This window comes from Suricata suricatta, chromosome 15 (assembly GCF_006229205.1).
Source record: "Suricata suricatta isolate VVHF042 chromosome 15, meerkat_22Aug2017_6uvM2_HiC, whole genome shotgun sequence".
NCBI lineage: Eukaryota > Metazoa > Chordata > Mammalia > Carnivora > Herpestidae > Suricata > Suricata suricatta.
The window spans coordinates 69001942-69065964 of record NC_043714.1 but is presented as its reverse complement, the minus strand read 5'-3'; the positions used below and the strand labels follow the sequence as shown (position 1 = coordinate 69065964).

Below are 64023 nucleotides of genomic sequence, written 5' to 3'. Positions count from 1 at the left end.
AGTACTCCATCGTGAATATATACCACATCTTCTTGATCCATTCGTCAGGTGATGGACATTTAGGCTCCTTCCATGTTTTGGCTATTGTTGACATTGCTGCTATGAACATTGGGGTACATGTGCTCCTATGCATCAGCACCTCTGTCTCTCTTGGGTAAATCCCCAGCAATGCTATTGCTGGGTCATAAGGGAGTTCTATCGATAGTTTTTTGAGGAACCTCCACACTGTTCTCCAGAGTGGCTGCACCAGTTTACATTCCCACCAACAGTGTAGGAGGATGCCCATCTCTCCACACCCTCGCCAGCATCTATAGTCTCTTGATTTGTTCATTTTAGCCACTCTGACTGGCTTGAGGTGGTATCTCAGTGTGGTTTTGATTTGTGTTTCCCTGATGCTGAGTGATGTTGAGCATCGTTTTATGTGTCTGTAGGCCATCTGGATGTCAATCAGTATATTTTGAAAGAATGAACTTGTGAATTAGGATTCGAGGGAAACAAGAACACAAAAAGAGAATGAGATGGAGATGGGAAACATTTTGTTAGTGCCTAGCATGTACAGGGCTCAGAAGCATTGTACTTACACAGCCCTCCTGCAGAGGCTACCAAGCTCAAAGCTTTAATTTCAGACATACCTGCTGCTAACCTAGGTCCATCCAACCTGATGCACTTGAATGAGATTTGGGAGGTGGAGCAGAGCTTACTAGAATTTTTTTTAAATTATTTTTGGGAAAGAGAGATAGAAAGAGAGAGAGAAAGAGAGAGAGAGAGAGAAGAGAGAGAGAGAGAGAGAGAGAGAGAGAGAGAGAGAGAGAGATTGGAAGTGGGGGAGGAGCAGAGAATCGAAAGCAGGCTCTGCACAGACAGCAGAGAGCTCGGATGTGGGACTCCAACCTATAAGCTCTGAGATCATGACCTGAGCTGAAGTCAGACACTTAACTGACTAAGCCACTCAGGCGCCCCTCTTGCTCTAACTTTATGATGGTGTCCTTACTCTGCCCTCTGATCTCATCTTTCATTGCTTTTCCCTCTGAATCTTCACTTCAGCCATCCTGAATTTCCTTTCTCTATTCTCCTACGTGCCTAGAACTCCCTGATTCTCTACTCGGAACTTTGCTATTACTTGCTTTCTAGCTAATTCCTGAGCTCAGCTCACATCCACTTCCTCCAGGCAGCTTTCTGTGACTCTCACAGCCTGGATTAGGTGCCCTGCTGTGGCAAGAATTCTAAAGATGCTCTCAAGATTTCCATTCTCTGGATAGTTCAAACAATAATCTAGGTGTTGCAGATATGATGAAAATCCTATATTAGTTGATTGTAAAAAAGGGAGATTTTTCTGGGTTGACATAATCTAATCACATATGTTCTTAAAAGCAGAGAACTTTCTCTGGCTGGTAATGGAAAGAGGAAGGCAAAAGGGGAAGACAGAGAGATTCAAAGACTCTAAGAGTCACTTCCGGTGTGAAGATGTAAAAAGCCTATGAGGAAGGATAAGAGTGGGTTCCAAGGGCAGAGACCAGCCCCCCCCCCCAGGAAAGCCAGAAAGGACACGGGGATCTCGTGCTAGGACCACACAGAACAGAATTTTTGCTGCCAAACCGAAGGAGCTCGGAATCGGATTCTTCCTCTGATAAGAGCCTTGCCTAGTTGACAGCTTCATTTTGTCCTCATAGACCGAGAGTAAAGAACTTCCCAAACCTCCCGGTCCACTGGGTTCTGACCCACAGAACTCCAAGATGATCCCTGGGTGCTGTTTCAGACACTAAATTGGTGCTAATTTGATACACAGCGCTAGAAAACAGATACCTTCGTTATGCGTTCCCTCGGTGCTCTATTATTCTCTTATTACCACAGTGCATTGTAACGTCTTATTAAATTATGTCGCCAGCTGGACTGTGAGTGCCCTTAGGGTAGCAATTCTGCTGTCCTTGTGCATAGATATTTCCTGTTGCCAAGTGCAGTGCCTGAAACATGGAAGATGCTAAAGCAACGTCTGTTAAGTAAGTCGATTTCCACGAAGAGTGTCTGAAATGAAGTCCTTATTTAGTCTGTCCCTGGGCCCCAGTAGAAGGCTGTTTGGGAGCCATTTTGTGGGAAACTGCCTCAGCCTACCAGCCCAAGAAATACGCTGTTATGCTGGCATGGTTGGTACCTGAATAACCGAGGGAAGACAGAGCTCACCTTTCTGTCAGTATCTGAAGCTCTGCTGCTTTTCTTGCTTTGGTCTAAAATGTTTCTCTTTCCTGAGAGACTGCCTGACAATTCTCAGCAGATAACTGGAAAGCTCGAACTTTCCAACCCTGGAATAGTACATTCAAGAACCCACCATGGTGTTGGTAGTGTGCACCAAATTGTGTAGCACATTCATGCCTCAGATTCATTGAGGACTTTTCCCTACACCTGTCAGTATGGTCTGATTTTCATCACCACCATTTCCTGTGTTCATCAGGTCTCTCATTTGAAGGTGGGCTTGGGTAAAATGAGAATTTATGGCTGCTTATACCTGGCATGTCTAGGGTTCAAAAATGTGGTTTCAGGAAAAGTTAGAACCAGGGCCTGAAATGGGATCATTACAGATTCGTCTATCCAAACATATCTTTGTTCAACTTTCCTCCATCTGTTGACTTCATTCTTCAGACAGATCTCTTTACATGACAGGAAAGATGAGCCACTGACAGTTGGTTCTAGGACTATATGATCATCACAACTCATTATTTCCAAGGAAAAGTGGAATGCTTCTTTTCTTTTTTTTTTGAAATGTTTATTTATTTGTTTTGGAGAGAGAGAGAGAGAGAGAGAGAGAGAGAGAGAGAGAGAGAGAGAGAGAGAGAGAGAACAAGCAGGGGAGGGGCAGAGAGAGAGGGAGAGAAAGATCCCAAGTAGATTCTGTGCTGTCAGCAAAGACCTGATGTGGGGCTTGAACTCACAAACCATGAGATCATGACCTGAGCCAAAACTAAGAGTTGGATATTTAACCAACTGAGCCACCCAGGAACCCCTGGAATGCTTATTCTCACTGAAAAAAAAATTTTAGTATTTATTTATTTTTGAGAAAGAAGGAAACAGAATGCAAGCAGGAGAGGGGAAGAGAGAGAGGGAGACACAGAATCTGAAGCTGGCTCCAGGCTGTGAGCTGTCAGCACAGAGCCTGACATGGGGCTCAAACCCACGGACTGTGAGATCATAACCTGAGCTGATGTCAGACACTCAACAGACTGAGCCACCCAGGCACCCCCACTTTTTTGCAATGTTTTCTAAATCAGGCCTACATAAGTCTCTATCCTAGTTTGGCTCATGGAACCTATTTCTGTGCCCGTGTCTCGCCAGCTTGGGTCACCTGGCCACTTGGGTGGGGTGATCATAGAAGAGATTAGCAGATGAAGACGGAAGTGATGCCAGATGGGCCACAAACAATGGTGAGCATCCTCATCCACGGTGTGCTTTCTTGACTACCCTGGTCACTGTTCATTCTATTGTGTTTACCGAGTCATTCTCCCCGTGCTTCTGGGAGTCATTGCCTACTCCTGCTCTCCTTGCTGGTGACTTTAGTCACTCTGCCCATACCCTTCTCTCTGTTCCACATGGTGTCCTCTTGGAAATCCCTGTCTTGTCTTCTTCTTTTTTAAATTTTGTTTACATTTATTTATTTTTGATAGAGAGAGAGAGAGAGAGAGAGAGAGAGAGAGAGAGAGAGGCAGAGCAGGAAGAGGGGAGGGGCAGAGAGAGAAAGAGACACAGAATCCGAAGCAGGCTCCAGGCACACAGCCCAATTCGGGGCTTGAACCCACAAACTCAACCGACTGAGCCACCCAGGCGCCCCTCCTGTCTTGCCTTCTAATGGCGTAGCTCTCCTGGTTGTGTCTCCAAGGCCGACCATCCTCACCTGCTGGGTGAGACCCAGGTAAACACAGATTTCTTTAACAACCAGGATTGCAGATGCGGTCAATTAATTAAGAAGATCCAGGTAAAGGATGTAACATCTAGAAGGGTAAATGGTACTAATTTACTTTGAGAAGACAAAATGATAAACTGCTCTTTATACACTCCTAAAGATGCTCATTGGCAATCCAAAGCTAATTTTCTGATGTCTGCTTTCTCTCCTGGAGAAAAATACATGAGTGGAGAAGGGGGTTGAAAGCAGTAAGTGTGTGCTCACAGAGATGCTGGCCAAGGAGTGGGATGTGGATGGAGGAGATGTAAGGGAGGGGACTGGAATTGCTGGAAGGTCTTCAGAGAGCTGAAGGAATGTCGCTGAGCTGGAGGACGACGCAAGACTGCCCTGTCATATTCAGGGAGGAAATTTCACTCATACTGGAATCCATCTTGGGTCTGATGGGCATATATGGTGACTCATGAAGTAGCAAACTGTTTATTTTCAGAGGGATTCTAGCAGGGGCTGAATATCCACCTGCTGGAGATGCTACAGAGGGCAACCTTACAGTGTGTGAAAAGTGATGACTTTCAAAATTTCTTGGAACTAGAGAAGTTGGAGATTTGCCATGTAGCCTGTTACCTTCCAAAGGGGAGGTGCAGTTGGAATCATGACGGCCTGGGAGCAAGCTTTGGAAACCATAGAACAATTAAGCCATGGTCATGTCCTTATGGGACAGAGCTGAGAGTTACGATTTCCATGGCTACCAAGAACAATGAACATTCTTCACTTTGTGGCATGAGATCAAGAGCTTGCAGAAGTTTCCTAAGAATTCAGAATTTCCAGCATTAAAAATCCATTCTATTTAAGACTTGGACCCATTCCACAGCTGCGCTCCCACAATGGGCCTTGGGAAGGTCTGACTTGACTTCAGCTTCCTTTCTGCACATTGGGAAGATGGATGGATGCTCTCTAAGTTCTCAGAGTTCATCAAATTCCAGGATTTCATACACACACAGAAGGCACTTCTGTAAATCAAGTGTGGCAGGGGCCCTGCCTGAGGTGGCAGGCCTGGGCAGGTAATTCGGTAGAGGGATCCCACATAGATGTGGCCAGAGAGTACTGTAACAATGGGTACCAGGCTGTTAATGCTGGGACGAGAGGTGCAAGTGGCAGAATAAACAAATAAATAATACATTCTATAAGAGGACATCTATGTCCTTTGTAGACCTTTGTCTGTTTGCTAACTAAGTATCTAGTCCATCACAGACATGCAATGACTCTACCTTGAATGGAATACTATTGAATCCAAAATTGCTTCAGCCAGGGTCCCCTGGGTCGCTCAGTCAGTTAAGTGTCTGACTTCTGCTTAGGTCACAATCTCATTGTTTGGAGGTTCAAGCCCCACATCAGGCTCTGTGCTGACAGCTCAGAGCCTGGAGCCTGCTTCAGACTCTGTCTCTCTCTCACTTTCTCTTTCTGCCCCTCCCCTGCTTGCACTCTTCCTCTCTCTCAAAAATAAATAAAACATTTATAAAAAAATCACTTTAGCCAAACCAACTGACTCATGATTTTCAGTGCCTGGGACATATTCTGTGCTTTCTATGATGTCTCTGCATCCCCATGATTCTGATTTGGGTTCTTAGCATGTTCTTGGCAACCAAAAATCTTTAAAGCCAGTCTATGTCAAGGGGGAATCTTAGGAGGATGTGAGAGGCAAGTTCATGGATGTCAAACGCAGGAAACAATGTACCATTGGGCCATGTGAACTTGGGAGCTGGAAAGTTAGACATTGATTTCTGTCTTTCTCCAGAGCCTCACATGGTTCCTCATTTCTGTTTATCTCCATAGATGGTTCCATTGTGCACTTTTCTCTGCTGAGCAAAATACTGGAGGCAGGAATTTAGCATAATGGGTACTAGAATGTAGGATGCATAACCCCTGCTTCACACCTGTGGACCCTGGCATGCTGCCCCCTTCTCCAGGCTCTTATGTCTTGAGCTACATATTGAAGAGCATACCAATGATCGGGTGTGGTAGAGAAAAGCAATACTACGAGTTCAGCATGTGGTCTGTGGCTGGTTCTTGAAGCAGGAGAGTCTCTATTGTAAGGACGACACAAGAAAAACAGGAATCAGAGAGGACAAGAGGCGGGCCCCTAAAACCACCTGCATGGTGCTATTGGGACCAACTGAGGAGACCTTTGAGATCACGTGAGGAAGTCTTGGCGTCCCCGTGCCTTCCTTTCTTCCCCGACGTGAGAACTTTTCTCGACGTCACATAGACGAGAAAAGAGCAGTGCCTGCACCTCAGGAAAACACGCAGGAGTTTTGTTTCTAAACTCCCCTACCTGCAGGTGGGCGAGTCACAGTTTTGTTACTGCTGGGTTGAATCCCGTCCCTGGTGCCGACACAGAAGCCACTCTGCAGGCCCCGGGCGCGCCACGGTGCAGTGGATTGATGGGGACAAAGAGGCCAGGCCTGCCTTGTTTGCATCTTCCCGATGACGCAAGAACGTTGCCAGCAAACAGGGGCAGGCGGGATGCTGGTGGATGCAGGAAGCTAGGTCGAGCCCCCTGCACCTTCTGAGTCTCTAACAGGAACTCCCGAGATCCCTCCCGAGATGGCTGCCTGCCGACCTTCTTGCCTCGAGTCTATCGGAAGGAGCGGAGGTTTGCTGCACCCCTCTGGGGACCCGGTCACTGCCCTACGTGTTTCACTTATGACTGATATTAGCCCAGTGAATTAAGCATTGATATTCCCATTTTAGGTAAAAAATAAACAAGGCCTTAGAGAGGTTAAGTCACCTCCCGGAATCACACTACTAGTCGGTGGGGCAGCAGGGATCAAAACCAGGCCTGTCCTGCGCCTGCTGGTGGGAACGCAAGCTGGTGCAGCCGCTGTGGAAAACAGTGCAGAGCTTCCTCAGAAAGTTAGAAACAGAACTACCCTACGAGCCAGCAATTGTGCTACTAGGTATTTACCCAAGGGATGCAGATGTGCTGTTTCAAAGGGGCATAGGCACCCCATGTTTATAGCAGCCCTATCGACAATAGCCAGGTTATGGAACGAGCCCAAATGTCCATTGACAGATGAATGGATAAAGAAGATGTGGTTTATACCTACACTGGAATATTACCCAGCAAAAAGAATGAAATCTTGCCATTTGCAACAACATAGATGGAACAAGAGGGTATTATCCTAAGCGAAATTAGTCAGAGATAGACAAATATCATGTGACTTCACTCATATGCGGAAGTTAAGTTACAAAACAGATAAACATAGGGGGAGGGAAGGAAAAAGAATATAAAACAGGGAGGGGGAACAAAACATAAGACACTGAAATATAGAGAACAAATTGAGGGTCTCTCGAGGGGCTGCTGGTGGGGGGATGGGCTAAATGGGCAAGGGGCATTGAGGAAGACACTTGTTGGGATGAGCACTGGGTGTTATGCATAGTGGAGGAATCCCTGGAATGTATTCCTGAAATCGTTATTGCAGTATATGCCTACTAACTTGGATATAAATAAAAAAAAAAACCCATACATCTAAAACAAACAAAACCAGATCTGTCCATCTTCAAAGTGCAAGCCCTTCCCTGCAATAAGCTGTCCCTCCAAATGACAAACCGCTTCCATGCACAACTGCATTTACCTTCATAATAGCAGAGGGAGGTGACTGTTATCAAGGAAAATGAGGCTCAGAAAGGTTGATTAAATTATCCAAAGTCCCAGATTCATGGGCCCTGCCTTTCTTCATCTTATGTTGCATTGCGCTGGGACCCGGGTCACAACGGTGGATGACATACGTGTTCTCACCTTCATGGAGCATCCGGCCTATTGAGAAGCTGGGTAAATTCTGCCACCCGACAACCCGTTACACTGAAGGAAGTGACATGAAGGGACACACCTAGTGTTGTGACTTTGGAATGAGAGAGGTGTCTGGGAAGGGCTCCTGGAGGAGGTGACGTGTAGGCTGAACCACAGATAAGAAGGGAGAAAGCAGGTGCTATGGAGAAAGCATAGGTCAAGCCCTGACTCTTAACGTGATGGGATTTGGAGGTCAGGACCTTAGGAGGTAAGGTAATAACTAGGTAATTAGAGTTATATGACGTCATGAGGATGGGGCCCCTAAGATGGGATTACTGTCCTTACACGAAGAAGAACGACCAGGACTCACTTGCTATCTGCTGTGCGTGTGAGGACACAGCAAGAAGGCAGCTGTCTTCACGCCAGGAGAAGGGCCCTCACTAGGAGCCCCAATCTGCTGGCACCTTGATTTTGACCTTCTGGCCTTGGGAGCCATGAAAAATAAATGTCTATAGTGTAAGCCCCCTGGTCTATGGTATTTGTTACAGGAGCTCTAGCCGATGAATACAAGCAGGACTCAAACCTAATCCAGGGAAGCCACAAGGTCTCTTTCCTCTGCCTGCTGCCTTCTGCCAGCAAGTAAGGTAAGAAATATCAGCAATGCAGTGTTCGCATTTACCCAAATGTGCCTGCATGGATCTTTCTGGAGTAGGCTAAGGACAGGTCCAGGGAAAGCTATTTGATTTCACTGGGGAGAAGGCAATAGACGGGTAGCCACGTACTGAAATGTTTTTGGGCGTTAAGTCAGTTTCTAGAGAAAATGGAATGGGGATGAACTGGCACCTTTGAGCATATCTGACATCCACTTCTTCATGGTTCTCAATACAATTTCACCAGGAAAAATTGTTTCTCAGTGTGGAGCTGGCTACTTCGAGGTAAAGGAGACCCCCTCAGCCTTGAGGGCGGGGAGTGAGGAGAGAGAGGCCAGAAGGAACTTTTCTAGAGTGAATGTTTTCTTTTTTGTTTGTTTGTTTGTTTGTTTTTAATCGGCTCCCAGCATGCCAGAGCTGGAGGAGAAATTAGCTTCAGCTAAGTCCAACTCCCCTCCCCATGTCTGACAGATAAGAAAACTGAGCCCCTGGGAAGGGGAGTCACCAGTTCAAGGGAAGTCATCTGTGGTGGCAGCACTGGGAAGAGAACTCTTGTCCATCCATCTCGGAAACAGAGACTTCTCCAGGGATTCTAAGCACAGAGTGGTTGCATAAAGGGAATTAATGGCATATTAAATTTATTGAAAACACAAGAGGAATAAAAGTCAGGGAGCCCTGGGACCCTATGGACTTCCCACCCTTTTCATGGGGATCTAATGTCCATGCGCTTCCCATTTCCCTGAGCCTATGCCTTCCTTCCTCTAAAAAATCTACCACCTTTTCTAAAAATGTTTATTTATTTCTTTCGAGAGAGAGAGGGAGAGAGAGAATCCTAAGCAGGCCCCTCAGTGTCAGTGCCAAGACCAACATGGGGCTCGATCTCACAAACCATGAGATCATGACCTGAGCCAAAATCAACAGTTGGACGCTAAATTGGTTAAGCTACGGAGGTACCTCATGAATTTTATTTTAAAGGACATATGGGCATGTTTAGAAATGAACTAGAAAAAGTCAAACATTATGATAGGAAATGGGCAAGATTCAGTCATGCATCAAGGCATAGACTGTAGGTATGAAAAAAATCTGGATTCTACTTCTGGCTGTCTATCACCTCCATTTTACATCTGACTTTCCTTTTTTTTTTTTTTTTTTTACATTTTATTTGTTTTTGAGAGACAGAGAGAGATAGAGTGTGAACAGGGGAGGGTCAGAGAGGGAGGGAGACACAGAATCTGAAGATAGGCTCCAGACTCTGAGCTAGGCACGAACCGTGCTGAGCCCAAGTTGGATGCTCACCTACTGAGCCACCCAGGCACCCCACATCTGCCTTTACTGAGGCCAGGGCACAATTGAAGTTTTCCAGAATGACTTCCCCAAGTGAGAGAGTTAGATGGAGCGTGGCTTTGTTTGGGTATCTCCAACGGGGTCCCTTAGTTCTGGGATCAAATGTAAAGATTTGGAATTACAAACACCTGCATCTCAGCGCTGGGAAATTATTGACATCCATACAAGTGAGTGCTCACATGCAGTCATGCCATGTGTATATTTATAGGCTGTTTCATTCCTACAAGGGTCCTAGGGAGCCGTGATTCTGAATCAGGTCAGACTGACTAGCAAATCGATCTGAGCTCTGAGTGCTGGGAGGGACCAAGCCTTTTTAGCTGTAGCTATTGCCACGTTTTCTCCCCTTTCTCCGCTTTGCGGCATAATGTTTTGCGAAAAAGACAAAGATAAATATTCACACTTAAAAGTAGAAGAATCAACAGATGTCATGGATATTTTTAAACCAATTACTGAGGCAGTCCTGCAGAAGCAGGCACATGAAATATAGATGTGGCTTCCTGCACCAAATCTGATTTATTTCTGAGAGCGTCCCTTCATCACAGCTTGAGCCGCATTCCAATGTAGCCAGAACAAACTGAGGAGGGAGCGGCGTGCCTGGTTGTTAGCAGCCCTGCAGACAATGTACAAGGCGTTATTACTGCCATCGGCTTTAATAGCAATAGCTTTAATGCAGAGCACAGTTTCTCACCAAGGGCTGGAAGCAGGAGGCATAGTGCTCTGACCCGGTCACGTGACTGACGAAGCAAGGAAATATCTCCTTCTGTTGCTCTTACCTTCTTCCAGTTTGAACGGAAGGCATGTCTTTTCTCCCCCCCCCCTTTTATACTTTATTGTCAACTTGGTTTTCATATAGCACCCAGTGCTCATCCCTACAAGTGCCTTCCTCAATGCCCATCACCCCATTTCCCCTCTCCCCACCCCCATTAACCCTCAGTTTGTTCTCAGTATTTAAGAGTCTCTTATGATTTGCCTCCCTCCCTCTCCTTAACTATTTTTCCCCTCCCCTTTCCCATGGTTCCCTGTTACGTTTCTCCTGTTCCACATGTGAATGAAAACATATGGTATCTGTCCTCTGGGAAAGTGTGACTTAATCCAATGGACACACGGAGGCCATGATGCCCAGATTGCATGCAGCTTCAGGAGGGGAACTCGCTGAAGCCTACGGTGTGTCCTCGGCTCTCCCGGTAGAGTTCCACGTAATAAGACCTCCCTGCCTTGTGGCAGGAGCTAATGCTCTTGTGGGATAGAGATGGCCCATTTTTAAAAAAGTTTATTTATTTATTCTGAGAGGGCAGAGGGGCAGAGAAAGAAGAGAAATGATCCCAGGCAGGCCCCACACTGTCAGTGCAGAGCCCCAATGCAGGGCTTGAACTCACCAACCGTGAGATCATGACCTGAGCCGAAATCAAGAGTTGGAAGCTTATGCTTAACCAAATGAGCCATCCAGGGGCCCCCGAGGTGTCCACATTACTAAGGACAGGTGCTCAGTCTAATGCATTAACCAAGCATCATGGAGCACCTAATTTGTGCAAGGCGCTGGAGACACAATTGCAAACAAGATAGACAAAGTCACTGCCCTCCTGGACTTTTTGGAGCGAGGAAGGAGAAATATCATTCCAGGAGTAATTACAAATGTAGTGAGTATTAATGAAAAGATGTTGGCTATCTTTCCTCCTTTCCTGTGTTTAATCCATGTGCAGTCTCCAGATCAGTACCAGCAGTTGCATTTGGAAACTTGTCAGACATGTGCATTCTCAGGCCCCATCCATCACCTGCTGACTCAGGAACTCTGGGGATGTTGTCTAAGAATCATTGATTTTACAAGCCCTTCTGGTTGTTTTGGTGCATGCCCCAGGCTGAGGACTGCTATTGTAACCCAACCAAGTCAAAACCCATGATCACTGAATGGGGATCAAAGACGTCCATTATTATAGTGCCAAGAAAATGCCCAGTAAGCCTCACAGTACGAGCTTTATGGTACACTGTGTTGGAGGCTGTGGTCTTGGGGCCCAAGTAGGCTATATGTCTTCCTCACATCCAGACTCTGTAGCCTGTCTGGGAGGAGGGGCGGGTCTTCTAATGCAGGGGACTCCTAGCCTACTAACTGCAGTGTTGCAGGACTACCTTGTAAACTAAGAAGAACAGACAATTTCAGGCCTTCACTGTCCACCCAAAGGGAGACCGGAGCAGGTGGACTCACCCCAGGGGCGTGGAGGTAGAAGGGGCGCCCTTCCTACAATCCCGAGTCAGGCACTGAAAGAGCACCGGAGGCAGGCTGCACCAGGTAGGAAATGACAACTTCTAGCTCGCTGATACCTCAAGGAAACATGGGTGGGGCTCTGATTGGAACCACTTAGATTAGCTACTCCTGAGGGTGCAAGGGAGGGTATGAAGCAAGTGTGACAAAGAGGGTCTGTCTTTCTCTTTTTGTCCTGGAGGAGCAGGGTGGATGTCTTGTCTGTCATGGGGCTGAGGATTGTGGCTTCTCCTAAAATGGGAAAATAGAAGATGCTACAAATAGGAGGATAGTTGTGGCAAGGTGTTTTAGGTGGGAGGGTCAGGAACATTTCGGAGCCACAGGGAATTTGAAGATTTTGTTTCCCATCCATTGGTTCATTTGAGGATATTGTTTCCCATCCATTGCAAGCTTTCAATTTCTCCTTTTGTCCTCCTGACTTTCCTCTATTTCTTTACTGTTAGTCTCTGACTTCCTATCTCTTTCTCTTATAACCTCTCTCCTAAATTATTGTCCTTACGCCAGGCGACTGTTACTGACTGAGGCTTGTGTAACTCTGAAGCCCGGGAGAATTTGATCAGAACTGTTACAGAGCATGGGGCTGGGGGTTATGTCTCTGCTTGGGAGGAGGGTGTGATTATGGGGAAAATGGCTGCCCACGCGCACGTCAGCATTGCCCTGAATTCAATCAGCCACTTGCCGAGGAGATTGGCTAAAATGTCCAGGATGTGGCCTTGAATCTCATCAGGGGACTGTCACCCAACAGGATGGCAAAGGAGCATGGGGGAAAATGCATCAACCTTGTGAGGTCAGAGAAGGAGGCTCACCACCTCCAGGACTTTGAAAACAAGGTCAGCATGGATGGGAAGTCCCAGAAAAGCAGCAGCTCCCCCCGGGAATCTTCCACATTGAAGTGTGGACGCTCTCATAAGTGGAAGGAAGGTCTCTGTCACCTTTTGTATGGGGAATGGTATTTCCCACTGATGCTTTAGCTTCCAACCATGCACGAGCGTCTCCTATGCCCACAGCATGAACCTGTCTTAGGAACACCAGAGCTCCTTACTCAGAAATGTCTTGTTCTCCACTGGGCTTATGGCCTTCATTTTTGATCACCTCTCCTGTGCTTCCTATCACAAGCAGGTGCAACACAATGGGATAAACGCTAGACAGGCAAGCAAAACAGACACATGCTGTAAGTTCATTTATGCATCCTGCAGCCCCAACTTGCAGCTCCAGGCAGTTATTCCAGGCGATGCAAAATATAGCACTCCTCTCTTTCCACCTGCCTTCCCAACCAGTTGAAAAATGAGGCGGAATAGGCAGGACTATGGAGAAACAAAACCTCTCTTGATTAATGATAATGTTTAGTTTGGGAGATGTTGCTTAGTTTAAGAGCCAAGATGAGCTTGCTAGTTCCTCCAGCCTAGACCTTGAAAGAGCCCATTGGAGGGAAATTTTGAGGATTCCAAGAACACACCCAGATCTCTGCTTCTCACTGGTCCCAAGGAGATAGAAGGAGAGCTCGAGCGGATAATGATCGTGGTGTTTGTTAGGCTCCCTCCAGCTTCTTTAGACATCAGGCCAATGGACTTGTCCTCCAACTCTGTCACTCACTCCACCACTATGGGGAGGTGCGAAGGCAGAAGGCCAAGCCTATTTAGGCAGAATCTTCTATACAGAAAAATGGTGGAGAGAAAGCTTTCCACAGCAACCTTAATGCCCTCATTCTTTCCTGCATCTGCTCCTCACTTTTCAAAACAGAATGGTGCACAAGGAAGATAAGATTTCAGATTAAAAAACTGTGAGAGGCTGGAGTAGAGAACTAATCCATTTGATCTCAAAATTTGGAGGAAGGCTGCACAGAAGAGGTGATGGGTGAAGTGGGCCTTGGAAGACAAGCTGGTGTTTGCTTGGAAGAAAGAGAAAGCATTCTTGGCAGAAGGATGGTAGGTACAAAAGTGGGGGGGGGCGGTGGAAAGTAAAATGTCCAGTGTGTCTTACATGTGGAACAATTTGCAGCAGGGCCATCGCCTTAGTAGATAAAACACAAGAGAAAGGTGTGTCTGGGAGGTAGGGTGACCAAGGACAAGGGCATCTTCCAGGCACCATCCTGGCAGGGCCAAGGACTTCAGAGAAAATCTTCCTGCTGATGTAGAAGGTTGTGTCTCTGGTGTCCTATAGCTCTCAGTCCAGCTACCATATCTGGGCTCTTGGCTTCCACCACTTGGGACCGGAGAGCCTTGTTCTTTTATGGCCCATCAGAGAAATTCACAGAGAAGTTAGGGGAGAGACATTCCTTGAAACCTTTCATGGGCACTTACATTTTCTAAAGAAATGGGCAGAATGCCAGAGTAGAAGTGGGAACCTTTTGAACCTATAAAACACTGTTAAGTTTCATTTTTAAGAGAACCGAATGAGTGGCTTTTTTTTTCTTCCAGAAATTCTTCATAAAAGCCACTTTGCAAAGTCTGGAGTGGAGGACGCATCACACTGAAGGCACTTATATTTTTACCTTGGAAGAGAAAGTGCTGCTGTCACTTCTCTTTGTTCTAAGGAATGGGATTTTTCTGGCCTTGTGAGCATGATGCTGGAGCAGTCCCCCCAGAAGCTTCCCTCACTTTTTATCAAAGTAGGCTTCATGTCTGGCGTGGAGCCTACTGCGGGGTTTGAACTTACCACCCTGAGATCAACACCTGAGCTGAGGTTCAAAAGGTTCCCACTTCTACTCTGGCATTCTGCCCATTTCCACAAAAGAGTCAAGAAGATATGAAAAGTGGGATGTGAATAGCATTGTTCTTTATTGCATGTGTGTCCATGCTGGCTTGGAATGAAATAATAGGAGTGCCCAGAATATGCCAAGCATAGTACCAGGCACTGTAGGTACTTTTTAAATCCTAAGAAACAGGATGTTATTATCCCATGATACAGGTGAGAAAACTGAGTCCCAGGACTGCGTCACTTATAATGCCAAGATTTGTGCTCTTCCTAAAGCGCCACACTTGTTCTCTAGAATGTTGGATCAGAAGTTAGGTGGAATCTTAATTTTTGTTTCTTCTCTTCCTAAATCCCATTTCTGCATTGTTTCTATCATGCTGAGTCAGTGGCTAGCTCTTTTCTTGTCTTTGGTCTACTTGGGGAAAAATATTCAAGCTATGACTTAAAAACATGAGACATTTGTCCAACATCCAGAGAATTGGTGTCCCATGGTGAGTTCTAATTCATACAGTCTAGGGACTAACTTACCCATTTCCAGAACTTTCCTTAGAAATTGCTTTTGAATCATGATCCATATATGAGTGAAAACATATGATATCTGTCCTTCTCTGACTGACTTATTTCATTCAACATAGTACTTCCAGTTCCTTCCACATTGCTGCAAATGGCATGATTTCATTCTTTCTCACTGTCAAGTAATATTCCATTGATGAGCACTGGGTGTTGTATGTAAACGATGAACCACAGGGATCTACCCCAAAAACCAAGAGCACACTTTACACAGTATATGTTAGCCATTTTGACAATAAATTGTATTTAAAAATTTTTTATTAAAAATATTGCTGTTTACTGTATGAGCCCTATCAGAAGCATCACTACATTATAGCTAAAATGTTTCTTTAATGTTTATGTCTAAATTTTCAAATTAATACATGTTCCTGAAGGGTAATTTTTAAACTGAAAACAGAAAAGACAAAAATAAAAATCTTTCAAAAATCCATGAATTGCCACAGTAATATCTAGCATTTTTCTTTCTTAGTTTTAGAGTTAAACCATTTTTAAATGTTTATTAATTCTTGAAAAAGAAGAGAATGTATGTGCATCAGCAGAGGAAGGGTAGAGAGAGAGAGGGAGAGACTGAAAATCCCAAGCAGGCTCTTCCCTGTCAACGAAGAGCTCGATGACCCAGGGGCTCGAACTCTCCAACCGTGAGATCATGACCTGAGCCAAAATCAAGAGTTGGATGCTTAACTGACTGAGCCCTGCAGGTGCCCCAGAGTTAAACCATTTTTGAACGTTTCTGAGACCTTCAAATTCTCCCCTCTTCATCTATATACTGAGTCCAAAAGCAAGTTGTGCGACTTCTCCAAGCCTTGGCTTCCTGCTCCTGCCATGGTTAGCATGAGGATGAAATGCAGCACTGTATGGGGAGGGAGTGGTACAGCACCTGATACAGAACTGGTCTCTACTAAATAGTAGCCAATAGCACTGTCACCCAAGTTCAGGCATCTGCACCCAGTTCATGGTGAACATTATCAGTCGAATGGAGTTGAAAGCGAGTGGCTCCTACAAAAACTGACAGAGGTTATCAAACCAGATTGGACAAGCCTTGTGGTTCTTAGGAAGGTTGAAGAGAGTCCTTGTGTTTGCTGGGATCCCCAAATGGTGCCACATGATACACTTTTTCTTTGTCTTTCCAGAGACCTACTGACTTTCCTTCTGGGGGCATTGATGTTTAAAAACAATAGTTGAGTACAATGTGAGCCCAAGGGGCAGGGCTCTTGTCTCTTTGATCTATTGCTTGTTTTCCCAGTACCTAGAAAAGTAGCTGGCACCTAGTAATTTCTTAGCATTTATTGTTGAATAAATGAAGGAGTAATTAAGCACTCAAGACTTTTCTAAAGAGATTCACATTATGCCAACCTGTACTTTTCATGCATTCACTCATTCATAAACATTTATTAAATGTGTATCATGTTCTTGGCATTAAAACTTCACTGTCAAGGGGACAGATATGAATCGGGCATGAATCTTACTTTCAAGGAGCTTCTGGACTGAGAAGGGAGATAAATTCCAAGGGAGAAATGCTACGTGACAAGGGAAGTACTTAGACAATGTTAGGAGTTTTCATGAGACAGTCCATGGGTTTTCACTTTTAACTGTTGGAACCAGAGTGAAATGAACATTTGAACAAACCCTCGAAAGGTACCTATATACTTGTTTATTCATCCAGTTTAGGAAAATAACCATGCATTTAGTGGGTAAATGAGTTAGATTAAAAAAACAAGCCCATAAAAGTAAACAGTCAATTGACTTGACCAGCTGTCTAACTTAACTGTCTAGTTGATTCAGTCAAAACAATCTTGTTTGGGCACCAATGCTCCCATATGTATTTCCATGGCAAATGAGAAATTCACCAGGCCCTGTGTCTTGTCTTGACTCTGCACACTGAGAGTTCTGACTTCAACAATTCATTAAAACCTTGCATCTGTGCCAAGATATCATTGCTTCTTTCCCTCCTTCTCTCCTTCATTAAAACGGAGTGATTATGCAATCCTATCCCTCTGCACAGGGCTCATTCTAAAAATGTCTTCTGCAAATGTCGTGGCCATCATGGATTGGCACCAGGAGATGGCAGGAGATGGCGGGAGACGGCGAGAGGTGACAGCAGCCAGCATGAGCTCTTCTGAGTCTAGCTTGGAAAAATGCTTTGTCAGGGATGGGCCATGGGTCACTCCCAGTGCCAAGTGCATGGAGGAGCAGGAGTCAAAGGGAGAAGAGAGCAGGGGCAGTGCAGGGAAGGTGAAGTGGCAGTTGAGTGGATGACAAAAATCATGGACTCTTAGAGCTCCCAAGAAGTTTGGCTACAATGAGGTCCAATATGTTTATGTCACAGATAAAGACTCTGGTTCAAGAACACACAGCTGGTGGTGGTGGTGACACCAAAGTTGGTAGCAGGCTTTCCTTTCCTCGTCCTCCTGTGTCCCATCTCCTGTGTGGAGGGTAGGAGATGAGCAGGCACGTGAGGAAGGCCAGGACCACTCTGTTCACAGGTGGCACCTCTTGGCCAGGCTACTTCCTGACCCATGAAATGGATGCAGGTGGTTCTGAGCCCAGTAGCAAATGCTGTAGAGGTGACGGGAGAGCCTTTGAGAAATTAGATCCTGAAAAAGAAGGGGTGTGGGTAAAGGGGTGGGGAGCCAGAATGAACCAGCTCTTCAATGGTGCAGAGAAAAATGTGAAGGGTCCTCCTCCCGTGAGTGACAGTCGTCACCATCTCGAAGTCACCCATGGCCGACTGCCACGTTTTGCAGATTGAGTGTTGATATACTGCATCCTAAACCAAACATAGCAGTCCTTCAAATTCCAGCCTCCCCTCCAAATTTCTAAACCCATTAGTTCTCCCAACTTCCCCAAGCCCCGTTCAAATTCCAACCTCCAACCTCCCAGACTGTGACTCACAAGTCACACACAACTCAGCACTGATGGATTATCTGCTGCCTGGTAATGGCTGACTCTCATCTCTTTGTTCTGAGTGTGAGGACTGTGCAGGCCAGAGGGCTCTCTCTTCTGTTCCTGCTTTGCCCTTTGTGAGTTCCTAGTAAAGATTCGGATGAGTTGTTCCCTCCACTTCCCACAAGCTGTGAGAAAGCCGAGGGGGCTCTCGGGGCCTCTCCCAGCCTAGTCCTGCCCCACACTGGCTCAATGGGGAGATCAACTCCAGGGACACACTTCCTTTCGTGGGAACCCACTTAGGGAGATAGCGCAAGTGTCTGGAGGGGAACACAAGTCTTTCAGAGATTTTCCATGATAAACCTCTTTCTCATGCTTAGTACTGACTCAGATGGGGAAGGAGGGTGCTGACTCAGATGAAGGAGGGGTTGGTGCTGACTCAGATGGGGGAGGGCGATAGGATAGGATGAGATGCTCTTTTTCCAAGATTCCATCAGCATCTAGCTCTGTTATAGCTTCTCTAATACTTTTCTTCTTTTTAGTCATATTTTTTCAAGTTGTGGCAGGCAAGGAAAAATCCTTTTAGCTTATGTTCCTCAGAATTACAATAGCTGTCATTGATGGGTGCTCACTAGGCACTAGGCACTATTCCAAGGGTTTTCTATATTTAATGTGATGCTCACCATGCTCTGAGGGAAATACTCTTGTTCTTACACACCTGATGTCTGCGAAAATCAAGGCACAGAGAGGTTAAGTGACTTGCCCACGTGTGGTAAAGTGGCAGGGTCAGCACTACCCGAAGCCAGCCAGTCTAACGCGCATGCTCCTACCGAGCTTTCCGTCTCTGTTTTAGTCCTGCCTTGTGGCTCTTTTAGACATAAAAGACAAGAATGTGACATCCTGGGTTCTTCTTGTGACAATTAGGTCTGAATGCAGAGGGTATAGTCACTCTCCACAGATTGTCTAGTGACTGGATACAAGAGGTATATTTTGAGAAGATTAATTTGAAACCCATGATAAAACTATTATTTTATGGAGAGCCGGGCCCCTATCAGGTCAGGTTGAGTCACATGAATTTCTTTTTTTTTTTTTAATGTTTTATTTATTTTTGAGAGAGAGAGAGAGAGAGAGAGAGAGAGAGAGAGAGAGAGAGAGACAGCATGAGCAGGGGAGGGTCAGAGAGAGAGGAAGACACAGAATCTGAAAACAGGCTCCAGGCTCTGAGCTGTCAGCACAGACCCTGATGTGGGGCTTGAACCCACAAACCATGAGATCATGACCTGAGCCGAAGTTGGATGCTTAACTGATTGAACCACCCAGGCACCCCGAGTCACATGAATTCCTGTTTGGCTACTTCATCACTTCTGATGCTGCAGCAGGGGTCAAGGCAGGGCGCTGAAGGAGGATGGCACAGACCAAGGAAGACCAGGCCAGTGGACCCATTATTCCCGCTCCCCAACTTTTTACACCTGGATGATGTATATCAGTCAGTCATGGCCACCTTTCCTGGTGAATCCAGATGCAGCCTCAGACTTTTTCTCAATCCTCTGCTAATAAAGCAATGTCTACCTGCAGTATGGAACTGGAATTGAAGACAACAGCCTAGCTGGCTAGCTGAAAAATAGCAAGACGCATACAGGCATAGGACAACCCAAAGCTAGGTAACCCGAATGGTAAAATTTGGTATGCTGTCTGGGTCTCTGAGGCCCCAACACTCCTTGCCCGACACCTATTTTTTGTGGTGATAATTTAGAAGCACAGCTCAGACTTCTGGACTCCTTGAAATCCAGTTCCAAGAAAGCCCAAGACCTACTGACAAAAGGGCATTCCTGCTCTGATCTACTTTGAACTCAACCTCCATCACTAGATTGGCTATTCCCTGCATCATTTAGTCTTACCCCCACCCCAACGCAGGGGAGACTTTACCTTACCCCAAGTGTGTGCAGATACCTCTGGGCTACAAAAGGGTAATCACAATCCAAGTGAGAGACAGAAAACAGGAACAGGTGGAGATTTCAATAACGTGAAGCTGTCCTATAATCCTAACTCCCTCCTCTATGGGACTTGCTACATCCTGGGCCCTGTTCTGAGTATGTCACATGTAACTCATATGGATGCTTACAATAATTCTATGATGATGGTTGTATTATTACAGAAGGGAGATTAAGGCAAAGAGAAGTTATATAATCTGTCATGGGCATACAGAAAGTAAGTGCCAACTCAGCCTATAACCTGGGCCAACTGGCTCCTCAGTGATGCTGCTCTGGAGTCACTACTCATTGGCCTGCAATCAATCATGACAGAAAACTGTGATGATAGCTCATTTCATCTTAAAGTTGTCTTAGGAAAGGAAAACATATTCTTTTATATTGGACTATGCATCTGGGCTAATGGTTGGGTTTTGAGAGGAATACTTGGTATTAGGGTGGAGGGAAGGAAGGATATATTCTTCAGTACCTGCTACACGCCAGGGACCATGTTAGGTCCCTTTACATATGGTCTCTCATATTTTTTTCCTCCTAGCCTTGCTGTTTTTTCCCTCTCACACGTGATTCCTGGGAAGGAGATTCGCTCTTCCAAGGTCACACAGCTGGATGGTGGTGGAGTTAGGAATTCAAAGCCTACTCAATTTGCCTCTGCACTCTAAATTTCCCATTCCACTCTAGGAAGTTAAAGAATATGCTTCTAGTGGGGCACCTGGGTGGCTCAGTTGGTTGAGCATCCAACTTCAGCTCAGGTCATGATCTCATGGTCTGTGAATTGGAGCCCCACATCAGGCTCTGTGCTGACAGCTAGCTCAGAGCCTGGAGCCTGCTTCAAATTCTGTATCTCTCTCTCTCTCTCTCTCTCTCTCTCTCTCTCAAAAAATAAATAAAAACATTAAAAATTTAAAAAAATAATATGCTTCTTGAAAGGAGAAAAAGGAAGTTGATTTGGTAATACAGAACTCTGGTGCTTTGCTATTTGAAGGACCCTTCTGATACTCAATCCTGAATATTTCATATCAACTTCAAAGTTCACTGTAATTGGGAAGAGATAGTGGGAGGGGGTAGGGGTGAGAACCTGGAAGATCTTGGTTAGGTTTTGCAGAAGCCAATGATTGCTACGATCCAGGACTATATTCTCTGGTCTATGACCTAACTCAAGGTATTGTTAGAAGGCAATTAAATGTTCTAGTTTGAAGTAAGTTACACTTAAGGAAAGAGAAAGAAATAGCAATGTGTAGAAGCCCCAATTCAAGATGATCCTTTATTCTGATCTGCTTTCTACAGCTGAGAATGACCTCAGTGTTTTCTACTTATTTTATTGGAAGGTGAATAATGGCTTCTTAGAGGCTCTGAATTTCCATTATTGTCAGGGATACAGTCTACTGGTTTATTATGAGGGAACAGAAGTGCTGTTTGGGGAGAAAGGCCGTGCCCCTGAGTCTGTCTTGACTTACCTTGGCTTTAACAACTTCTTTCCTTCAGGGCAGTTTCTGGTTTCTGGTTGGAAAGATCTCAGTGTCTCCCCCCTGGCTGCCAGGACGAATAAGAAGCTGCCTGACATCTGGCCTCTCATTCTCAGCGTTGTTAAAAATTGGATTCCCCAATCCTTGACTTTCCTTGACTTTATTTATCCAAGTTCCTCAAAGCTTCCTGTATACAAATAGTGCTATTTGTGAGAATAAAACCTCAGAGGTTATAAGATGTCACTTTACTTTCCTTCTTTTCTTCCATCCATTCTTCCATCCATCCATCCATCCATCCATCCATCCATCCCGAACCCCTAGAGAGTACCCACCCTATGCAAGCTGGAGCAACAAAAAGTTCAAAGTGCAAAGGCCAGAGGCCATAAAGAGCTCTGCCTGTTTGAGGAACAGAAGAAGACAATGTGGTTGGAAGGTGGGGAAAAAGAGGGATACCAGAAAGGGAGGAAGGGTCCGCCATGGAAAAGACCATGGATTTTAACCTAACTACAGTGGGATGCCATGGCAGAGTTGTAAGTAGCAGGACCCTCTGAGTTGATTTTTTAAAAGAAGTCTAGCTTCTCGCAAGACTGGATTACAGTGCAAGCATGTCAACACAGACTGGTTTGGTAGGCATTGCAACAGTGGAGGCAAGATGATGGCTTGACGTGAACTGGTGGGCAGCAATGGATTTTAATTAAGTGATTATATTTGGGACATATTTTGTAGGCAGAGCTAAAAGAACTTGCTGATGGACAAGGGGAAGACAGGCAAAAAAGAAAGATCAGATTTTTGGCTAGAGTAACGGAGTAACTGCTGGTGTCATTGGCCAAGAACAGGCAAGCTGGAGTTTCAGCAAGATTAGAGAATCTAAGGTCCTTCCGACTTTAACTGTCCTTGAGTCTCAATAGAAGCCCAAAGCATGTGTGCTGGCCCCAGCTTAGCCTAGACTGTATTTTAGGTTGTTCTTTGGTGAGCAGCTGTGATGGTCCCAGGAATAAAGGCTGAGTGTGCACGAGGCCCCGCTGAGGGCTGAGAGGTGAAGGCCCAGCATCTGGACCAAGCTTTGTAGCAGACTTGATGAGCCAGCACAGGCAGAAGCAATGATGCTCGTTAGAGTCATGTCCTGTATTGTGTCCTTTGTCGCCTGAGGGGCACAGAGGGATTAGTTGGGAAATGTCAAGAGGCACATTTAATGCCTTGGAAAAATCTGGGCTAGAAAAACAATCACCATTTCAATCACTGCCATTTATGCAGGGGTGTTAGGGTTCAATGTGTATTTCCACATACATTATTCTATTTGCTTCCCACTGTAACCTAGAAGTAGGTTCTGTGGTCCCCATTTTATAGATGAGGAAACTTTTTTAAAACCTCTTATTTTTTTAACTTTTTATTTTTATAGGTAAATGCTACCCCTCAATGTGGGGCTCGAACTCATGACCCCAAGACCAAGAGTTGCATGTCTCACCCGCTGAGCCAGTCAGGTGTCCCTAATGGAGGAACTCTTAATGAGATCATATAATGTGCCTAAAAATTGTCAGAGGCTTATGAAGAAGTAGAAAGATGAAGGGAGTAAGGGTGGAGATAAGAGTTAACTATTTTTTTTAAGTTCAGGGTACACTGTGGAAACAGGGCTAATATTTGCTTTGAAAGTTTTGGGGAAGGCAAATATTAGCAAAGATATTTGGAACTCAATAGGAAAAAAAGACCCAGTTTATCATAAAATGCTTGATGAACTAGTTTAAGGCTCTATGCTTTTGTGTCTGTCTGCTGTACTTCTAAAGGTCTTCTCCTTCATCCATTTTGGGAAGGCTTATTCCTCCTTTAAAACTGAGCTCAGATATTATATCTGACAGCCTCCAGGGGAATTTTATTATTTGAAAATCCTTTTCTTTCAGAAATTTCCCTTCCCAGGAGGAAAGGCAAGTTGATGATATCAGATTTTGACCACGTCAACCCTTGTAATGATAGCAAATTGAAGGTAAGATTGACACCTGACCCAGAAAACTTCCTTTTTCCTGAGAGTTTGAGCTACAGGGACCCAGATACTGTCATCTGTGGGTGATGGATTTTAGAGGTGAATAGTCACATGGAGAGTAGAGCCAGAGTGAGCAATCCAGTAAGTCAAAGACCTGTCTCAGGTGATGTTATTAGGGAGATCAGGAACCACGAGTGAACAAATGAAATCAGACTACATCCATTCATTTATGCAAGAACATTCGTTGAGTGTCCAGATTCTGCAGACTGGCCCACTCGACATCCCTTTCTAGCCTGTCTTCCTGTTCTAAAGGGATAGGAAGCCAAACATCACATTTGTGGACTTCTCTGCTGCCCGGCTTCTGTACTGGACCAGTTGAGATGCCAGCCAGAGGTAGGGAACTTGCAGCCTTTGACATGCATGGTGGTTGGCATGTTTGGTTCTCCAGGGTCTGAAGACTGACTTGCCTTCTGGTCTCTAGCATCATAAACACTGAGCAGTAGACAAATGAACAACGGGGTCTCCAAAAGGAAAATCCTTCATCTCTCCTGGCTTAGTTGTTCCTGTTAGAATACATCTATGCTTACCTCCTCGGACTTCTGTAAAGTACTTCATGCCCTATGATAAGTTCGTCTCTGCTTTAACTGGATAAATGAATTCCACTGTTTTCACCCAAGCACCTTGACCCAGTCATGATTTTTAGTATCAGGTCTGACTATAATCAAGAGGCCTTCATGGAAGAAGGAATCTGAGAGTCTGAGCAGGTTGGGTTGGAAGGCAGTGAATACGGGGTTAGTATTACAGGATGGAGCACAACACTGGGAGTTAACCACACTCAGTGGTAAGACAGGGAGTAATCTCAAACAAGGTGTCTGTCCAAGGGAAAACTCTGCTGGACTCACAGGATGATTCTGTGTAGACTATGTCGTAAGAACTTTGCTACAGTAATGTGAGGGCCACGCAGACATTAGCATGAATGGGGCTTGTTGGAAATGAAGTCTCAGGCCCTGCACCCTCAATTACTAAGTCAGAGTCCGTGTTATAGGAAGATCCTGTGTTTCACAAGAAAGAACAGTGGATAAGATACTCTACACTCTGATGTGGACCCTAAAGAACAAAAGAAACTCTGACAAGATCAAACAGGGATGGAGTCTCAAGCTTATACAGTTTAGGCTGGTCTCTTTTATAAAAAAAAAAAAGCATACAAAATTCGAAACACAAAATTAGCTATGCAAAGATACATATATTTAGAAGGAGCACGTGTAAGCGAAGAACCCTAAAGATGAAATTTCATCAGCATTACAAAAAAACAGCCTCGGCTCAAAGTTTTAAGTTTTCTGGTGCAGAGACTTTTCTAGAACTGCTCAAAAACATACTTTATGGCTTTAGTCATGGGACTGATATAAGCAAAAGTCAAATGCATAGACTGATTCTGGGACCCTTGAGATAGCATCTAAGCATTGATTGGGAATGAATGAAAATCGAGTAACACAGTCAGCCCGGTGAGTGTATCTACCACAGACACCGGCAAAGGTTGTGAAACAGGGCTTCCTGCACCGCACCTGTCAAAGGTTGACACCAAACCACCTTATGCCCATTAGGCTGTAGATTTAGAGGGCAGGCTCTGAGCTTTATACATCCCTGCACCCTGGTACTTACCATAACCTCGTCAGCCTAGGGGCGCCTGGGTGGCTCAGTCGGTGAAGCGGCTGATGTCGGCTCAGGTCATAATTTCCTAGTTGGTGAGTTCAAGCCCCGTGTCAGGCTCTGAGCCTGTTTTGGATTCTGTGTCTCCTTCTCTCTCTCTGCCCCTCGCCCTGCTCAAACTCTGTCTCTCCGTCTCTCTCTCTCTCAAAAGTAAATAAACATTAAAAATAATCTAGTCAGCATACTTGCTACAATCTATGGCTGGTCTCTTCTTCCTTCCATCCTTTGCTACAACCCAGAAAAAAGTTTCCTCGTTGGCCCCAGGGTTGAGCATTGCCTATGAAATGGATGATTTACTGGGATTCTAGCTGCGCGGTGGGTGAGCCCTTCCCTCCAGTTATCACACCCTCTGGGGGGTGGGGCAGGGGAGGAAAAGGCAGGGAGGCGTTTGCTGAAGTCAGCTTTGGCCTTTTTTGGCTGTGTGCTCTGAACAGCCAGCTCAGGGGTGAAATGGAGAAGGAGAGGCAGGGATGCTCTGCAGGAATGCTCCCCACTGCTCCAGGGCCCTGAGGCTCTTCCAGGATGCAGACGATGCCCTGAACATGGTCGGGGTGCCTTCCAGCCCTAAAGGGCTTCCACTTCCACTGAGATTAACACATGGTACCAGAGAGCCTCTAGTCAAATACATAACAACCCACATTACAGCCAAAACCCCGGTAGCATCAGGTCGGGGGGACCAGGGAGGGGTGTATGGGAGCGTCTCACTACTCAGCTGTGAGGTATGGGCCAGGCGATGCTTGAGGTGAGCCAGGAAAATGAATCTGGAATGAGTCCTACTGACCAGTGATCATTGTAGGCAGGGGGTCTGGGCACGTGAGTAGGCAAGGGCACAGCCCTTCTGGAAACAACTTAACTGTTGAATAACATACAAGAAAAAGGTGGAAAACAGCTCTTTGCCCATATATATGTATCAAAAAGTTAGGGATGGCAGTAAAACTTTGGACGCAGCCAGTATCCAACAACAGAGAAATGGTTAATATATGAGAGGACATTTGATGTTTTTGAAAATTAGAGAAACTTGGGGTGGTTGAACATGTTTTGATTTTATAACAAAAGAGAAGATAAGCTTTGATAACCTTGGTATGGACTAACTATCTCTGCTCTGACCCATCTTTTATTTTTAAAAAATTGTTTTTACTTTTAATGTTTGTTTATTTTAGAGAGAGAGAGAGAGACAGAGTGCAAGTCGGGGAGGGCCAGAGAGAGAGGGAGACATAGAATCTGAAGCAGGTTCCAGGCTCTGAGCTGTCAGCACAGAACCTGACATGGGGCTTGAACTCTGACCAGTGAGATCATGACCTGAGTTGAAGGCAAAGCCCAACCAAGTCACCCAGATGTCCCATCTTTTAATATTATTATTATTTAGAGAGACATGTATGCACAAGACAGGGTGAAGGAGAGAGGCAAAGGAGGAGAGGGGGAGAGAGAAAGAGAGAGAGAGAATATCTTAAGCAGGGTCCGTGCCCCGCTTGTGGGGCTCGATCTCAGGACCTTGGGATCATGACCTGAGTTGAAATCAATAGTCGGATGGCAAACCCCATCTTTTATTTTAACTTTATTTTTTTGTGAGGGACAAATCCACTGACACCTGAGAAAGTGCTTTGTGCCCCATAAAACACTGTGAAAAAAAGAATCACACTGCACATTTGCTCAGTTCTGGTAGGAATACCTAAAAATACGCACTTGTCATAACTATAGTCCTATTTTTGCCTGTCTTCTTATTTTAGGACTTTTGTTATGCTTTTTTATTTTTTGCTTTTGTTGTGAGGCAAGGATGTAGTATTTTAAAAAAACGATTGAAGTAGTACATATTTTGTGTGTACAACTAGATGACTTTGGGGATATGTATACACCCTTGAAGCTATTTGACATCTTTTTTTCCCTCCTCAAACTTGATGATGATCTAATGGCCTAAATCCTTTGCTTTAAAAAAATGCCTTTGGGGACACCTGGGTGGCTCAGATGATTAAGCTTCCTTCGGTCTCTCAATTTCAGCTTGGGTCACGATCTCATGGTTGTGAGTTCAAGCCATGCATTGAGCTCTGTGCTGACAGCATGAGGCCTGCTTAGGAGTCTCTCTCCCTCTGTCTGTCCCTCCCCTGCTCACACACACACACACACTCTCTCTCTAAAAATAAATAAACCTTTTTAAAAAATGCCTTTTTATAGTTCTTCTTATTCTGTCTTCTATTCTTCTGCCATTACTTCTTGCTCCCGGTGTTCATCGTTAACAATTTTAAAGAATTGGCACTTAACTCTGAGCAGGAAATGTGAGCGGCAAGTAACTAAGACATTGTCCATGCCTTCTGAAACATTCAGTCCAGTGGAAAGGACACAGCTCTCGAAGAAGGGACCCAATGGTTACTGTTTGCTAGCTCTGTGCCTGGCCTGGGCTACGTACAGTAATTTCACTCTTTGCCAGAATGCTCTCAGGTATTATTGTGGCCCTAATGCAGACGAATAGCTGAATTTATTTGTTCAAGGTTACACATATAGAAAATGGGGTGCTGCGTCCTAGACTCTGGGTCTGGTGTTCTCTCTTGTTCAGCAAGAGAGCGGGATGCAGGATTCAAATGGGAGAGAGGCTAAATGTCTTGGAGAAGACAAAAACCCCAAGTAAGGGCCCTTGCTCCATTTTTATTAGGATCAGAAGGCTTACAAGTGTGATGGGCATGCACAAAAGGACAGTGAAACCATGAACATTAACTCATGGGCATGGGGGGTGGGGGACTTGAAGACATGTGGTGTTAGGGGTTTGGGTCCATACAAAACAGATTTCTGGTGTTGCGTGAAACGTTGTTTACAGCAGACATGAGGTACCACCTCTGTTGACCTAAATTGGCTGAAGGGACAAGAAAGACACGGAGAATACTACCTCAGGGTCAACACCTTTCTTTGCTAATTTGCTCCTCTCTGGGCAACTTCGCACTGCTGCAGTCCATAGTCCTGTTTACCTACTTATCTATTTTGTTCCTACCTTCCCATGAAAGCAGGCTTCTGCTATTGTAGTAAGTGGGGGGTGTTTCTGCCCTGAACACCAAATCTAGTTGACCTCATTTTTGATGCTTTCATCCTGAGGCTTTTCTATTCCTATATCTTTGTCTTATATTTTGGGCCTTTGCCCTGTTTACCTCATTTTGTTTACCCAAGCTTGGGTGCATTCCTCCTGTGGCTGTCTAATTCTTTATGCCTTGTTAACTCATCCATGCAAGCTCAGGGGATTCCGAAGCTTATTCCCCACAGTGCTAGGATTCAAAATCTGGTACTTAGACACCAGAGAGTCGCAATTTAAATGAGCTGGAAAGGTTGAGAAGTCTAGTGTGGTCCTGCCTGCCATGGACTCTTACTGATAGAGTCAAGTCAGGCAGAAGGATGCTGCAAGACCTCAAATCATGAGCAGCAAGTCAAGTTTTTATCAGAAGGCTATTTTTCCCAGGCATCCAAAGGTGGTGCTCTAGCCTCCCTGATAATTAGCAAAGGTCAGTGAATCAGGAGGTGCCTTCCAGGAGGCACATTTCCACTTGAGGACTTTGGCTCTCTAGTGACCCTGTGCTCTATGATTTCAGTGAACAGAACCTGAGTCCTCAAAATGCAAAAGGAAGCCTTTCTCCCATTCTCCTTCCCTCTCTACCTCCTTCCCTGTTGCTTCCCATGACCATTGAGTCCTAGTCACAGAGGAGCCTACTCCAGTTATTTCATTATTCCATTTTGTGACAACTAGACTCATTATTCGAAGGCTTATCTTTCTGGAGAAAGGACATTCAGTCTGCACACTCAGCTTTCCTCTGGATACTGTAGACCAAGGCATTATCTTGTAACACTTTTTGGAATCGGTTTTCTACCTAAGCTTTGTGTGTGATCATCAGTGTTGATGATTAATCCATCTTATTCTTGATTCAGCTTCTAATCTAAAACTATCAACTTGTAGTCTTCTATATCTACCCTTTCCCATTTACACAGAGGAGAACACATATGGATAATATCTCTTTCTCTGTATCTACAGCTCTCTCTATTCTCTATCTGCCTGAAAGAGAACACCTGCAGAATATCGAGGCAAAGTTCCACACTTCATAGAGAGGGATTGAGGGACTAGAGGGAAGGGAAGTCAATAGATGATGATGTGCTAAAGTACATTTTACTGTGGTCCCATGCTTTTGGGGCTCCAGTAAGGTAATTTGCTCACACCCTCATTGCCCTTCTCTGCTTCTCCAACTATCCCCTCCCTTATAGATGGAAGTCATCTCCTAGAAAACCTAATTTCATATATTACCAGCTTTGTGACCTGAAAAGCTAGGTCTCATTTCTTCCAGTTCCAACCCAAACAACCCTAAGGGATGATTCTGATCACTTTTATTTAGGTCACATGTTTGCTCCTGGATCAAAAACGGTGGTCAGGTGAACTGGGTCTCCTGTTTGGCTGGCCAAGGTCATGTGTTCTTCCTCTTACCCACCTGCTTGCCAGGGAGTTAGGATATTTTAATTGGGATTACAAGACTGGAAGGGTGGGGAGAGCAATATTCTAAAGGAAGCTGGTCTCCTGAAAGTGGAACAAAAATCGATTGTTGTCCAGTGTCATGCAACTGATTTGTTTGTCTGATTTTTGTAACAATCATATTGCACTTCATCTCACTGCATCCCCGTCCCCAAAAGAAGAGGAATGTGATTGGAAGGTCTACAGGAGAGCTATTAACTGAAAACTAGACAAACATGACTTTCCTTCTTAAGAAATTTGATATTCTGTCACTTGCATTTTTTTTAGTGCTAAAAAAACCCCAGTCACTTCACCGTAAATTGGAGAGTTGAATGAATTAATGGTCTATAGGGTTCCTTTTAAACTTGTTGACCTAAGGTCTTCTAGGTTTGGGGGAAGCTGTAAATTTTTCTAGGTTTCCCAGTTTTGTGTACATTTTTAGAGGTCATACCAATGTCACTGGCTACTTATCTGCTTAAATGTTTAAGGAATTTAGTGCCAATGCAAGGAGGGCTTGAATGTCCTCCTCACCTATGTGTGTTGGTGAGACACTGCATTGCCAGCAACACTCTTCTTCAGGCCACCATATGAAAAAGAGACCATAGGGGTGCCTGCATGGCTCATTCGGTTAAGCGTCTGACTTTGGCTCAGGTCATGATTTCATGGTTTGTGGGTTCAAGCCCCGCGTTGGGCTCTGTGCTGACAGCTAGCTCAGAGCCTGGAGCCTGCTTCAGATTCTGTATCTCCCTCTCTCTCTCTGACACTCCCCTGATTGCACTGTCTCTCTCTGTCTCTCAAAAATAAATAAATAACTGAAGAAAAAAAAGAAAAGAAAGAGACCATTGAATGGATTCCTGAAGGTTGGAATTTTGCCCACCTGGGATGGATTGGGATGCTGCCAGGAGCCACCTGGATGCAGGGACTTCTATTTTCTGTCTTTCTGATGAAATAGATGGTATCTATCTAGGCACCTCCATTGCTCTTCCTCTCTTACTCTATTCTCTTTTCTTTGGTGGTTGGTCAATTCTCCCCATCACCCCCACCCTGAACTTTACAGGGGACTTTTATTATGGTTTTTCTAGTTATTCTTTCTTTCTCTTTCAGGACTTTGCTCCAGGCTACCTCAGGGATCACTGACCAGGCCACTAATGGAATCCCTTAGCCAGATTTCCTTCTGGGTTCCATCAGAAGCCTCCCCTTATCAGTGACTCTGGAAGTGCTACTTCCTTGAGCAGGGAATTACAGGCCAGTAGTTTAAGCCAGAAGGGGCTGACACTGTGAATGGTGCATTTAGCACACTGACATAGAGATAAAGAAGAAATATGGGGACCTATTCTGTAGATCAAGATCTGTGAAGCACAAAGAAGAAATCCGGAGCCTCTGCTTCTTATGGAGTTTACTTGGGTTTCTTTGCAAGAATGAAGAAATACATGTCTTTTTACAACTTTACTTTCTCTTATTTTTTATTTCTTGCTTGGCTCCTTCATCCCATACAAAGACACTGCAAATCCTTAGATAGGTGGCAGAACCTAAATTACAGGGCAACAAAATTGGCCAAATCCCTTTGCAACAACCTTACAATTAAAGCAACTCTAGAATTAGTTGATGGGATTTGTGCTTCTCCCTTTATAGATGAGAACACGGTGGCCCAGAAAGGAGAAATGGCCTACCCAAGGTCACAGTCAATTAGTGGCAATGCTGTGAATCAGATCCAGGTCTGCTGACTCTTCGGGGGCCTTCGAACCTCACACAGTGGGCATATTTGGAGGGCTGGAGGGCAGTGGTAAGGGAAGAATCCTGGCTTGAGCTCTTTGCATTTGGCAGGCTCTCCTGGTGTTTTCTGTTGACTCAATTCTGCGACAAATTTCCTCCTGCTTTTCCTCAGCATTGGTTTGGGCCAGCTGTGGGTCCCCACTGTGAGGTGACCACGTGGAGCAGGTGGACCAGGCATTTTCATTTCATAGTCCATTAGCTCTTGGCAGAGTAACTTTTTTTGTATCCTTGGCCTCTCAGGTCTTATATCACCTGCTAGGTCAGCGGAGGAGGCTATGGTCTGGGAATCTGATGCATAGATCCAGTTAATAGGACTGGATTTGGCCGCATAAAAGTTTCCATTGATTGCTAAGAGCCTCGCTCAGAGATACTGTGTCCTCTTTTTTATTTTTTTCCCTCCTACAAGTTCTTGTTCACACACTATTCCACAAGGTGAGAAAGATACAGGGAGACAGAGAGACATGGAGAATGAGTTAGAGAAATCTAAGGAGACAAAGAGAAACAGAATCAGTGAAATACAAGGAGCGTGCAAGATGAGAGAAGAGAAGCCAAAGGGACCAAAAAAGCAGGGAGGAAAACAGAACAATTAAGAGGGAAGAGAAAAGGAGAAAGAGATATCAATGGGAAAAATACAGTAGAGAAGATGATGTTAGAGAATGCAACTAAGAGAATCACACCAAACCCTTTCATGGTGTCAATAGGAGATAAATTTCCCCAAGGGACACACTGAGCTAAGTCTCAGAGCCAGTATCAGAACTCAAAATGTCTAGTTCTTTCTCTGGAATGCACTTAGTTCCTTGCAACCAAAAATGCCCAACAAATATTTATTGAGTAAATAAATGAGAGCTGAGATGGTCAAGGGACTGCAGCCATGCCAAATAAGCCATATTTTAAATTGGCAATAGTCTGGAGAAGAGAAGTTTCCAGAGACCATGACTAGTGGCTTCAAATGTTTGAAGGGCTGCCATTTGGAATATGATAAGATTGGATATGTGTACGCTTGAAGGATCAAACCAGGACCAGAGGGTGCAAGGAGCAGGTAGAGGATTTGGAATCAATATAGTCTACTCTTCCAGAGAAGCACATTCTTCATATCTGGAGGTTTGTAAGAAACATCTGAACTACCAGTTGGCAGGAATGTTACAGCTGGAATGGGAGCAGTAATGTGCAGTGAAGGCAAATGGTTTTGTTGGGCAATTTCTACCTAATTCTGAAGACTCCTAATCAGTGATCATCTATGGATGGGCATCTGAACATCTCCTGAGATGGGACATGGAAGGGTGTTTGTCTACATGTATGTATGTGTTGGAGCGTCTGTGGTCAATATGGCAGCATCACAGTCTCCTTCCTTGAACACTTCTGGGTAGATTTTTACCAAAGGGAGGAAGTTGGGCTGCGTTTGGAAGGCAGAAATGAAAAGGAGGGTGTTGTTTTCTGGAGATTGTGGTGGTTATAGTCGCTGGTTTTGCTGACCTCTGCAAGATCTCCCACTTCATAGCTCTGAGCTAAAACGCAGATTCCTGTGCCCTGCTCAACACTTATTAAATCAGAATCTTAAAGTTTGAAAATTACTTGGAAGGGAACAGTCAAGATCAAGAGTAGATATTCTGTTGTCTAGACCTTTTTATTTGAGGTGTGGGAGAAAAGGCAACTCAGAAGTGATGTGGAGAATACTGATGGGCACCAGGTGCCTGAATTCTGGTGCAAAACAATCGTCAATGCTGACAAGAACCCTTCAGGAAGTATGTCAGCCGACGAGGCCTAGGTTTGAATCTTGGATCCTCCCTTTGCTGTGTAAACTTGCACAATTCCTTAACCTCTCTGCTCTTGTGTTCTCTGTAAAGAGAGTAGCATCTATCTCATGGGATTCATTTATTCATCCATCAAACATTTATGGAGTACCTATGATGGGCCACGTCTTTCAGACTAAATTACAGGTACCGTTGCCTTATCATTTGATCGATCATAGGGTGGTTTTAAAGTTGAAATATAACAACATTTGTGTATTTTGAAATTCAGAATGTTAATCAGACTGATGAGCACTACAGATTGATCAGCACGTTTTCACATCCCCTTTCTTTTGGAAATAGGCTCTGAACCGTGAAACTCAAGGATGGGCACATGATTCAGCCTTAGCCAATCCTCTTGGTTGTAGTGATTGGATTAGAGATAGGCAGGTGACCTAAGCAAGACCAGTCAGATATATTCTCTGGGGTTGATATATGGACACTGGGAGAAGGATGTTTCCATTCTCTTGGAGTCACCAAGCTAGAAAGAAAGAAGTCTGAGATGCTAGTGCTATATTTTCACCACATAAAAAAAGCTGGGCTGTAGGATGTGTTGGAGGAAGGAATTTCCCATGAATGTATACGTGGCCTTTGCTCATTCTGCTGGACTGCATCATATGACTGGTAGGTGTGGGAAGACTGAGCAAAATAAATACTACTTTGAGGATAATTTTTTAAAATTTTTATTAATTTTGAGAGAGAGCACGCACACACACATGCATTTAAGAGCGAAAGAGGGGCAGAAAAGAGAGAAAGAGAGAGAGAATCCCAAGGAGGTTCCTCGTGGTTAGTGGGAAAATCAACATGGGGCTCGAATCCAGAACAGCGAGATCATGGCCTGAGCTGAAACTGTTGAATACTTAACCAACTGAGACACCCAGGTGCCCCAGGGATAATATTTAGATCAGAGGCAGTTTCTTAGAGGACAATTTAAATATTAAAAAAGGCATTTTTTCTTTTACTTAAAAAGTTTTTAAAAGTTTATTTACTTTTTAGAGAGATAGAGACAGAGAGCAGAGGAAGGGAAGAGAGAGGGAGACAGAGAATCCCAAGCAGGCTCTGTGTTCAGCACAGAGCCCAACATGGGGCTTGATCTCACAAACAATGCATGAGATCATGACCTGAGCTGAAATGAAGAGTCTGATGCTTAACCAATGAACAACCAGGCATCTCTAGAAATTTGTGTTATAAAAACAAATACATGAAAATACATATGCACAAAATTACCCCAAAATATTCAGAGTTCTAAAATGAAATCCTGTATACCACTGGAGCTCTCACTTTATAGTTCCCTCCATTCTTTCTTTGCTTTATTATACATAAATATACAAGCATCAGGGTCTTAATGCTTGAAAGGTCTGTCCTCAGCATAGCCTACCTCTCTGAAAGATGGACTTTTTAGCCCTCCATTTGTTAATAGTTGTATTGAACGTTGCCAGGTTATTTTGAACAAAATTAACCATAATTTAAAGGACTTTCAAACAGTGCAAAATCAAATTGCCTGCACAAATAAATAGTTCCGCTTAATTATTTTCCTTTTATATTCAATATTAGCACATGAAAAATCCTCCTTATCTTGATCACTCTTCTGGAGTGTCTATTAATTTTCTTAATTAAAAAAGAAATTAAAGCCTTGTTGAATCACTTTGGTGCACACCTGGAACTAATGTAACATTATGTGTCTACTATACTTCCATTAAAAAAAAAAAACTTTGAAAAGATTTCAAGTTGGGACACCTGGGTCGCTTAGTCGGTTAAGTGTCCAACTTCGGCTCAGGTCATGATTTCACAGTTCATGAGTTCGAGCCCCACATTGGGCTCTGTGCTGACAGCTCAGAGCCTGAAACCTGCTTCAGATTCTATGTCTCCCTCTCTCCCTGCCCCTCCTCCACTCACTCTCTGTCTCTGTCTCTCAAAATAAAAGACATAAAAAATTTTTTTTTTAATTCCAAGTTTTTTGTTGGGAAAATGTCTAAAAAGTAACACTGAATTGAAAAATATGCATAATTAAAAAAAACTGGTTATAGTACATGCACATACATGAAATTATTTATTCTTTAAATTAATTTTCAATATTTACATAATAGAGAAGTGATTTTAATGGACATGGCATAAATTACCTTATAAACCTAAAAAATTATTTTCTGAGTTTTCAAATAGAATCATTTTATGTCTAACTTAAAACAATTTTTTTTAGTTTATTTATTTATTTTGAGAAAGAGAGAGAGAGAGAGAGCACACACATGAGCATGAGTAGCGAGGGGCAGAGAGAGAAGAAGAGAGAGAATCCCAGCCAGGCTCCACGCTGTCAGCCCAGAACCTGATGTGCTGTAGGTTGAACCTATGAACCATGAGATTATGACCTAAGCCAGAATCAAGAGTCTGACCCATAGGGGCACCTGGTTGGCTCCGTCGTTTAAGCATCCGACTTTGGCTAAGTCATGAGTCAGGTCCCTGACTCAGAGGGCTAGGGAACTGATTTTGGAGCAGGGATGAGAACGACCTTCATCCTCCCATTCATCTACGCAGTAAACTTGGCTTCCCCATGGTGAGGGTGTGCTGTTGGAAGATGTAAAGAAAGTAGCACAGAGCTTGCAAACTAGCAAGCCACATGTTGTTTGTTCTGTAGGTTTGTTTTCTCTGGGCTACAGGGTGATTAAAAAAAAATGCAATCCAGGCTTTAAAACCAGACCAATTTTACATGAAAATACAAAAGAAGTCCAACTTCTTTTGAGGACTGAGGAATCAGAAGCCCTGGCAATGGTGGTTGTATCTTTCCAGAAGACAGCAGTTGGCTGATGGGGAGTACGGGTACCCTGTGGACTCTCAGTGTCACTGTGTTTCCCCCACATTCAATAGCTTCCAGCAGCCATTTGTCATTACACGTATATGGTTCATTTTATCAAAGAGAACTGATTCTACTTACCCATATTGCTAGCATAAGTGGGGAATGAAAGATAGTATAAGGGCCACAGGAGGTTTAAAAAAAAAAAAGTACCAAATACTCTTGACTTACTTAGAGTCCTGGCCTGGTCCCGGCATTTGACCTTCTGATCATTGAAATAGAGTCTGTGATTCCTGTCTTCTGAAACTTTGGATGGAGCAAAAGATGGAATTTGCTCCCAATTTTCTTTTCATTAGTTGCCTGTGTTGCAAATGAAAGCAACAGGATGAAAGCCAAATTCTTGGCAGGAGCCCCATCATCTCTTACGACTGGCCTGGCCCTTTCTCCTGCTGAGCTCCACCTTGGGTTTCTAGTTCCAGCAAAATTAACCCACTTCTGTGGCTCCATCTGCAATGTCTGAGGCCTTATTGGATGATAGCACTCATCCTTTAAGACTAAACAGGGGTGTTACTACCTGGAGGGAAACTTGGAGTCTTTCTCGCTCTTAACTCTTTGAAGCCTGACTTTAAAGGATGTGTCCATTCTCCTGCAGAAGAGGCTATTTCTCTGTAAAGAAATCTGTTCTACTGAAAGGGAAAAGCATTAAGTCTAGTTGGTAGGAAACAAAAAAAAGAAGTTAAATTAATCATAAAAAAAAAAGACTGTGTGAAATTGCCAAATCTCAGAAAGGCAGAGCCCAATAAGGAGAGAAAGTCCAAGCACTGTGGAATGCTTGACATTCTTTTGAACCCCAAGGGGGAAGATAGTCAAGATCACAATGGGGTCAGAACAAGTACAGGCAAGATTCCCCATTAGAGTTGTATCTTCTGTGTGTGTGTGTATGTGTGTGTGTGTGTGTGTGTGTGTGTGTGTGTCACTATTTCACTCCCTGTTTCCCTGACGATAAGGAGTCCACCTCATATAATGATACTGTGTGAGAAAAACAAGAAAAAAAACACTTGCAAGTGAAGGAACTGGCAATTCAAGATAGAGATGCCTGTGGTCTAATTAGCCTTCTCTTGGAGTGAGATTCTGGGGAGGGAGTTGGAAAGTTTGTAGATTAAGAGTGAGATCATAAAGAAGAGACTATGACTTATGTACCAAAGGGTTAACTTGGGGAAGGGAGATGGGAGAGAGAGGGAAATAGACAAACCAATATACTACTGTAGCACTGTTGCTTTTCATCTAGATTTCGGTCAGATTCAGTGTTAATCCAAATTGTGTAGCTTAGCCCTTCCACTAGCCTCAGTGCTTGGAAGGAAATGGGTCACTAGAGAACCCCAGTGGATGCTCATTTTCCTGGTATCAGAGCTCTGGACCAGGGGGGCAACCTCCCCACTGCTGAGGGGCCCGCCTACAGAAAGAGGGAGAAGCGAGGAGCCTTCCTCCTATGGGGCTCTGATACTTTACTGCTCAGGTAGAAACCTCTAAGTAAGTGGTTACGTGGGGCTGGAGAGAGAGAAAAAAATAAGACCTCTATTGGATCACACTGGAAAATGTGCTTTAAAACTAATTTTGAAGGGCGCCTTGGGTGGCTCAGTCAGTTAAGCATCCGACTTCAGCTCAGGTCATGACCTCACGGTTTGTGGGTTCCAGCTCCGGGTCAGGCTCTGTGCTGACGGCTCAGAGCCTGGAGCCTGTCTTTGGATTCTGTGTCTCTCTCTTTCTCTGACCCTCCCCTGCTCACGTTGTCTCTCTCTCTCTCAAAAATAAAAATAAAACATTAAAAATTTAAAAAAAAATAAAATTAATTTTGAGGGGCACCTGGGTGGCCTCAGTCAGTTAGCATCTGACTTTCGCACAGGTCACAATCTCAGAATTTGTGAGTTCGAGGCCTGCATTGGGTTCTGTGTGGACAGCCATGAGCCTGGCACCTGCTTCAGAGTCTGTGCCTGCTCCTCCTCCGCTCACACTCTGTCTCTCTCAAAAGTAAACAAACATTAAAAATAAATAAAATAAAATGAATTTTGAAAGAAAGAATTTATTCCTTGGCTCTTGGGGACTCATTCCTCTATTTAGAAGTGAAAATAAAATATACGTGTATATAGTGCTTTCAAGTTGGTGAAGCATTTTCATGCATTTGGGTTTTATAAAATCCTTGTGAGAAGCACATTATTTTACAACTTGAAAGAGAAACTGAAGATAAATGTTACTCGACCCCCTCATACTGTGCTTCTTCCTCCTTTATTTTTTTTTTAATAAAAGCAATTGCAATCTTCATGTTTAACAATGGCCTTGTCTTTGCTGATAGGAGACCTGAGTGGATATCAGAGAAAGTCTTTACCTTCTTGCCACTGAACTTGCCCATTTCTCATGGTCTGTGTGTCCCTTCCCTAAAGGGTGGCCTTGGGGAGGACTTGGGCTTCCCTGTGCACAGTTTCTTTACCTGTAAAAGCAGGCCATAGTAGTAGTTACTGTATGGAGTTACTGTGACTCATTTAACTAATTCAGATAATTCCTTTGTCGTTAATTGTCACCCAATTACTATGCATGCTAATTATTCTTTATGGCAGTATGATTTGCATATGGTACCTGGAACAAAATGTAAGAGTCCAATCTGGCTAATTCTGACACAGGTATGTACCCAGGGAACCATCACCCCTATCAAGATAAACAATGTTTTCATCACTACAGGAAGTTCATTTGTTCCCCTTCACAGTCAATTTTCACGTACCACCAGCCTCTCCCCTTCTTCAAACTGGTCCCTGGACTGCTTCAGGCACCTGCCATTCTGCTTTCCATCACACGGATGAGTTTGTGAACTTCATGTTAATGGAATCACACAGTATGCAATCTTTTGTGTCTTGTTTCTTTTACTCAAGTGTGATCTCTGTAAGACCCGTCCCTATTACTGCAGGGAGCACTGGTTCATCTGTTTTTTTATTTTTTTATTTTTAAATGTTTATATATTTTTGAGAAAGAGAGAGGGACAGAGTGTGAGCCGGGGAGGCGCCAAAAGAGAGGGAGATACAGAATCCCTAGCAGGCTCCATGCTCTGAGTTGTCAGCACAGAGCCCAATGCGGGGCTTGAACTAACAAATGGTGAGGTCATGACCTGAGTGGAAATTGGCTACTCAACTGACTGAGCCACCCAGGCACCCTGGTTCCTCCATTTTAATTGCTGTGTAGTATTCTTTTATATGGATATGCCAGAGTTTATTTACCCATTCTGCTGGCTGAAATTTAGGTTATTTTCAGGTTTAGGCTGAAAATGTGGCTGTGGACATTCTTGAATAGGCCTTTTGTGGATCGTATTCATTCATTTCTCCTGAGTGTGTATCCCCAGGAGAGGAACTGTCTGGCAGAAGGTAAATCTCTTAATTCAGGCTGCTATTACAAAGTACTAGGGATGGGGGCTTATAAACAAAGAAACCCTATATTTCTTACACTTCTGGAAGCTGGAAGTCAGGGTACCCATTCTGGAGAGGTCCCTCTTACAGGCTGCAGATCACCAACGTGCCGCTATGTCCTCCCAGGGAGAAGGGAGGGATCTCTCTGGGATCTTGCTGGCAAGGGCACTCATCCTGTGCATGACCATCAACTGACCCTCTCCCAGAGGCCCCACCTCCAAATGCCGCCACTCTGAGGATTAGGTTTCAACAAAAGAAATTTGGGGGATAAAGACATTCTGTCTACAGCCGTCCGGGTATGTATCACTTCATTGGAATTCCCAAATAGCTTTCTTCCTTTTTATTTTAAGTTAATCTATTTGAGAGAGAGAGAGAGAGAGAGAGAGAGAGAGAGAGAGAGAGAATACCAAGCTGCCTCTGCATTGTCAGTGGAGACCCCAATACAGGGCTCAAACCCACGAATCGTGAGATCATGACGTGAGCTGAAACCAGGAGTCAGACGCTTAACTGAGTCACCCAAGCACCCTTTCCCAAATGGCTTTCTAAAGTGGTTGCACCTCAGTAAATTTTAGCCAGCCCCCTTCCTTTCTCTGTTCCCTTCTCTAATGGCGGACAAAATGACTCTCCCCTTTGCAGTCATTCCTGTCTCCCCTATACTCTGCCTCCCAAAGTCCTTGAGACTTCACAGTTAGAATATCATACATTGTTTATGCGTATCATCAATTCCCTTCCCCCCTTTTAAAAAATTCCTGTCATTAGCATTTAAACATGTTAAAGTCTCTCCCTTTTAAAAAAGTTAATAAGCAAACCTCCTTCCTTTCACTCCCTCCTCCCAGTTTCTCTTCTCTCCTCCAGGGTCTATGGGGCTTGGTATCACACTGGGTGTGAGGAAGTCAAGCAGCCAGACCCCTTGAAAGAACTTTGTTTCCTGTGTCCCTGCCTCATCCCTTTACCACCACTCAGGCCACACTGATCTGGATTTATCTTTTGCTACTAACCCCAAGGTTAGCAGTAACTCACCTAGGTACTAAGTCTGGATCTTTTATCAACATTTGATGTTGATGATCAACCTCTCCTGTTTTTTTGACATCTTGGTTTTCTTCTTATCACACTCCTCTTCCTCCTTTCCCTCCTTCTCCTCCTCCTCCTCCTCCTTCTCCTCCACTTCTTCCTCCTCCAGCTTTGTCCTCAAATTTTTCTTTGTCTTTTTTGCTCTTCTGTTCCATCTGCCTATCAGGTACATAATACTGTGCCCATGGTTTAGGCCCTTTTCTCCTTTGCTGGTGAGCTCCTCCTTGCTGCTGACTCCTAAGTCCATGTCTCCAGGTATCTCTTTCCCTGAGTACCAGAAATGCTGACTGCACATCTCCACATGCTGCTTCAAGGCACCTAAGACTAAGCAGTATTGATCAATATCGTGCAATATTGAGCACAGGGATTATTCATGAAGATTGTGGAAGAGTCAAGTTGCTTAGAGATGAATCCCAATTCTCTCTCTCTCTTACTGTCTAACCACAGTAAGTGACCAACGGCATAACAATGACATGCACTCTGAAGCCAAATTGCCAAGGTTCAAATCTCAGATCTGTCTATTTGTCATGGCTTTCCAGATAAAAGTCTTTGTCAGGCTTCCTTATAATTCCTTATTTAATTAGTTTCCTGGCTACTTGGTTAGGAATGAAGAAATGTGAGGGAAGGGATCATAACACCTTGTTTACCATTATATTCCCAAGGTCAAGCATAGTGTCTCTCGCATAATGAGCTTTGAAATGTACTGGGTGGTGGAAAGGCTGAATGAATAAATAAATGGCTGGCAACAATGAACAACCTGTGCAGATTTAGACAGTGACCCTTCTGCAGTTGACCTGACTGTTAATGAATGCATGCCTACATTGATATATTATTACTAGGCACTTGAATTATTTCCAGGTCTCCACAAATATAGAATGAGCTGATAGGGGCATCTTTCTGCCATGTTCAAATATTTTCCTTTTTTACTTCTTCTTTGGCATAGTGTCACCAGGGTAGAACACTTGCCAAGAATTCCAGGGTATTTTTAACCTCTGATTATATAACCAAAAACTTTTATGACAAGAAATCAGCCCATTTTTTCCATGGACATTTGGGTCTTTGTCTCTAAGTAAGCACTGGCCTACAAGGCTCATAGTCCCTTCTTTGAAGAACATGGAGATTTACATGCAGGACTCTGAGAATCTTTTTGCCCTTGTTACATCCAAGAAGAAAAAGAAGGGCTTAAATTAAAATGGTAGACATCTCTTTTGAAACAGAGGAATACTGGCTTGATTGTAAAGGAAATAAAATATTAGATTTGTAGTTTGAGATCCCTAGAGAGAACTTAAATACCGAAAAGGGGATTAGCAGGAAGTCTTCTAAATGAAAAAGAGAGTAGAAATGGATGCATTTTTAAGGTTTCTGAGAGTCAGTTTGGGAAGATAATGATAATGACTATAATTTATTGTCAGTTATTATGTTCCAGGCACTGTGTTAAGTGCTTTCCATACACTCTTTCCTTAGTCCTCACAAAATGCCTCTGAAGTCAGGAGGACGAGACCTCCACATCTACCTACTTGGCTCTGCAGACCTTGTCCTTCCCATCTCTCTCTCCTGAAGGCACATACCAGCATGTGGGCACCCATATTTGGATTATGGATGGAGGGATAAGAAGTCCTTCTTCAGTCATAGGCCTACATCTCTTTCTCTACTCTAACTTTCACCAACACCTTGGTAAAGTTCCAGGCCTTTGTGTGTCCAATAGTAATGTTTTCAGAATATATGGTTTTCCATTTGACTATATTTGCAAGTGTGCACTCTCTGCATGGAACGCTGGGGAAAAAGGGTGAATGGCATGCATTAGGTCTCAAAATCACACCCTGTTCCCCTCATATCCCTGAAAAATTAGTTCTTGTACTGGGTACCTGTAGTTTGGTTGTTGGTTTCCACTTTAAAAATCAATTAAAAAATGGAAGTGACACTGAAGACACTCCACCCCATATTTCCTAATTTATTAGATGTGAAGATGTGCTTGAAACCACGTTTGTGTGTCCTCAGCAAGACAGGGATTAGGTCACAAGCCTTCCAACTCAAATGCAGTGTTCTTCCAGTCAAGTTAAGCCTTCTCAAGATTCTCAGTGCCCTTGTGGTGCCTGAGTGGCTCAGCTGGTTAAACACCAACTTTGGCTCAGGTCATGACTTCACAGGTTGTGAGTTTAAGCCCCGCAATCAGGCTCTGTGCTGACAGCTCAGAGCCTGGAGCCTGCTTCAGATTCTCTGTCGCCCTCTCTCTCTGCCCCTTCCCCATTCACACTCTGTCTCTGTCTCTCTCTCAAAAATAAATAAACATTAAAAAAAAAAGATTCTCAGTGCCCAGTCACCTCCGTTTCTTCCCCATGGGTCTTATCAGAAGCCAATTCTGAATGTGGAAACAGAAAGAATCATCACCAAGCATCTTTGTCCATACCCTTGTTACTTTACAAAGACACATATGGTACTTGCATTGTGCCAGGTACTGTTCTAAGCACATCACAAAAGTTAATTTCTTTAATTCTCAAATAAACCTCATGGAATAGACATTATTATTTCTGTCTTACAGATGAGGAAACTGAGGCATGGAGAGTCTGAGTGTTGGCTGAAGGCTCCAGAGCTGGGAAACCATGAAGTCAGGATATGTACTCAGAGACAGGGTGACACCAGAACCCCTCAGCTCGATCGTGGGTTCTGCTGCTGTTGTATTATAGGTTAGGAAACGCTTCCAGGCTGTGGAGGTGGTTCCAGAATACTTTGGTGAGGTGGGAGCCTCACCCTGTGACCCCGAGCTCCATCTCTGGCACCATCCAGACCTTCTCGGGTTATCTTCTCTGATTGTTCTGCTTTTTATTCTTTAAATTACAAGTAGGATTCAACCGCCAGAGAGTTCAGGATCATTTTTCAATGTCTCACCTTTATTTATGTTTTTAGGGAAGGAGAGTTAAAAAGAAAGTCAGCAGTCTGGAAAATGAAACATTCTGCCCAGCCTCCTGAGCACGACCAGGCCAAGCTATAACTCAAATCGCTCTTTGTCCTGCTTTGTCATCAATCCCTCCAAACTGAGTTCATGTTCAAATTAATGGGAGAGCAGTGTCTGGTCTTGAACCACAGTGAACCAACCAATCTGAAGGCTGAGGAAACTTCCCTCTCTTCATTTCTGATGCTGACACAGAGGGAGATGATTTATTGCCACTGAAGAGGTCCTGTCCATCACATGCAGGCTCCTTTGCTCCAGAACGTAACAGGTTATTTTGCCTTCCTTATTTTTTGCTTCCTCCTGATGTCATGGGTCAGAGAAGGGTGTCCTGTATGTGAGGGAGAGGGAGAGGGCCTGGACCTGAGAGGCCAAAGGCCCAAGCTCTCCCCTGGGTTCTGCCACTACCTTACTGCAGAACCGGAGCTGAGGCATTTTATCACCTGAGACCTTGGTTTTCTAACTCCTAAACCCACGAGTATAACCCTGCAGCCACATGTATGGGCACCAGAGAGCCCATTCTTAGGATTGCTCACTTGGTTTTTCCTGAGGTATGTCAGGTCTCACTATTTCCAAAACCCACAGACTCAAGGCTAATTTGTGCTCTGACTGCCGGAGCATAGCATACAAAGGCCTGTTGAAGCATCTTGGCCAAAACTACTATGTGATATAGTGGTGGAGCTGAGTTTCCCAGGCTGCTGAAACATATGAACACAGACCAGGGGCTTAAGACAACAGGCATGTATTCTTTCACAGTTTGGAGGTTAGATGTCTAAACTCACAATTTTGGGAAGGCTACATTCTCTCCAAAGGCCCTGGGGGAGGATCCTTCCTTCTTCTTCCTCATCTTTGGTGGTCGCTAGTGATCATTGATATTCCTTGGCTTGTAGATATGTCATTTTGATCTCTTTCTCCATTGTCACATGATTTGGTCCTCACGTATCTTCCCTTTGTCCAAATTTCTTCTATTGGAGGGATGTCTATCATCGGACTAGGGCACATCCCAATCCAGCATGATCTCATCTTATCTTTTTTACATCTGCGAAGACCCTATTCATTTCCAAATAATGTCACATTCACAAATACCAGGAGCTGGGACTTGAGTCTGTCTTTTCTGAATGGCACAGTTTAACTCACAATAGACCCAGCATTCCTGGTCCAATATTTGTGTCAGGAGGGATGGAAGAGATAGCATAGAAACCCAAAACAAATACATTAGAAGTAATTTTGGGCTGAAAAGCAATCACAATGAATAATACAGCTGATACTTACATAGGGCCTCTGATGGGTATTTTCAGGGCATCTTTTCTGTTGTTTTTCTTTTTCAAAAACAAAATGAGGTCAGCAAGGCAGGTACTATTATATGCATTTTACAGATGGTGATGTTGAGGTGCATGGACTTACTACAGACGTCTTCCAGGCACATTTCTGTGTGGAGCTGCTGGTGGGGAGAGCTAGAGGAAGAGGAGAGGTAAGTAAGAGCTGAGGGAAAAATATAAAGTGGTACCAGAGAGGGTCCTTGCCTGCATGAAAGGTACAGCAAGACCTGAAGATTCTGATTGCTCCAATCTTCTGATCTTGAATGCCGACCTCCCAAACAAACCAAGCAACCTTCTGAGACCTGCCCTGAGTGATTTATCTAAACTCAACTAATGAATAAGGAGTAAAAGCAGATTTTGATGTAAAATTCCTCTTTTACCACACCAAATGCTGCAATTCAGATGTGATTTGATGTTAAAACCAAACTGGACTTGCACAAACTGGACTTTTATGAGATGCAATTCTTAGGTGATTAGGTTGGCCTTTGGTAGAGGACTCACCACTTCACAGCTACCCCCATAAGCAACATGTCTGCTTGCAATGAAGCTGGACTCTTCTTAAACAGTGCAAGAAGAGCCCCAGGGCTGTGTAATTATCCAGGAACCTAGTGAGGTCAAGGTCAGTGTTGCTAAAACTGCACTTTTGCTTGCAAAGAGCTTATGAGGTTTTTGAGACAAGTCTTCTGGGTCCGATGCTGGTGCTCAGTCATTGTCAACAGCTTCCATCTTGCAACGTTGACTGTCAGTTGGTGTCTTGGAACACAGCTGATTTCCCACATTGATATAAAACTTTCCATGAATGAGAAGAATCGTGCCTAACTGATTTGGACAGGAACTTGGTTTATGCCGAGCGCGGGTTTTCTTTCTGGGAGTCTGGAATTCTGACATGTGCTAGGCAGAGGATACCTGTATGACCAGCTTTGGTGACTGAATTTCCACCGAGCATCCTTGGAAGACAGAACTTCACATGTGTTGCCGCATGCCTCCACCCCCAGGAAAGGACTCTTGGAGGTTTGCATGTCATTTCCTTCTGACTTTGCTCTGTGCACTTTCTCTTTCTCCTAATTTTGCTTTGTATCCTTTCATTGTAATAAATCTTTGTCAGAAGTACACTTTTGGCTTTCAGCTTGGAGGAGGTGAAGGTGCAACTGTCTTCAGTTATCCGGAATCTGGGTTCATCAACACCAGCGGCCTCCGCTATGCTGCCTGAGTTCAACCCCAGTGAAATCAATTGGTCCACCTGACGTTCACCTGTGGTGAAGTGGGTGCCATGTCTGCTTTGGCCCCGAAGCTGGCTCACTGGTTCTGTCTCCAAAAAAGTTGGTGATGACATCTCCAAGGCAACCCATGATTGGAAGGGTCTGAGGATTACAGGGAGACCGACCGTTCAGCACAGACAGGCTTAGAATGAAGTGGTACCTTCCACCTCTGCCCTGATTATCAAAGCCTTCAAGTTACTGCTGAGAGTACAGAAAGCAGCAGAAAAGCCTTAAGCACAGTGGAAAGATCACTTTTGATGAGACTGTCAACATCGCCCAACAGGTGCAGCACTGATCCTTAGCCAGAGAACTCTCTGGGAACATGAAAGAGATCCTGGGGTCTGCCCAGTCTGTGGGGCTGCAATGTTGATGGCCACCACCCTCATGACATCATAGGTGACATCAGTAGTGGGGCCAGTGGAACGCTCAGCTAGTAAAGGAAAATATTTCAGTAAAGAATCATTTGACATCCCCCCCCCCGCAAAAAAAAAGATAAAAGAAAAGAAAAGGGAAGTACAACTGTTTGCTGAGTCTTCAGGTCTTTTCAGTCAATCACTGAACCTCGGAGTAATCTTGGGCTCTCTTCTCCCTCCCTGTGGCTCTTTCTGGGAGACTGTTGAGAAGACGGCTCAGGCTGGGAGTCCATCACTGCAGAGGGTACCTGACAGCCACTGGGTTGTTAGCTCTCCTGGTCAATGACGTGGCCAGGGTTGGTGGTTTTGTCATGTGTTTTGTTTTGCTTTTTTATGACTTAATGCAGGGAAATGTCTTTCTGAGGAAAGAGAAGCTTCTCTTTGCTCTGGTTTTAGTTTGGCTGAGAAGGCAAATCTTTCTTTTTAAGCTTATTTATTTATTTTGAGAGAGAGAGAGAGAGAGAGAGAGAGAGAGAGAGAGAGAGAATATGAGATCCCAAGCAGGTTCTGCATTGTCAGCAATATGGAGCCAGATGCAGGGTTCGAACTCATGAATCATGAGATCGTGATCTGATTTGAAATCAAGAGTTGGGTGCTTAACCTACTGAGCTGCTCAGGCATCCTTGAGAAGACAAAGATTAAAACAGTTTGGTGAACTAAATTATTTGGGAAGCAACATTATGTGTGTGTGTGTATGCACGCACGCATGCACAGGCTTATAGATGTGTGTATATTTCACATATATTTCTATGTCACCATCTATATATCTCTGTACTGCTACACTTGACACCACCTCTGGATTCATGACCATCACTTGCACCAACAACCTAGCTCTGTCATCAGCATCCGGTTCTCATGGTCAAAGTCACACATTTTTCCTGGCATGCAATCTTGGCCACAGCTGCCACCATGTTCGTTAACACAACGGATTCCCTTCCCACTGCCATAGTCATCTCCAGGGCCATCTCCCCCACAGGCCCCCACTGTCACCACCTGTGCCTACACCCCTATTCAGTCACACCATGTCCTCTGTCACTTCTTGTCACCACTGCCTCCCTCCCTGGCCCTCCAGTAGCACCGTTCGTGCCTCAGTCAACCACTATTTTAACAATCAAATCACCGCCACCACCTTTGCTAACAAAGTCACCGCCATGACAACCATAAAGAACATTCAGAAAAATAATAACAGGGTATTATCCTTAGAAAAATTGTGAATGCTTTATGGTGATCACAACTGGGCAAGTTCTTCTGTGTAATAGTAGTGGCAAGCCGGTCTCTGGTATTTGGGGCAGGAATGGAAAAATACTGGAGGAAACAGAAAGAAGGAATTAACAGTTTCTCTCAGAATAGAAATCAGGCCCCATAATCAGTGCAATGTCCCTGTACTTGGATATCAAAGGCATTGGTCAGGGGTGTGTTGAAAATCTCATAGCAGCTGGCAGGGAATTTAACCAAACCTTTTACTCCCCAGACCTGGTTTGGTTTTTATGAACACCTACACCTGTGAAGGAAACTTTAGGACTGTTGCTATTAAAAGGCAGTTTGGGGCACCTGGGTGGCTCAGTTGGTTAAGTGCCTCTTGATCTCGGCTCGGATCATGATCTTGCGGTTTGTGAGTTTGAGCCCTGTGCTGGCAGCATGAAGTCTGCCTGGGATTCTCTCTCTCTCTCTCTCTCTCTCTCTGTCTCTCCCCTGAATCTCAAAATAAATAAATAAACTTAAAAAAAAAGAAAAAAATTAAAAGGCAATTTAGCCAGCGGACTGGGAGGTAGAGTCCTGGAAGGAATGGCCACTATGAGGAGCATCTGGCCAACACGAACCTGTCAGGCAAATGACATGCCTTGGCTCTCCCTGGCTAGACTTGGCCCCCTTTAGAACAGGATAGATAGAACAATTTCTAGCGTCCAGAATCTAGGAAATTTTAATTATCTCCACACTCACTAACATATGGGACTCAGCTTTGCCCATAGCTCAAAGATGCATTTACAAGGGTCTCATGCAGGCCAAGCCCTTTTCCACCACACAATTCCCACTTGGTTCCATGTATCCTGTTCTTCCGCATCCCAAAAAGAAGAAGCAGCTGGGGTTCTTGGGACACAGGAGAGGAGAGGAGATGCCTGCAGGGGTGGGTAGTGCTCCAACTCCAGAGACATTTCTTCCAGGGCTCTTGTCTGGATTTGTACCTTCTTCTGACTAGGAGAACCCTCAGCCCAGGGCCAATGGAGCCTTGTTCTAAGGACATCAAAAGGCTCTATCCCCCATGCTTACCCTTTCCCATCCCCTCCCCGCTTCTTTCTCTGCTTCACCACGCTGCAGGATCTTTGAGTGTTGGCATGTCAAGAATGGAGGGTTTTTTTTTTTTTTTAAGTTTATGTATTTTGAGAAAGTGAGAGCTGGGGAGGGGAAGAGAGAGAAGGGAGAAAGAATCTGAAGGAGGCTTGGCACTGTGAGCATGGAGCCCAATGTGGGGCTTGAACCCATGGACCATGAGAGCATGACCTGAGATGAAATCAAGAGATGGACACGACCAACTGAGCCACCCAGATGCCCCAGAAGGAGAGGTTTTAGGAGAAGCCCTTTGGCTTCCAGGTCCCCAAGGGACTGAGTTTGAGATCCCAGGTTTGAGGAAAAGTTGCTCTAAATGCGCAGGCCCAGACAACCTGCCCTGCCCTTTCTGGCTGCTGGCTCCTCCTCCTCATCTACATTCCAATTCAAGGGCTTTTGTTTTTAAGGAGATGACCTGGAGGTCATGCTCATCACTTGAGCTCACCTCTTGTCACAGGACCACACCTGTTGCCAGGGAGCTGGAGAATGTAGACATTTGGGCAGTCATGTTCCCAGCGAAGACCCAGGAGGTCCTATCCCGAAGAGGAAGGAAAGGAAAATGCGCACTGAGCAGGGGGGTGTGAATGCTGCTTGGAAGAGTCTGTCCCACCGCAATGGTCTTTCCTCCATCCTTCTCACTTGCTTTCCATCCTGCTGAGATGTCACTTTGATTAAAAGAGGCTTCTTCCGACCACTCCTGGGCAGGCCTTCCAACTCCATCTCTGCTCCTACACTGCTCTGTTTCTACCCCTGATCTAGAAATTTCCTGTCTCAGAACTCATCTGTTTGTTGCCTCGAACTCCCTCTATGCTGTGAACAATTTTGAGGACAGAGACTTTGCCTGATTCATCTTCCCATTCCTATTCCTCTTACAGTGCCTGGCTTCTGGAGGTGCTCAATGGATTTATATGAGAAAGAATGAATAATTTAAAGTTAGCCAGGGAACATCATAAAACAAAACCACTATAGGATTTCAAACAATAAGATGCTAGTTCAGAAGGACTTTTGATAATTACAACTCACATCCACACAGTGCTTCAGGGGTTACCAGGCAATTCCCTCCGAGTAGTATTTCATTTTGATTCCCATCCTCCTACCAAACAGTGAGGCTGACACTGCCAATGTAGAGCTCAAGAAGCCAAAAGTTAGAAAGTCTGATGTTAGTACAAGCCACACATCCAGCAAGTGGTGGGCCCAGATTTTCATATTCTGAACCCAGTATCTTTTATCACTGAGGGTCACTTTCTTGACCAGGTACATGGGACCCCAAGGCCCAGAGAGTTTCAGTTACCTAGGCAAGGCCAAAAGGCTCCCAGAGCAATGCCTCTCATTCCTTCAAAGCAGTATGATAGCTCTGGACTTTCTAATGGAAGCTCTCTGGATTCAAGATCATTAGCTTTGTGTCCTTAGGTCAGTGATGTCATCTGACCTTGAGTTCGCTTTTCTCTAAAGTAAGGATAGGAGTCTCAATTATTGCAAGGATTAAATGGGATTGAGTGAAATGCCGTGGAATGCATAGTGTATTCAATTAAGGCCTGGCTATCCATCACATAATTACTGTTTTCTGAGAGCCAAAATCCAATTTTGAGTCTCTTCAAAACAGTAATAATCTCTTGTATAGACTATTATAAGCCAGGCATTTTACATGCCCCGTTATAACAGCCTTTCCACCGGTATACTTGGAAGATAGATTGTGATTCCTGTCACACCCACGTTTCCTGAGGAAGGAATTGATCCTCCGTAGTTCCCCAAGCAAGAGGAACTGGATTCTGAATCCTGTTACTCTTTTCCTGACTGCAGGGGAGATCATAGGATCTGGGCACGCTAATCCGATTCTCCTTCTCAGGAGGACACCCTCGAAAGTTCACAGAGAACCAGCAGTTGGTCATGGAGGAAAGGGCAGATGTGACACAGGAGCAGGTAGAGCCCCCTGTCGCTGAGATTTGCTATTGTGCCCCTAGGGTGAAGAGTCACACACTCTTGCTCTGAGAGTGATCATGGCCACCTAGACCCTGGGGGATTAGGTTGATGGAGCTTCTGAATGGTCTTCCCATACTGGTCTTAAAGAAACTCTGGGATCCACAGTTATTCTTGGTTTCCCCCCAGAAAGCTGCCTTCCTCCACCCCAGTTTTCTAAGCTTCGATTTATCAGAGGCAGACTGAGGACATCTTAGTTATTTTTAATTAAGACACAAACACAGATAGCCATGATGATTTTTCAAAGATAAGGGAAAATGAGATTCATAGAGATTGGCTATTGTCCTTGGGCTGTAAAGCCAGCTAGAGGCTGATCTGGGATTCAATCCAAGGCTCTTCCAAGATCATGATCTATTCTCTTCTAACGGCACCATAAAACTGACACTTGTGCAGTATCCCTGGATTATACACGGTCTTTGTTTTCTTTTTTGGTGAATTTTTAAAATGAAAGCACTCATTTTCCTACTAATCAGAAAGGATATGAGCTCAGATGTGTGCCGGATAAGTTTTAACATAAGAAAAATACAGGAATGTGTGCAGTGTGTTTTGAAGGTGGACTTGCCCTTCTTGGAGCTGAGAAAGCATTATCAACTTTCACACACCTTGTCTGAAGACATTTCCAGGATTCATGGAGCCTAAAGGTGCTTTGACAGGTGTGGGAACTGGTTTCTGCAGAAACGGTGCATAAGTAGATGGTTGCACATAAAATCTCTCTGGTCAGGACAGCATGTGGTCCATTTTTAGAGAATTCGCTTCTTAAAGATATGGCCTAATAATTTGTATGGGAAGAATTTTCATGTACAGCTAAGATAAAAATGATGGAAAATCAGACTATAATCAGAAAGTAATTTTATCAGTAAAAGCATAGCACCTCTGGGGGTAAATAGATACGTCTTTTCACATTGGCCGGGAAAGCTGGGAGTGTGGAGTCATTTCCGCTGTGGTTGAGAGAAGGTTTGGAATAGGACTCCGTAGGGCTGGGTCTCAGCTTTGCCTCTTAATTGCACGACTTAGGGGACATGATTTAACGTCTTTACACCTCAGTTTTCTTGTAAGTGAAGTGTGAATAATCAAGGTAAGTACTGTATAGATGATGAAAAAGTGCTTAGCTCAGTGCCTAATACAAAGTGCTGTGTAGATCACTCCTGAAGCTGTTTATCTTTGGTATTTTAATTATTTCTTCCTGAATGCTTGTCTTAGAAAATTATACCGAAACAAGCCTTCCTGAAAATCATAGTGGCTATGTCCTTCTTTTATGGTCCCTTCCCATTCCTCTCCACATCTCTCCCTCTTACCCTTCTTCCCCCTTTCTCCTCCCCCCTCCTTCTCTCTCTCTCTCTCCCTCCCTCTCTCCTTTCCTCTGACCCTCTCTCTGTCTCTGTCCCTCCCTCCATTCTCTTCAATCTTTTTCTTCTCCTTGCCTCTACATTCGATTCAACTGCTTCAAATTTTCTGGGAGTCATTCATGTCTTAGTGTGAAAAATGGTCCTTGGACACCAATGCTTTGCTGTAGCCTCTCATTTCACTCTCCTAAAGTAGCTTAAAGCTTCAGCCCCCTGGAAATAAGAATTTAAGATGGTCTCCAAATGTGGAACTTCGAAATCAATATGTAATTAAGAAGAGAAAACATATGCAAAGCCATTTTACAGGGCTGCACTGTCCATCAGACCAAAAGATCTTGACTCTAACAATTGAAAGAGTGGATGTAACATCACAGAGACACTGAAATTGTGTGCCTTTTAATCGTCACCTCCCTTTGCCCTCTTTGAGGCCCTGTAAACACCCTGGCTATTAAAACAAGTGGGAGAGAGAGCAAAAGAAACATAGGTGTTCAGTTACTCACGGCAAACAAAAGGGAGGGGCGCCTGGGTGGCGGAGTCATTGAGCCACAGAGACTTGATTTTGGCTCACGTCAGGATCTTGCGGCTCTTGAATTCGAGCCCCATGTTGGGCTCTGTGCTGACAGCAAGGGGCCTGCTTGGGATTCTCTCTCTCCCTCTATCTCTTCCCCTTACCTGCTTGTGTGCTCGCTCTCTCTCTCTCTCTCTCTCTCTCTCTCAAAATAAATAAACTTTAAAAAAAGAAAAAGAAGAAAGAAAAGGGAAAATGAAAGAAGAAGCTGCAGGGATTACTCATCCAAACCCTGATTGGAAGAGAGGAAGGGCTTGGTCCTGGGATTCTTTCTGCTTATATAACAATGTAAGGGTATCCTTATTGCAAATAGGAAAACATGAAGATCTTATTTGATGCCGTTAACCATTCAGTCATATAAAAAATGACTTGATATGGTTTTTTTGTTCCTCAGGCAATGTTATTTGGCTTCGCATGTGGCTTACTTAAGGAAAGAAAATGCTTCACCTCCTCAGTATGTATAATTTCCATAGTAAGTAAGCTAATGCATTAGTATGCTGATTCTAGAGTTTGAGATGAGGGCAAGTGAGCTGCATTGCAAGGCATGGGGGGAGGGGCATGTCCCTCAAGTGCTTGGTTCAGGCGCTTGCATATCCGGGGTATAGGAGACCCAGAACTAGTCAGTGGTTCATTGCATGTACCACATTCGGAGAACAGTAGCTAACCCACACAGTGTTGTTCCTCAGATAGGGCCTCAGCTTAGCATCCAATATATATATTTTTTTCAGAGGCCAGACAAATAAACTGGTAGGATATACGTCACCACTTTTTCTGGCTCTTTCTTTGGAGGGTGGTACAATTTGCTGCAATTCCTCTAGGAAGGCAGTATATCTTTTGATGCACAATGTTGGGGGGGGGGAGAGGAGGCAGTTTCAGGGTCATCCATTTGGATATTTATACCATAATGGGTCATAATAGATCAGAAGACCATTCAGGTCTTCTGCCCATTTCTTCACTGGATCATTCATTTTTCATGTATGGAGTTTAGTGAGCTCCTTGTATATTTTGGATACTAGCCCTTTATCTGATATGCCATTTGCCACTATCTTTTCCCATTCTGTCAGTTGCCTATTAGTTTTTTTGATTGTTTCCTTTGCCTTGCAGAAGCTTTTTACCTTGATGAGGTCCCAGTGGTTCATTTTTGTTCTTGATTCCCTTGCCTCTGGGGATGTGTTGAGGAAGAAATTGCTGCAGGGGACCATGGGGAGAGAAAGGGGGAAAGAGAGCGGGAGAGAGTGAGGGACACAGATCAAGGGAGACTACTGAATACTGAAAACAACCATGGACTGAAGGGGGAGGAGGGGGTGATGGTCATGGTGGGGGGCACTTGTGGGGAGAAGCACTGGGTGTTATGTGGAAACCAATTTGACAATAAACTATTAAAAAAAAAAAGAAGACCATTCTGAGGGTTCTACCAGCTGCTAAATACTTATAACCCAATTATGTATTTGAAACTGAGGAAAATAACGTGGATCCATTTGGCCAAATTTCATTAAACATTTGAATCTCCATAAATCTTGACCCTACCTTATGAAGCATTTGATGTTTGGGCCTGGTATCAGTGTCTGGACAGATATTTTTGTCTAATAGTTATGGATATTCTTTCCTTAAAGATGGCTACACTGACAAATGGCCACGGGTTCCCTTAGGGAGAGGGCTGGGGAATACTTACTTAATATATAGGTGGTGGAGTTGTAGAATCCTTTCTCAAGGAGACCCTGCTTGCTTCTTCTATCAGTGGGCTCTGTGCCTTGAGTTAATTTACACAGAGCAACTGGCTGAGGTGGGCGGAGCTGTTGTTAGCTTTTGAATCTCCATCTCTTGATTTTTCTGTTGATACATATGTATGTACATATTTCTGTTGATATATACATATATACACATATATATATGCAAATTAATACCACGCTAATCAGCACTCCCATCTATCTACCTTGTAGGAAAACCATGAGTCTTACAGAGCAGGAACTCTGAAAGCCACTCAGCCTTGCTACCTTGGCCTGCAAGCATTACGTACTGTCTCTTGATCTCTTCCTTTCTGGGCTTCCATTATCCCCACTGATGTTAGGGAATTTAGTTGCATGGCTGCAGCCCCAGTGGGCATCCATGACCTACAGCTGACACTTGGCCACTGCCAAGTTTCCCATCAGTGCATTTCTTAATCTCCCTAATGAAGGAAGGGCACTCTGGGTTCTCCTGGAGAACAGTCAGATGCGAGCTTGCCGGCTTTATATACTAATTCCATTCTAGCAATCCTACCTTCCTGAACCTTTTCATCTTGTCTTCAGTATTGTGGCGAGGATGTTCTGGTTTCTCCACATCATTTACTAAAATTTACTGTTAAGTCAAGGCTTTAAGACACTCTACTGTCAAACTGTTAGGACTTATTTCTAGCATCTTTCTGAAACATTAAAATTTTTGAGAAGTGTGTGATGGCCCCCAGGCCAAGAATTTTTTCTATCGCGTCTTATATTTTTCCTGCAAGGTAGGTAGAGCTGCCACAATATTCATTGTGTTCCTCGGGATCTCATGGATATACTTTGGAGAGTTCTGGCAATTCTTTTGGTGTGTAGGGAATGTATTCCAAGAGTAGGGCTCACGGTTCTTATTGGCTTTTAGGATCTAGGCAAAGCTGATGGTATCATCTGGGACCCAGGAGTCTTTATTGGGGGGGAAAGAAGTGGGAATCTGAATAGGGGTATAAAGTTTCTATCTGATATATTTGACATAGCCTATGTTTTTTCCCAATACAAGGAAAATATCATTTCGGTTACCAAAACCAGAGAATATATCCTTAAATACAACGAAGGTAGAAGATGAAGGTTAAACACAACAAAAACTTAATTTTATTGCCGTTTCATGCTTTTGCATGATCAAAATATAATGTCTGTAAGGATTTGAGGCAACTTGATCCAAACGTCTTTCCAATCGCACACATGTCCATGCTCTAGAACATTCCACGTCATTGATGCAAACTTGTAGGTATCTTCTGGGTTGCTGTTTTTCCAAAGAGATCTTTCTTCCACGACCAGGGGTCAATCCAGGTCTTGTGGGTGTTGAAACTTTCACATTACCAGAGCCATTCTTGGTATTAGCCAGGGTTCTCTAGAGTAATGGGGCCAATAGGAATCCTATGGGTTCTTATGGGTACATATGCACACACACCCGTATTTATTCATTTTAGGAATTGCTCATACAACAGGAAGACTAATTGCCACGATCTGCCATCTGCAAGCTGGAGAATGAGGGAAGCTGGTGGCATAGTTCAGTCTGGGTCTGAGAACCTAGGAGCACCAACGTCTGTCTGAGGGCAGGAGAAGATGGGTGTCCCAGCTCAAGCAAACAAAAGAAGTTCACCTTCCTCCACTAGTTGTTCTATTTTGGCCCTCCAAAGTTTGGATGATGCCCACCCTCACTGGTGAGCGTGGTCTTCATTACTCAGTCTGCACATTGAAAGGTTAATGTCTTCCAGAAACACCATCACAGACACACCTAGAAATAATGTTTTACTAGCTCCTGGGCATCCTGTAGGCCAGTTAACTGTCACCTTTTTTAAGGAAAGGAAAACTAAATTATAAATATAAAATTAGGTCCAGGGCTTTGTAAGGAGCCTTTCAGGTGAGGAATCCTAAAGCTTCAACTTCCTCAGTTCCGTGGGTCTCCAATTTTGTGCCCATAATGATGGAAAGGTGTACCTCTCAGATTCTCAGGATAGAACCACATCTATGAATTCTGAGTATGTATCTGACAGCACATTAAAATTTGGAGCAACTCCATCACTGTAGTCTGAGTAAGTGTTCTTGATTAACTGCATAATATATTTTTAAATTTTTTAAACTTTTATTTATTTTTTGAGAGACACAGAGAAACAGAGCACAAGCAGGGGAGAGGCAGAGAGAGACTCACAGAATTAGAAACAGGCTCCAGGCTCTGAGCTGTCAGCACAAAGCTTGACATGGGGCTCGAACCCATGAACCGGGAGATCATGACCTGAGCTGAGGTCAGATGCTTAACTGACCGAGCCACCCAGGTGCCCCAGCTGCATAATATTTAATCCCAGAATATATTAATATTGCCAGGGGGCTGCTTTTCAGTAAAGGGATTTGTAACCCAATAGACAAGTGTTTGGAGATAGTTTCCTGGACACTGACATGATTCATTTCAAAACTCGGAAACTTGGATGACTATTCAAATGGGAACTTGTTTATAGATTCATGTCTTAATATGTCCCAACTCACGCAACCCTTGCTTAAAGGATTGGGATTCTTTCTTGTAGATTCAACCCCTATGGATCTCAACCGTCTATCACGGTTTTCTATAGCTTGGGCACCTTGTGATGGTTTCGAAGACAAGAAGCACTTTGTGGAGAGTTCGTTTTCTAACACTTTCACGACAACCATTCTTGTGTGTTCTTCTCCTTCAGCCTCTGATTGGACACCACGTGACGTCACCTGCTTAATGAACATCGTCTTGTCCTTGGCATCACTGTGGCTGGTGCACTGACCATGTCCTCCATGACCACACCCTTGGGGCTATGAGATCCCTTGATGCAGGCAAGGCCCTCCAACTCTTTGTTCTGCAGGCCCCATCCCTCGCCAGTCCTGGGTCTCTCTGCATGTGGGAATCGGTTCCTATGTCTCACATTGCTGAGGTTGTTGAGTGGCTCTTCCAGACTGCGCACACTGAAGTGGGAGCTACAGGCACGTCCATCGTTTCATTTCTTCGATGGCAGTCCGAAGCAGAGAAGACACCAGGTTCAGATCCCCGTCATCTTCATTGCTACTTCCATGTCTGTGCTGTGGTGATGGATGCTTCGGTTGTGGGGACTGATTGCCTGGTTCTTTCTTGATCTTACTAGATCCAATTTGACTACTCACTTACCAGGTGGTATCAAAAAGCTTTCAGACAACAGCCAGGAGTCATGTCCTCAAAACAGTCATCAAATGATTTATTGATGAAAATGTTAGGGGCTGTGCTTATGTCATTATAACTTTATCAGGCAATGACGCCTATGTCACACCTACTGTCTGGATCTCAAATACAGTAAGTAGACTACGTTCATGTGAATAAAGTATGGGCCAGGTTTTCTTTTATATATATATATATATTTTAATTTAAATTTTAGTTAGTTAACATACAGTGCAACATTGGTTTCAGGAGTAGAATTCAGTGTTTCATCACTTACATCCAACACCCAGGGCTCATCACAGTGCCCTCCTTAATCCCCGTCATCCATCTAGCCCACACCTCCCTCCATCAACTCTCACTTTGTTCTCTATCATTAAGAGTCTCTTGTGGTTTGTTTCCCTCTCTCCTCTTCCCACCTCCCCCTCCTTCCCACACGTTCATCTGTTCTGTTTCTTAAATTCCACACAGGAGCAAAATCACATGGTATTTGTCTTCCTCTGGCTGACATATTTCGTTTACCCAAATACATTCTAGCTCCATCCATGTCATTGCAAATGACAAGATTTCCTTTTTTGATGGCTGAGTAATATTCCATTGTACATGTATATCCCCTTATCACTACTCTGAAACATCTCCTGCTGTTGAAAAATCCTAGGAAGACATAAGTAGTAGGTGCTGTGGGGATTTGGAGTAAAAAGAGACTTTTTGGGTGGTGAGCTCAGGGAAGACTTTCCCAGTGGGCTGAGTGATACTGTGCCACATAGACTGTTGGCCTTTCATTGTTTGCTAGTTAGGTTCAAGCCAACGGATCTCCCAGCCATCATGCCGAAATGATACAAGCCTCTTTCTCTGAAACTCTGGCAGCTGACAGTGTTCTCATTTCTGCTCATAACTGCACATCCTAATGTGGCAAAGGCAAATATATTACTGTGTTCCTTTTTTCTTTTTATTGAAGTATAGTCGACACACAATGCTACATGAGGTTCAGGTGTATCTATTGCTGTGCTCTGATTGTGGTGGAGTTAATGTAGGAGGCGGGAAATGGCAGCTTTATTATTTTGATGCCAGTCCTGCGGGGAGCCAGAAAATAGATGACTGCATATACTTTGACTTGTGTGCGATTCTTAGATGTCTTAATCCATTGCTAATATTTTTTTAAATTTAAATGACATTTTTTTTGGAGTCATTGGACTGACTCTGTGTTGAGAGAGCGGGAAAAGAGGAAGAGACTCGTGCCCTGTGAGACATTGCTTTCTCTCAGACTCGGTGGGACCTCAGTTCTCCGTGGAGCCTCATGTCCTTGGATTCATCCCCTTTGGGCTGCTCGCTAACTGCACAGACCTCAACTAAGTGCCCTCACCCCAAAACCTTTGGTCTCCCACACCAGGAGTCTGGTTCTTACTCATGTTATAATTAGGTTGGTCCTCTCTGCTCTTTTTAGGTAAAATATAAATAACTAAAGGTAGGTTCACTACATTATTTCGGGATATAAAGAAAAGACAACCTGCCATTTGAATTATTTATGTCTTGAGACATACCCCAAGCACTGTATTCAGCCCTGAATGTCTATGCAAACAAACGTTTATTTGTTCAGGAGATATTGTCTCCTCACTTGAAACCCTCTTGAGAGCTCGCTGTTGTTGGAAATCCCATTTCCTGGGTTCTTAGTGATATTGAGACTGTTTTTAGTGCATTTTGGTCCTTTCTATTTCCCTGGGAGCCCGTTCTACTCCATCTATCAGACCTTCTTGATGGGTTGGGGTTTTTTTCCTTAAAATTTTAATGTGTTTTATTTACTTTTGAGAGACAAAGAGAAATAACATGAGCAGGGGAGGGTCAGAGAGAGAGGGAGACACAGAATCTGAAGCAGGCTCCAGGCTCTGAGCTAGCCATCAGCACAGAGCCCGACACAGGGCTCGAACCCACAAACCGTGAGATCATGACCTGAGCCGAAGCCTGATGCTCAACCGACTGAGCCACCCAGGCGCCCCTTGATGGGGTGGTTTTAAATGAGAGGGGGCGGGGCTCTGCTCAGGAAACAGGAGGAGGGTGCAGGGAGTGGGAAGGGGAAGAGAAGAGGGGATCTGAGAAGATTTAATTCCCAGCTTTTTCTCTGGGCCCTGGGCACTCCCTTCTTCTGGGGCAGCATTGCTCTCCGGCAGGGCTGAGTCTCCGTCATCCCGGGATGCGTCATCTAAGGGAGCACCTGTCCCAGCTCATCCCGCCTGCAGTTTCTCCAGCCCAGGTACTGAGCCTCCTCTGCCTGGAGCTTGGCCCCCTCTGGGCCTCTGAAGAGGAGATGCAGCAGATAATGGCGGTCCCATCTCACTTTGCATGGAATCCGGGAGAGGTATTAAATGCCTTCTGAGCCCCTGAGCCACCATCTCAGCTAATCTTTACACGACTTCTCGGTGAGCCACACTTCATCACTGCCCTTTCACAGACATGGCACCTGACCCCCAGAGAGACTAAGCAGTTTATCTGGGGCCGTAAGTATAAGCACTAGGACTTGAACTCAGTCTTGCCCTTTCCCAAAGCCTGTCTCTTTGTGCTAAGCAAGGTGGACTAGACTTACCTTTGCCATGTGACTGACAGGGAGGGTGGGCAGAGCTCATCTCCTTCTTTCCAATGTCCCCACCTCTATCGAGCGAGGTAGAAATTTCTCTCAACGCTTCTGCCTTTTCAAGAAAGTGCTGGAATCGCTTCTAGGCCTTTTGGCTAAGGTCAAGTGTAGGGAAGTGCTGGAACAGGGCATTTTCCCTCTTCTCAACTCTCCTTATGGGCGTGAGATCATACAGTAGGTGAGGGGATGGTCAGGTCTGTAAAGTATTTGTTTCAGGGGGCAGAGAGTTGAACTAAGGGAAGTCCTCTGTGGATTTCTGGGGTCTTGGCCAGGTGCCAGTCCTTAACGAGGTAAATGCGCCTGTCCATTTTGCATGCAGAAACTGCATCAGGCAAATTGCAGAAACTCCAGAGTAATCAAATCGAGGGTTTTCTCTTTGGGTGGGAAGGGGACAAACAAGAATGTACAAGTGAGAAATGAGTGTTACTCTTGACAGGTTCCTGCTCTTTCCCAAGTGACTGTAATTTCCCTGTGACTTAAGTCCCCTTGCAACAAAATAGGTGCAATTATTCTTATCTTTATGAATGGCACCAGGCTCTGGCAAAGACAGATGGGGAATGTCTATGAGAAAGGGTCTTAAATCCTGAGGAAGAAAGGCGGCTTTTACTCCAAGGTATTTGTGTTATTAATTTTATTCAAAAATTAAAAATGGATTAAGGAGGCCACAAAGGCATTTGATTGCTCTAAGCTGTCAGAAAGTTCCAGCTGAATGGACTCATCCAAGGTTTTCTTCAAACGAGCAGGATTAAGCTATTATTTTTGTCAACCTGGATGGTTCCTTTGCTCTGCACAATTCTTAAAACCTCACTGTGATTCATTTCAACTCTCAAAACTTAGGCTGAAGATGTTTTAGTAGCTTAGCAGACTGGTTTATACAACATGCGGAAAATTGGGGTGGAGGCTAATTTGGTTGGGATTTGAAGCTTGTGGTAGGAAGGTCAAGGGTTTGCCTCCTTCAGCAAACAAACTCCTCCTAAAAAATTCAGAAAATTATAATCTGAAGGGTTGCTTCAAACATATATTAATAGAACTTTAGGTACATTTTCTTGTTCATTTTCAGTGTGGTTTATGGCAAGGGGCACGAACAATAAGTCAGGAGCTTGTTGGCTTTTTATGGACCAGCTATTTAAACTTCTGTAGATGGCTTTACTCAAGTTCAGGTTCTGCATTGACATTATTAGTACCACCCCCATTAGGTTTTCATGGAGTGCGTCAGGAACACTTCAGTGCCTTCCTAATATATTTTTCTTTTTTTTCTTTTTCTGGGGTAAGAAGCTTGCATATTTATTAGGAACAACAAATGGCCAGCTAAATACTCACATTTTCATAGAGTCCTCATATTGGAGTTGGCAAAGGGGAGTTGTGCTTTCAGTCTCTGGAGTAGTTTTTGGTTTCCTAAGAAAAAGGGAGACAGAAAGGACTGGTGTATCTCCCCCACTTTCCTCTGCCTTGAGTGTAGAAGTGTTGCTTGAGCTGTGGTAGCCATCTTGTAAGTGTGAGAACAAAGCTGTAGTTGGCAGAGCAGAAAGATCGCATGTTACAGGCACCAGTGGCACCAAATAAAAGAGTAGAAGCCAAACCTTAGGTTTCCCACCTAGGAAATGGGAGAAAAATAAACCCTGCTTGTATAAGCCATAGCCGAATGCATTCTGGACTGATGAGGAAAGAAACTTCATAGCATGAAGTTTGGCATGCTGTGTTCCCCAGTGAGTGCTTTGAGCAAGGTAGGGTTAATGTCCTTCCTTTTAATTAGCCTAACAAATATTCAACATCAGTGACATCAGCCATGTGTTGGATACTTGTAAAGCTCTCCGGAGCTTCTCATACAAATGAGACTGAGCCTTTGACCTTGAGGCAGTCAGAATCTCAGTGGAAAGGCAAATATCTAGAATTCAAGGCAATGAATGAGTCCCACGTGGAAAAACGTACATCATGCTTTAGGACATGGGGCAGAACACTGAGCATCAAAAAATGCAAGACAAAGGCAGAAGGGAAAGACTGTCTTCTGTCTCAAGAGCATGTGACCATTGGGAACCCTTCCCAGACAGCTTGCTGTAGCTGCCTACATCACGGCATTGAGTGGCCCAAGAATTTGAGTCTCTCTCTGAAATAAGCAGTAACAATAAACAGAGCTAACATTTAAGGATCATTTCTTTGATGTCTGACATTCAACAAGTATCACCTCATTTAACATTCACAACAACTCTCTGTGCTAAGAACTATTACTATTTCCCATTTTACAGATGAAGAAGCTGAGACTCAGTGAGATCAAGTGACTTGCCCCAAATCACATGAATGGGATAAAAGTGAGGCCAGGATTGGAACCATGTAGCTCTGGCTCTATACTCTGCACACGGAACCATCTAGAAACCTATTGCATTAACTACCTCACAGGATCTGTGGAATTGAGTCCTTTGGTTCCCAAGATGTACTTATGATCTCATTTTGCTATCATGACTCTCTTTGTAAGGGGCTGCTTTCTGATCAGGTGTCTGCAAGCCCTACTTGAACAGGGTATAAAGTGGAGGCTAATAATATATTTTTACTTCAACTTGTTCTGTTCTGGCCTATTTGTTCTTATGTCTCCAAGTTACTAGTCACCTCAGGGACAGCTGGAATCCTAGGGATGCTGGGGCTGGGAACAAATTTGGGGGAGGATAAGAAGGCCCCCCAGAGTTTTGTTAGGATGATTTGGGGGACAGTTTGAATCAGAGAAGATTTCAGGAAAGAGATGACATTTGAGCTTCATTTAATTGGGTTGGTGCACATTAGTATTTCCTCTGCCCGGGCATCCAATCTAGCATGGTGACTTAAGGTCTGGCTTTAAGAAGCTATTTCAGGTATCGTGAATTCATGTGGGATAAGCTGGGTGAGTCTGAAGAATGAATCATACCGGAAAGCCTTTCCACGACTGGGGGGTTGTCACGTGGAGCTGAGGGTGCAGTGGGTGCAGTGTCTTCAACTACAGTGCTTTCCGTACAATGAGTTTTGACTGCGTGTGCACAGACATAGGTAGCACTTTGTAAGACACAGATGCTGAGACGCCATATTCACTGAAGTTTACCAAGACGCGTGTGAATTAGATAGAGGTGGTCATGTGTACTGTGTTGTTGAGGACACGGAGGCTCAAAGCAGTAAAATGACTTGTCCATGGACTCCCAGTGTAATGGACTGAGAAATGGTGTGAACTTCAAGTCCAGTGTCTGTTCCAGGAGGCCATGATGCTTTCCTGGCCAGAGCACAGGAACTGGGACCCAACCATGTGTCTTGAGGCAGAGGTACATGGATTCCCCTCACCCATCACCCCCATTAATCTGGCATCTGCGAGAGAGCCAGAAGAGATGAGGATGGGGAGCCAGATTTGGTGATTTGCAAGACACAAGGAAGCTGGTGAGGGAGAGTAGAGCATAGGGTCTGAGAGGGGAGAGAGCTTGCAAGGAAAGCCAGAGGGCACCAGCAGCCCTGATGGGGAACTCTGTGCTAGAGCAACGACATCCTCGGTGTGCAGGCTTTGGCAGCGGAGAATTCTGGGCTCAGGTTCATTCCACATCTACTGGTGAAATGCCAGGCAAGCTGTATGTCCTAAAGGCAACATGGTTACTAAGACAAGTCCCCTGCCCTGGGGCAGCTTGTCTAGTGGAAGAGACAGACAAACGAACAGGTACTCACATCCAGGGTGAGACAGAGGCATGCAGGCTACTAAAGTCACTTGTGGGAAGGGAATTCACTCAGAAGTGGAAGTTTAGGGACACCTGAGTGGCTCAGTCACTTACATGTCTGCCTCTTAATTTTGGCTCA

The 64023-nt window shown here is 44.3% G+C and overlaps 1 long non-coding RNA gene across 1 annotated transcript; it reads left to right on the top strand.

Moving 5' to 3' along the window:
- Positions 1 to 5722: 5722 nt before the first annotated feature.
- LOC115279487 lies at positions 5723 to 31127 on the top strand. Its single transcript, XR_003903465.1, has 4 exons — positions 5723 to 6539; positions 8225 to 8320; positions 23421 to 23503; positions 30783 to 31127. It is a non-coding gene; the product is annotated as an uncharacterized LOC115279487 (long non-coding RNA).
- The last annotated feature ends 32896 nt before the right edge of the window (positions 31128 to 64023 follow it).